Genomic DNA, 72,089 nt, shown 5'->3' on the forward strand with positions numbered 1-72,089 from the left:
TCACATGAGGAGCTCAGAGATTTACCTCTTCAGCTGGTACAAGAGAAGAGAGCTGGAAGAGGTCACAGAGAATAAGGTGTCCAACATTGGTGCGGTGACAAGGTGTTGCGCCCTGAAGAATCTGCCAATAACTTTACAGGCAGAGAAACATGTTGGCAATAGGTAATGGTATGCGGAGTTAGCTACCAGCCTTTTAAATTCAACAAATCACATCTAGTAAACCAGAATAAAATTGTGCGAAAGGTGTTTTTGCTGATTCTATTCACATTGCATCACAAGGAGTGAATGTATATCGCTCTTCTGCACTATATACACTTTTCATTTGTTGTTTTGGACACTGTTTTATTTATTTTTTGAACAAAATGACTGCCAGTGATGAGAAAAGGGGCCCAATCTGGTGAGTACCTGCCAGTTGCCCCGAAGGTGGTGCGCCTGTGAGGGGTCATTTTGTTCTTTACACATTTTTTCACAAAACTATTTGCTTGTGTTTTGATGTACTGTGTGAATGGTTGACCCAGACATCCTTTTTTCTGGCTCTGACTGACTGTCATTTTGAAGTTTACAAGGAATTTCCCCAAAATGTTATTTAAAAAAAAAAAATATTTAAGCAATGAAATTTGGACACGATACGGTAGTACACCCAATGACTAAATTTGTAATTTTGGGGGTGTAGCAGTGGAAATTGATACGTGATCTCTCCACTGACTAAAATACTAATACCGATATTTAATGTCTAAGGGACAGGTTTTTTTTGAGATTGATGATTTATGAGTGGAGGGCAACCCTGGTCTTCTTTTTTCCTCTAGGCTCCTGTGTGAAATAGAGGCTTAACTTCAAAGCCAGTAACTAAAGCATTTAAAAACACTAATTCAGTAAATGATTAAGACGCGACATATAATAAAATTCCAACATCAATTTATAAAAATAGGAAATATTTTTGTCTTTAAAATGACACCAAAAGAAAAAAAATCCAATGTAGGGAACCATAGATATGACTTTTTAAAGATTTAGCACTATTTAGCACATAGAAACCATAGCTCTTATTGGGACATTTGGTCACGCTAGACCCGGTCAAATTCAAAGTTTCAGGCCGAGCACGATGCAGCCCTGCATGGCTAACCCTCGCAGTAGGTCTTAGTCAAAGTTTTTACCTTCTGATTTAGAAACTTCTGAAGCTTTTCTTACCTGGGTCCCTCGAAGCTCTCAGCCAGTCCGGATTTGGTGAGGGTTCGCCGGCTTGCCCTGCGATTAGCTCCCGGTCAAACTTATGGAAGTAAGACCTCCTGAGCTTTATAGTGGGACAAACCAGGAACCCAGGCCGGTTCATGGTTGAAGGTGGGCGGCTTGGCTCTCAAGATGGTCCTGGTTACCTTTTCTATGTTCGAACTTAGAAACATTTGTAGAGCTTTTTCTTGCAAAGTCCCTCAATGCTCTTCATCAGGCTAGATTCTGTGAGGGTACGCCAGCTTGGGTTTCAGCCTACTCCCGGTCAAACTCTGGAAGAAGACCTCCAGAGCTTTTCAGCGGGGCAAACCTGGACTACAGGCTGGCTCACAGTTGAGGGTTGAATTGGTTCACTTATGAAGCTTTTTCCAAAGTTGGTCCAAATTTCTCCAAACGTCTGGAACAGCTTCCTGAAGTTTCCCAAAGGGTCGTAACGTGTCCAACACTTACTCCGGTGATCAGGAAGCTCCAGGTCGGTCCTTGAAAGTTTGGGTTTTCAGTTTCCACAATCCACCTGGACAATACCCTTACAAATCCACTGGTAGTACTCCAGGCTGAGGATTCTTTGTGGTGATGTTCCAGGTGAGCTCTGTTAACCTGTAGCTTGCAGGGAGTCCATTCTTTAGTTCTTTTAAGCAAAGTAGTCCACATGGTTGTTGTTCTGGATGGTGCAGAAGGGCCTGGTAGATGAACATCAAACTCCTCAGTGTGGACCCTTCTTGCTCTCTTAGGTTTCAAGCAGCAGATCTCAGAGGCTCTGCCTATCTCAGGCACTTATTCCAAGTTCTCTGAGTCAAGCAGAAGGGCACTCTAGTAAAATGAGGTGCAGGGCAACACCCTTTCGTATGACCACATCCTTAAAGTGTGGCATTATTTTCTCCCAGAGAGTACCATTTCCCCAAAATTCATCCTGGCTGATTTTCCAGCAGGGAGAGAAGAGCTGGCTAAACACACATCCAGGATTTCTAATCTCCATAGTCTCTTCCTCTTGCATCTGCTCATTCCTTCCTTTAGCCTAGCATCTGGCTGGGTTCAAAGAGGAGAAGTGTAAATGAAACTGGTGTCTTCTATCTGTCTCCTCCTTCTATTGAAGTATATTGTTTACGAGCCCTCCCCATGCTCTGGCATTCCTATGTAGCAGAACCCAGCCTTCCAAGACGACATGGCTGACCCCAGGAGCTCTTAATCACCATTATCAAAGGAGCCTGGTTAATCCACTTAACTCTGACCAATCAGGACAGACCACTGGAAGGCAGAATGTTGGCTTCCAGACAAGAAAGTCTTAGAAAGTCTTGTCTTACATTTTAGGAGAAATTAAAAAATACCATTTTGTTGGATTTATCAATGCCATTCAGGGAAGTCCTTGAACGCTATTTTATCATTCTCCTAGCGGGATTTATTCGTTTTAACTTCTTGCTATGTTAACCTATGTGTCAGGGGATTTGCTTTGGGAAAATGATTTGGGACATTTTTCCAACACCAGGGCTTATAAAAACACAGTTTATAACAACCCTGCTTATATCTGCAGGACCCTACAACCATGGAACACCTAGGGGAGGCTTTAGGGGTTCTGAATATGTAAAAAATATATTGCAGATCCTCCATTCACAGTGCTCCTAGCGCAACATTTGATTTTGTGAAGCACTTTATCACAATGTGGAGAGTGAATTGTGCAGTTTCACTTAACCCAGGACATATAAAACTCATGTCATTAGGGTCCTCTGTATAAACACCTAACCCCCACCCCTGGTACACCTAGGGGAGACACTGGGGGTACCTAATATGCCCAAACATTGTAGGATATCCATTAGTAAGTGCCCCAAACACCAAAGTTAAGTTTGGGCACAATTTGCATGTCTAAAAGCAGTCCTGCAACACATGGCTGCTTTTAAACTAACCTCAGGGTTCAGCAGTGCACACATGCAATTGCAGAAAGGGCTCCTGGCCTCTAACTGCCATAACCTATTACATACTAGGTACTTAAAGGTAGTTTCAATCCTCCTGCCTTATTATGTACTAGGCCTTATAGGGAGGTCATGCCAATCACAAGGGTACCCTAACCCATAGTGTACCCTAGTGTATGTAGGTGTTTTCACTGTATTCTAAATGTCTCTTTCAGCATAGCACTGGCCCTGGACCTGGTTAGGCTAAGCCCAGGGTCAGTTAGTGTCAGTTACCACCAGTACCAGTCAGCAAAAAGTTGGGGGGTGCCGAAGGAACAGGATGACTTTGCAACAATCATGATAACATTTTTGGTTGAGAAAGTGTTTTCATTGACTATTGTGTTTGAATTTCGCCTATTTTGGTTTGTGTGTACAGAACATTAGTGCTTCATTTGAGCCGGTGGTTTCCGTTGCTCAGCACCAGCACTTAATCCTCAACACCAGCACTTGAGCACCAGTTAAGGACACATTAATTTTTGGTAGGGAGATTAGGTGATTCACTCAGAATCACAGTTTGTTGATCCAACATCGAGACTCAGCCCTCGTTCCCTAGATCAGCATTCGGCAGCTCTGGACATTACACCACATCCTCTTTCCACTTGTAGGGTTTAATGGTTAGTAGTTGGTTCTCTTTTAAGCATTGCTAACAAGAGAAATGCGCTTGTGGAAGCTGCCGCCTGACGAGAGACCCAGCACTAAGTTTTTTTACAAATTACCCAATGCAGAACATTTTCTAGCATGTCTTGCAACTTTACTGCCTCTGGCACCTGTGGCATATGTGTAAGTGATTTCTGTGTATTCACTCCTGGCTAGGTTAACAGAGGAGCCACAAAAGAACTTGGGCCATTTTTCCATTGACCTCCTGTGTGTGCAGCTTCACCAGGTGAGAGCATTCTCACGTAGTAGCTTAATGGTCCACAACCACTTTCTAGGAATCCGTTTGATGGATATGTCTTTAATTCAGAAGGCAGAGGAAAAGTGAATCCGGGTGAAATTCTTGCCATTTTTCAATTAGCCAAAAATAAATATAACTAGGACAATGGTACTTGATTAAAAAAGCACATATATGACCTTTCTAGCATTGAGAGCCGCAATAACTTTGCAAAAAGGAAAGCAGGGTACCCTGCGTGGTTCCCACGTTTTAGGTGGAGAGCAGTTCCTTTATATTGAACACTCTACTACACCACTGACCCTTCAATTCTGCTCAACTCAAATGTTTGTTTCTAGTAGAGTTTCTAAGCCTAGCATTAGCACAGTGCCATCGACACTGAGCTAAAAAAGTGACAAAACCATCTGCCATTTTTACAGAAAAGAATTTAAGTCTAGGATTAGAAAGTGCCATCTACCTTTGCTCCTTCCTGGAAAGTTACGGGGTGATACTGTTAAGCAGGGGCCAAGACAGAAGTGGTCCTTAAAAACATTTTCTGTATGCAATTTCTATAGGTAAATTAAAAAAATTATACAGAAAGAAAATGATGAACAGAATTGCACCAAATTTGTCAGAAAGCTAGATGTTTACTCTTAGCGATTACAGCAAGACTCCTACGGGAAAACATTTCAAAACAAGTGTTCTGATTGTTCGGTCCTGCAGGACACCCATAGGACAGAGTGATGTAATTGCTGGAACAACATCAAGAAAAATGCAATGGCTGCCATTTTAGGCCACTACTATGCACAGTTAGCACTCAGTGTACAGACTGTGCGTAAAGCCCACTCCCTCCAGAGATCTAATGCCTATTAGATGGGCAAGCCTCTAGAATGCTAAGTCAAAGCTCAGTGTGCAGACTGTGCATAGAGCCGACTCGCTCCATAGACAGAAGCAAGCCCCATTAGGTGGGCAATCCCTGCTATGCAGTCTGCAGTCTGTGGGTAGAGCCCACTCTGTCCTGAGATCCACGCTCTAGTAGATGGGAAAATGCTTGCTATGCATGCTCAGCACTCAGTGCTCAGACTGTGCAAAGAGCCTACTCCCTCTAGAGACCCATGCCCCATTAGGTGGGCAAGCCCCTGCTACACACAGGAAATGCTGAGTGCACAGACTTTGCATAGAGCCCACTTCCTTCAGACACCCAAGCCCAATTAGGTTTGAGTACCTCGACTGTTCACATGCTGTGCTCTCTGAGCACCTCTTTATAGAAAGTTAATTCCCTTCACATTATCAAGCCTCTTTATACGTATCCTAGGGCCTGCTATGTTCAATTAGGTATGTTAGTAATATTTTGCTTTTAATTTTAAAAAAATCCTAGAAATTAACAAACAAAAAAACTAAGATAAAATTATGTTATAATTAAGGGAGGTAATTATTTGTTACTTTTCATTAAAAAACACCTCGAAATTTACTGAAAAAAATAAGTTTAGAATTATGGTATAGTTAAGACTGGGAATAATATCTTACTTTCCAAAACAAAACCATTGAAATTCACTGAAAAAAAATCAAAGGTTAAAGCGATGTGATGGTTAGGTTAAAATGCCAGTTAAAAATGCAGTTTATTAAAAAAAAACACTGAAATTCACCAGTGATAGTTTCCTTAGCTAACTATAACTTGTGCCCTTGCCATGACCTCAGATAGTACATCACTCAAGACAGGTTCGATGACATCACTGACAACATCTCAAATGAAAGGCTTTGTAGAGGTCGAAACTTGTGGGTGTGCATTGAATTAAATTGGTTAAAACTGCTGTCTGAAGTGTCTTTTTAAATCTCTTTGTTATTATTTCTTCATTTAACACACATTGACAGATCTATTCAAAGGCTGTGCACAATGTGGGGTTGTGCACCCTACCACCCACATCATGCGGCTGTAGAATCCGAGGATTGTGCTTAATAATGTAATCTAGTGAATACAAACACCATAGATAAGTTTGATTGCTAAATTTGAGATGTCATCAGTGATGTTACTTACCATGTCATGAATGATGTAATATGTGATGTCATCAGCAGTGCATTGCAGGGGCGGGACTTATAGTAGCTCAACTAACCATAACGGCCGAATTTCTAGAAGTAGAAGTGAAATGTCAAACTAACTATAAAATCGCTGAAACCTGTGTTTTTTTCAGTGAATTTCTAAGGTTTTTTAAATGCTAATTTCTTACTATAACATCTCTGAAACCTATGTTTTTTTCAGAGAATTTCAAAGGTTTTTTAAAAGCTAATTTCTAACTGTAACATCCCTGAAACCTATGTTTTTTCAGTGAATTTCAAAGGTTTTTTAAATGCTAATTTCTAACTATAACAGCCCTGAAACCTATGGTTTTTTAGTGAATTTCAAAGGTTTTTTTAAATGCTAATTCCTAACTGTAACGTCCCTGAAACCTATGTTTTTTTTCAGTGCATTTCTAAGGTTGTTTTAAATGCTAATTTCTAAGAAAGGTGCAGAAAGAAGCAAGAGAAATGCAAAAAGAGGCAACAGAAGTCCAGAAATAGGAAGAAAGGTGCAGAGAGAAGCAAGAGATATGCAGAAAGAACCAACAAAGGTGCAGAAAGAGGCCTTGTTGCAAAGTCATCCTGTTCCCTGGGCACCCCCCAACGTTTTGCTGACTGGTACTGGTGGTAACTGACTGACCCTAGGATCTGCTTAATAAGGCCCGGAGCCAGTGCTATGCTGAAAGACACTGACAATACAGTGAAAACACCTACATAAACTAGGGTACACTATGGGTTGGGGTACCCCTGTGATTGGCATGACCTCCCCTGTAAGTCCGTAGTACAAAATAGGGCAGACGGATTAAAACTACCTCTAAGTCCCTACCAAATAATAGGGCTATGTAGTTTAGAGGCAGCAGCCCTTTTCTGCACTTGAATGTTTGCACTGCTGAGCCTGAGATCAGTTTAAAAGTATCCCTGTGTGTGCAGAAAAAGGCAAGAGAGTGCAGAAAGAAGCATGAGAGGTGCATAAAGAAACAAGAGAAGTGCAAAAAGAAGCAACAGAGGTGCAGAAAGAGAGAAGAGGGGTGCTCAAAGAAGCAAGAGAGGGTACAGAAAGAAGCAACAGAGGTGCAGAAAGATTCAAGAGAAGTTCAGAAAGAGGCAGAAGAGGTGCAGAAAGAGGGAACAGGGGTTTAGAAAGAGAGAAGGGGGTGCCAAAAGAGACAAGAGAGATGCAGAAAGAAGTAAGAATAGTGCAGTAAGAAACAACAGAGGTGCATAAGGAGGCAAGCGGGGTACAGAAAGAGGCAAAAGAAGTACAGAAACAAGCAAAAGAGATGCAGAAAGGGGCTAGAGGGATGCAGAAAGAGCCAATAGAGGTGCACACAGAGGGAGGAAGAGTGCAGAAAGAGGCAAGTGGGATGCAGAAAGAAGCAAGAGAGGTGCAGAAAGAAGCAAGAGAAGTACAGAAAGAACCAACAGAAGTGCAGAAAGAGGCAAGTGGAGTGCAGAAAGAGGCAAGAGAAGTACATAAAGAAGCAAACGAGGTACAGAAAGAGGCAAAAGGGGTACAGAAAGAGGCAAGACCTGTGCAGAAAGAACCTAGAGACTTGCAGGAAAAGGGAAGAAGGGTGCAGAAAGAGGCACAAGGAGTACAGAAAGAAGCAAGAGAGGTGTAGAAAGAAGCAAGAGAAGTGCAGAAAGAAGCAGCAAAGGTGCAAAAAGAGGCATGAAAAGTACAGAAAGAGGCAAGAGAGTTGCATAAAAGGGCAAAAGAGGTGCACAAAGAGGGAACAGTGGTGCGCAGAGGCAGTAGAGGTACAGAAAGAACCAACAGTGGTGCAGAAAGAGGCAAGATTGGGACAGAAATGTGCAAGAGAGTAGCAGATTGAAGCAAGAGCACTGCAGAAAGAACCAACAGAGGTGCAGAAAGTGGCAAGAGGGGTGAAGAAATAGGCAAAAGAAGTGAAGAAAGAAGCAAGTAAGGTGCAGAAAGAGGCAAGAGAGGTACAGAAAGAGTCAGGAGTGGTGCAGAAAGAAGGAAGAGAAGTGCAGAAAAAAGCAACAGAGATGCTGAAAGAGGCAAAAAGAATGCAGAAAGAGGCAAGAGAAGTGCAGCAAGAAGCAACAGAGCTACATAAAGAGGCAAGAGAGGTGCAGATAGAGGGAAGAGGGGTGCAGAAAGAGACAAGAGGGGTACAGAAAGAAGGACATGAGATACAGAAAGAGGCAAGAGAGGTACAGAAATAGGCAAGAGAAGTGCAAAAGAGGCAAGAGAATTGCTTAAAGAAGCAACAGCGGTGTGGAAAGAAGCAAAAAAAGTACAGAAAGAGGCAAGTGAGGTGCAGAAAGTGGCAAGAGAACTGAAGAAAGAGGCAAGAGGGGTGCAAAAAAGGGAAGAAGGCTGCAGAAAGAAGCAAGAGAGGTGCAAAAAGAAGTAAGAGCAGTGCAGAAAGAATGAACAGAGGTGCAGAAAGAGGCAAGGTGGGTAGAGAAAGAAGCAAGAGAACTACAGAAAAGGGCAAAAGAACTGCAGAAAAAAGCAACAGAAGTGCCGAAAGAGGCAAAAGAACTGCAGAAAAAGGCACGAGAGGTGTAGAAAGAGGAAGGAGAGGTGTACTAAGAGGCAAGAAGGGTACAGAAAAAGGCAAGAGGGGTACAGAAACAAGCAAGAGAAGTACAGAAAGAAGCAACAGACGTGCTGAAAGAGGCAAAAGGGGTGCAGAAAGAGGCAAAAGTGCAGAAAGAAGCAACAGAGGTGCCGAAATAGGCAAGAGAGGTATAGAAACAGGGAAGAAAGGTGCAGAAAGCGGGAACAGGGTTGCAGAAAGAGGTAGAAGGATACAGACATTTGCAAGAGAGGTACAGAAAGAAGCAAGAGCAGTGCAGTAAGAAGCAAGAGAAGTGCAGATAGAAGAAAGAGAAGTGGAGAAATAGGGAAGAGGGATGCACAAAGAGGCAATAGGGATGCAGACATTTGCAAAATAGATGCAGAAAGAAGCAAGAGCAGTGCAGAAAGAACCAACTGAGGTGCAAAAAGAAGCAACAGAAATGCTGAAAGAGGTGTAAAGGGTGCAGAAAGAGGCAAGAGATGTGCAGAAAGAAGAAACAGAGGTACTGAAAGAGGCAGGAAAGATGCAGAAGGAGGGAACAGGGGTGTAGAAAGAGGCAAGAGAGGTACAGAACGAAGGAACAGGGGTGCAGAAAGAGGCATAAGGGGTTAAGAAAGAAGCAAGTAAGGTTCAGAAAGAGTCAAGAGGGGTACGAAAAGAGGCAGAACGGGGTGCAGAAAGAAGGAATCAAAGTGCAGAAAGAAGCATCATAGGTGCTGAAAGAGGCACAAAGGGTGCAGAAAGAGGTAAGAGAAGTACAGAAAGAAGCAACAGAGGTGCAGAAAGAGGCAGGAGAAGTGCACAAGGAAGCAACAAATGTGCAAAAAGAGGCAAGAAAAGTACAGAAAGAGGCAAGAGAAGTGCACAAGGAAGCAACAAATGTGCAAAAAGAGGCAAGAAAAGTACAGAAAGAGGCAAGAGAGTTGCATAAAAAGGCAAAAGAGGTGCACAAAGAGGGAACTGTGGTGCACGTAGAGGCAATAGAGGTACAGAAAGAATAAACAGTGGTGCAGAAAGAGGCAAGATGGGTGCAGAAATGTGCAAGAGAGTAGCAGATAGAAGCAAGAGCAGTGCAGAAAGAACCAACAGAGATACAGAAAGAGGCAAGAGGGGTGCAGAAAGAGACAAACGAAGTGCAGAAAGAAGCAAGTAAGGTGCAGAAAGAGGCAAGAGAGGTACAGAAAGAGTCAGGAGGGGTGCAGAAAGAAGGAAGAGAAGTACAGAAAGAAGCAACAGAGATGCTGAAAGAGGCAAAAAGAATGCAAAAAGAGGCAAGAGAAGTGCAGAAAGAAGCAACAGAGCTACAGAAAGAGGCAAGAGAGGTGCAAAACAGGCAGAAAAGGTGCAGAAAGAGGGAATAGGTGTGCACAAAGAGGCGTAAGAGGTGCAGAAAGAGGGAAGAGGGGTACAGAAAGAGGCAAGAGGGGTGCAGAAAGAAGGACGTGAGGTACAGAAAGGGGCAAGAGAGGTACAGAAACAGGTAAGAGAGAAACATAAACAGGCAAGAGAAGTGCAAAAGAGGCAAGAGAATTGCTAAAAGAAGCAACAGATGTGTAGAAAGAAGCAAATAAGGTTCAGAAAGAGTCAAGAGGGGTACGAAAAGAGGCAGAACGGGGTACAGAAAGAAGGAATGGAAGTGCAGAAAGAAGTAAGAGCAGTGCAGAAAGAATGAACAGTGGTGCAGAAAGAGGCATGGTGGGTAGAGAAAGAAGCAAGAGAACTGCAGAAAAGGGCAAGAGAGGTGCAGAAAGAAGCAACAGAAGTGCCGAAAGAGGCAAAAGAACTGCAGAAAAAGGCAAGAGAGGTGTAGAAAGAGGAAGGAGAGGTGTACTAAGAGGCAAGAAGGGTACAGAAAAAAGCAAGAGGGGTACAGAAACAAGCAAGAGAAGTACAGAAACAAGCAAGAGAAGTACAGAAAGAAGCAACAGACGTGCTGAAAAAGGCAAAAGGGGTGCAGAAAGAGGCAAAAGTGCAGAAAGAAGCAACAGAGGTGCCGAAATAGGCAAGAGAGGTACAGAAACAGGCAAGAAAGGTGCAGAAAGAGGGAATGGGGTTGCAGAAAGAGGTAGAAGGATACAGACATTTGCAAGAGAGGTACAGAAAGAAGCAAGATCAGTGCAGTAAGAAGCAAGAGAAGTGCAGAAAGAAGAAATAGAAGTGGAGAAATAGGGAAGAGGGATGCACAAAAAGGCAATAGGGATGCAGAAACATGCAAAAAAAGATGCAGAAAGAACCAAGAGCAGTGCAGAAAGAACCAACTGAGGTGCAAAAAGAAGCAACAGAGGTGCTGAAAGAGGTGTGAAGGGGGCAGAAAGAGGTAAGAGATGTGCAGAAAAAGAAACAAAAGTACTGAAAGAGGCAGGAAAGATGCAGAAGGAGAGAACAAGGGTGTAGAAAGAGGCAAGAGAGGTGCAGAACGAGGGAAGAGGGGTGCAGAAAGAGGCGAAAGGGGTTAAGAAAGACCAAATAAGGTTCAGAAAGAGGCAAGAGGGGTACAAAAAGAGGCAGAACGGGGTACAGAAAGAAGGAATCGAAGTGCAGAAAGAAGCATCATAGGTGCTGAAAGAGGCACAAAGGGTGCAGAAAGAGGTAAGAGAAGTACAGAAAGAAGCAACAGATGTGCAGAAAGAGGCAAGAGAAGTGCACAAGGAAGCAACAAAGGTGCAAAAAGAGGCAAGAAAAGTACAGAAGGAGGCAAGAGAATTGCATAAAAAGGCAAAAGAGGTGCACAAAGAGGGAACTGTGGTGCACGTAGAGGCAATAGAGGTACAGAAAGAACCAACAGTGGTGCAGAAAGAGGCAATATGGGTGCAGAAATGTGCAAGAGAGTAGCAGATAGAAGCAAGAGCAGTGCAGAAAGAACCAACAGAGGTACAGAAAGAGGCAAGAGGGGTGCAGAAAGAGGCAAACGAAGTGCAAAAAGAATCAAGTAACATGCAGAAAGAGGCAAGAGAGGTACCGAAAGAGTCAGGAGGAGTTCAGAAAGAAGGAAGAGAAGTGCAGGAAGAAGCAACAGAGATGCTGAAAGAGGCAAAAAGAATGCAGAAAGAGGCAAGAGACGTGCAGAAAGAAGCAACAGAGCTACAGAGAGGTGCAAAACAGGCAGAAAAGGTGCAGAAAGAGGGAATAGGGGTGCACAAAGAGGCGAGAGAGGTGCAGAAAGAGGGAAGAGGGGTACAGAAAGAGGCAAGAGGGGTGCAGAAAGAAGGACGTGAGGTACAGAGAGAGGCAAGAGAGGTACAGAAACAGGTAAGAGGGGAACATAAACAGACAAGAGAAGTGCAAAAGAGGCAAGAGAATTGCTAAAAGAAGCAACAGCAGTGTAGAAAGAAGCAAGAGAAGTGCAGAAAGAGGCAAGTGAGGTGCAGAAAGAGGCAAGAGGGGTCCAAAAAGGGAAGAAGGGTACAGAAAGAAGCAAGAGATGTGCAGAAAGAAGCAAAAGCAGTGCAGAAAGAATGAACAGAGGTGCAGAAAGAGGCAAGATGGGCGCAGAAAGAGACAAGATGGGTACATAAACAGGCAAGAAAAATGCAGAAATAAGCAAAAGAGGTACAGAAAGAAGCAAGAGAACTGCAGAAAAGGGCAAGAGAGGTGCAGAAAGAAGCAACAGAAGTGCAGAAAGAAGCAAGAGAGGTTCGGAAACAGTCAAGAAATGTACAGAAAGAAGGAACAGGGGTGCAGAAAGTGGCAAGAGGGATGCAGACATTTGCAAAAGAGGTGCAGAAAGGAGCAAGAGCAGTGCAGAAAGAACCAACAGAGGAGCATAAAGAGGCAAGAAGGGTACAAAAAGAGGTAGGAGAGGTACACAAAGAGGCAATAGGGGTGCTGAAAGAGGCAAAGGAACTGCAGAAAAAGGCAAGAGTGGTATAGAAAGAAGCAGGGGAGGTGCACTAAGAGGCAAGAAGGGTGCAGAAAAAGCAAGAGGGGTATACAAACAAGCAAGAGAAGTACAGAAAGAAGCACCAGACGTGCTGAAAGAGGCAAAAGGGGTACAGAAATAGGCAAAAGAAGTGCAGAAAGAAGCAACAGAGGTGCCGAAATAGGCAAGAGAGGTAAAGAAACAGGCAAGAAAGGTGCAGAAAGACGGGAACAGGGTTGCAGAAAGAGGTAGAAGGATACAGAAATTTGCATGTGAGGTGCAGAAAGAAGCAAGAGCAGTGCAGTAAGAAGCAAGAGAAGTGCAGAAGGAAGCAAGACAATTGGAGAAATAGGGAAGAGGGATGCACAAAGAGGCAATAGGGATGCATACATTTGCAAAAGAGATGCAGAAAGAAGCAATAGCAATGCAGTAAGAACCAACTGAGGTGCAAAAAGAAGCAACAGAGGTGCTGAAAGAGGTGTGAAGGGTACAGAAAGAGGCAAGAGATGTACAGAAAGATGAAACAGAGGTACAGAAAGAGGCAGGAAAGATGCAGAAGGAGGGAACATGGGTGTAGAAAGAGGCAAGAGAGGTGCAGATCGAGGGAAGAGGGGTGCAGAAAGAGGCAAAAGGGGTTAAGAAAGAAGCAAGTAAGGTTCAGAAAGAGGCAAGAATGGTACCAAAAGAAGCAGAACGAGGTGCAGAAAGAAGGAATCGAAGTGCAGAAAGGAGCATCAGAGGTGCTGAAAGAGGCACAAAGGGTGCAGAAAGAGGTAAGAGAAGTGCAGAAAGAAGCAACAGAGGTGCAGAAAGAGGCAAGAGGGGTTCAGAAAGAGGCAAGAGAAGTGCAGAAAGAAGCAACAGAGGTACAGAAAGAGGCAAGAGAGGTGCAGAAAGAGGCAAGAGAGGCACAAAAAGAGGGAACAGGGGTACAGAAAGAGGCAACAGAGGTGCAGAAAGACCCACACAGCAGCATTGGTAAGTTCTCAAAGCCATGCCACCTTTGCCCACCAGTCTTCAAACGTGCTCCCCAGCACACCCTTGCCTCTTGAGGGTCCCTGGGGGCCCCCTAGCCCCACACAGCTGGATTTCTGAGAGTGCTCTTAAGGCAAGCCCCTTTTTCCACCACTCTGCAAACGCCACTTCTGCTCGGTGGATGAAGTCCACTTTAGTCCTGAGATCCTCTGGACACAAGAGGACCTCATCGCCTCACTAGCAGTGTGCTAACAGGCGCGCTTGCAGAGTGGTGTAAAAAGGGGTGTGGCCTCAGAACACCTCTCAGCAATCACACTGTGTGGGGCTTACTGAAAGTAAGAGTTGGGCTAGTTGGCCCCTAAGGACCACCAGTAGGGTAGGAGACTTTATCCCCCAACATAGAACATGCCAGGAGTCGTGTTTGCAGTGTAGTAGTGAAAGGGGGCAGAGCTTCTGCGAGTTGCGGGGTTTCCATTATTTTTTTCATTTTAGGAAAGGGGTCGTGTGGCCCCCCTTCCCCTGACCTTTTTGAGCCCCTGGGACCCCATCCCCCGGGCCTGGCCAGCCTTTCCTTTATTTGCAAGGGGGCCTCATGGCCTCCTTCCTGAGGCCAATTATGGCCCTGGAGACCCCATCCACCGGGCCTGACCATCCTTAATTTAATTTAATTTTTATTTTGGAGGGGGGCCATTTCCAAACAATATAGATGTACTAGTGCATGTAGAATGCTCCATGAGCTACAACTTTCCCCCTGCATAAAGTGTCCAGTCCTGCTGCTTCAGCATTTTCACACATGGGAGGCTCCGTGCCTTTCACCCTTCCACATTCCAGCACTGACAATTTAGGTAGAGAAGTAGCCAGGACACCCAAAATGTCTGTGTGCTTTACTTCAAGGTATCCACTCAGGCCTGCACCTGATCGTAGCTCCACCCCAGTGACTGAGTTGTTTTTAGACAGCTCATGTTACCTGATCTGGCACTTTTAACAAGACAGGCTGCATCAGTGCCTCGCTTTTCCTCCAAGGTGTTATATAGGACACTGACAAGTTTGTTGTGTTACATATATATAGACCTGGCATTCTTGGTGTGGTCTTCCACCAACCTTTTGCCTTTACACCTCCTATTTTCTGCATTTCGTTTTGTTGGCATTAGGACTCTGTGCACTTTGCCACTGTTTACCAGGCTAACATGCTTGTGCTCTCTCTCTTAAGCATGGTAATATTGGCCAACACCTGATTGGAACATTTAATTAATTTACTTGTAAGTCTCTAGTATGTGGTACTACATGTACACAGGGCCTGTAAAGCAAATGCTACTAGCAAGCCTCATTGTGCTACCCACTAAAGTAGGCCTTGATATCATGTTTCAGGTCTACCATTGCAGTCTGTAGCACAGTTTTAAAGTGCCAATTTGACCTGGCAAAAGAAACTTTTTGCCAGGCCCAAACCTTCCTTCTTAATACATATATGTCATCCCTACGGTAGACCCTAAACAGACCAGGGTGCATTGCACTTAAAGAGTTGGACATGTGTTTTTACATTTTACATATCTTGGCACTACTGTAAGGCCTACCTCTCCCATAGGATAACATTGGCTTACCTCATTACATTTAAGTGCTGACGTTTGATTGGGGCAGGTAGAAATATCATGTTTAGACTCAAATGAACTTTAATATGAAATCCTCTTTAATGTAAACTCAGATTTTACCCCTTTCGATGCGGATGACAAAGCCAGCTCGTCATGGGCGTTACCTGCGCTGCGGGCATGACGAGCTGGCTTTGTCACAAAAGCCGCGATTTTCAAATCTCAGCGCACAGCGGCAAAACCCGCTAGCGCGCATGCCGTTAATTCACAATTAGGAAAATGCCACTTTTAGAAAGTGTCCTGGGTCACATGACTGGTATTAGTTCAACTGTTGGGCTTTGTGTATTTCTCCCAGACAGTGAGACATTGGGGGAGTAGATGTGCCAGGATGGTTGCGGTGGAGCTGTTTTCTGCTCCACTTACATTTCAAAGGGCTTGCCTAGAGCACACATAGAGGAGATTAACACTTGTCTTTTGTCACCTGGAGCCTTGACTGGGGTATAGAAAAACTTTTCAGAACAGATGTAGCAGTGGTCTAGAAGATTCCTCCACTTCAAAGGCTGCCGTACAACCACACTAGTACGATCGGAAAGCCTGTACGCGATTCGTACGGGCCAAAGTAGTCATGCATGAAGAATGATTCATACGGAAATAATCTCCTCACAGCAAGCGGCATCGACACATACCAACCGTGTACCCCTCGATGAAGCGTACGCGACCCCCCCAACAGCCCGTACAAGTCACCCGTACGCACAAATACCACACGCACACCCCCCTCAAGCGAACGCGAATCCCCCACACCCCCAACGGCCCGTGCAAGTCACCTGCACGCACAAATACCACACGAACACCCCCCTCAAGCGAACGCGAACCCCCCACACCCCCAACGGCCCGTACAAGTCACCCTCACGCACAAGTCCGACACGCACACATCCCGATCAAGCGACAGCGAACCCCCCCCACAACCCCAACGGCCCGTACAAGCCACCCACACGCACAAGTCCGACACGCACACACCCCCTCAAGCTAACGCGAACCCCCCCACACCCCAACAGCCGGTACAAGTCACCCGCACGCACAAATACCACACGCACACCCCACCTCAAGCGAACGCGAACCCCCCCAAACGGCCCATACAAGTCACCCGCGTACACAAATACCACACGCACACCCCCCCTCAAGTGAACGCGAACCCCCCACACCCCCAACGGCCCATGCAAGTCACCTGCGCGCACAAATACCACACGCACACCCCCTTCAAGTGAACGCGAACCCCCCACACCCCCAACGGCCCGTACAAGTCACCTGCATGCACAAATACCACACGCACACCCCCCCTCAAGCGAACGCAAACCCCCTCCCAAACGGCACGTACAAGTCACCTGTACGCACAAATACCACACGCACACAAAACGCGAACTCCTAAACCAACACCACTACACAGGTCCCCTGTGCACACACCATTGACAAACAAACTTCTGGCCATATCCAAACAGCCAAACAGAGGGCAAAAGTCACACCCACCCCATATAACACACACACCACCAATTCAAACTAAGCCACACCCACAAATGGACCAATAAAAGGGTACACACATACAACCCAACATCCTTTGCAACATACCTATTTGCAAAAAGAAGAGCCTGCCAGCACATCACCAACTGCACCCATAAACCTGCACATATACAACCTATCACATCTACACCCACACCACCCCCTTCACAATCAGACCCACACACCCTCTTACATACACACCATCACCCTCTCAATCACATACACCCCACACCATTACCACTCCAAAGAATCCAAAGTTCACTAACCTGGAAAATGTGATCCTTACAGATGAAGTCATCAGCCACAGCTGTTTGACGCATTGGTCAGACAGACCAGCATAGCTGACAAAACTCGCATGTGGGAGAGGATCGTTGACAAGGTCAATGCTGTTGCACCCATCAAGCGCACCAAGGCGGAATGCCAGGCCAGGTGGTCTGATCTGCGGAGGATGGTCAAGAAGAAGATGGACCAGGACTACGCCGCTGCACAACACACTGGCGGTGGTGTTCCCCGCAGACCTCCAGTATACCATCCCTGGGAGGAGAAAGTCATGACCCTGCTGCCACCGGTGGGAGTACACGGAATAGAAGGAGTTATTGAGCCTGGTGAGTACACAACAAACACATGTAATATGGTGGAACTTACAACAGTGCCCAGCAGCATGGGGGTGGGTGGCTATGAGTCCCAGCAGTGCCAAACCGTATGGGGGTAGTTGCAAGGGGGAGGCTGAAAGGGTGGAAGGTGTGGGGTAGGAGGCTGCTCTCATCCCATATGTCCCAAGTACACACACAAGCACCATGCTGAATGCACAGGGAGTGTGAAAGTACAGACAAGATAGTAGACCACTGCTATAAAATCTTTTTATGTTGTTGACACACGTTTTGGAGATGCATCATTTGGTGACACAGTAAGGTAGTGTAGCAAGCGAGCGAGGCCAAACCACCTGTCTCCATCCCTCTGTTGCCCTCCTCCCTCTGTCTGTCTCTCTCCCTCTGACAGTCTCCCTGTGTCTGTCAACCTCTGTCTCCGTCCCTCTGTCTCCATCCCCCTCCATCTCCGTCCCCCTCACTCTGCCTCTGTCTGTCTCCCTACCTAGGTCTGGCTTCCACACCCTGTCACCCTCCTCCCTCTGTATTCCACCTTCAGTTTTCCTCCCATGGTCAACTCACCCCAGCACCCTGGGTACACACACAGCCACACCCGAGCACTTCAAAGATCTATTAACACTTCGCATGCTCATGACGGAGCCGCTCCGTCATGAGCCGCGGTTGCGCTGTGCTCATGACGGAGCGGTTCCGTCATGGCCCTCCCGCCGCGCCTGTGCGGCGCTGATTTTGCACCTGCGCGGCGCGTTCTATTATGCGGGCGGGGCCATGACGGAACCGCTCCGTCATGAGCACAGCGCAACCGTGGCTCGTGATGGAGCGGCTCCGTCACGAGCATGCGAGCGCAGCTCGGCCCCCCCCCCTAGCGCTGCAGCGGAATTGCCGCCGCAGGGAAGGGGTTAAAGACCATAGACCAGAGTGTCTAGGGATGTTACTTAATTACCAGCAGTAATGTGCTAACTACCTGCGACACACCCAGCATTTGCAGGTGACACAGTACTGTCTCAGGACACACAGTTTGTAAAGCTCTGTAGTAAACAATGGGCCCTGGTGTAGGCAGAACAAGGCCCTCCTGTGAACATTGCAAAAACAAACACCAGGACAAGGTCAGACATCCTGTGCAGGAACCCACAACCACGATCAAGGCAGCATGTCTCATGAGGGCACTGCCAAACCACAAAGGATGGAAGCTTGCAAATCACATTCTAACTACTAGCATGGCCTGTCACACACACCCCTTACAGAAACAAATCCCATGGGGACAGGCAATGGAGTGCTACACTGTCACAATGGTCATGTACCACAACTAAACACTCTCACATATGAATACACATACAACTATAACATGCACAGTGCAGATGCTCAAGTCCATTGTGCCTCTCACACAATGCACTTCCCCCATCATATGAACATAGTGAATGCACCTAAGTACCAACATGGACATGGGTATTTCCAAGGTGATGCATCTAGGACAAGTGCCATGTCCTAAAGCCATGATCAAGAAGTGGGTGTACAGGTCCAGGGTGGTTGGCATGGCTTGCCCACCACGGAACAGCAACAACTATCCAAAGTACAGCAATTTATCCTTAAAAATTCCACTCTGTCTCTTACATGAACATGCTGCATCTAAACTCTGTGCATGCTTGACGCAGGCACAAGGATTGACACTGTATCCTGAATGTTGCGTGAAACAGAGCATTGCTGTATATGTGTTGTGCTGGCAAGACAAGACACAGCAATGGCTGTGTCACTCATTGTCAAGAGAATGGAAGAAGGAAAAAATCCATGAGTACATGTCAATTTGCTACCACTACATACACAACTGAACAATGACAACAATGTCAAGCTTGTGGAACTGTGATGCTGATAATGGATAAAAAAATCAATATGTTTCTTGATAGTGCATTAACTGTGTCTGTCTCTCACACGCACAGGGCAACATGTGGAAACCACCCCAACCAGGGGTTTGAAGGATCCCAGTCCCAGGCTCAGCAGGACCCTGACCCCACCGACAGCGACGCCACTCAACGCACTGTGGATGACCCCAACCAACCTGGCCCCTCTGGATCCCAAACCCCTGCAGCAACTGTACCAGCTAGATCTGTGCCAACCACCGGACCGATTCCCACCACATCCCAGCAGACAGGTCAGAGCCCTGCCCATGATCCACCAGAGAGCCAGTCTGAAAATGAGTGACATTCCTTGACGGGCACCCTTGAGGTGGCAGATAGCATCCACCCTGCCAGCACTTGGGGGTCCCGTCGATCGGATGTGCCCACAAGCGCAGGCCGTGCTCGTGTGGGTCAGGGTGGTGGGAGTGGTGCAAGGCGGAGGCGACATTCTGGCCAGTCAGCTGCAGGGCCCGGTGTGACTGAACTGAGTACCATCCTGGAGGCATACCGGCGGGACACCAGGGAGGTTAGCCAGGTAGTGAAGGCCCTCACCGAGCTCAAACAACAGCAGACTGAGCAACATGCCAGGCAACAACGACATTATGGACAGTGGAGGCAACACTGGCTGAGCTCTTGACGGTGCATCGGGACATGAGCCAATCACTACGTCAGATTGCTGGCAACATGCAGCACCCTCCCTGTGTCACCAGGCCACAAACATCAAGGCAAAGTGCAACACCAGCCACAGGGAGGGAGGAGGAGGAGGAGGAACTGTCTGACGTAGCGTCCCATGTATCGTCCATGCCTGCACGTGAGAGTCCCCCAAGGAAGAAGGGTCGTCCACGGCTAAGACGTTGAGAGGCAGTGGGTCATGCACAACTCCCAAGACATCTGACCTGGCATATTGCCCTTGGGGGCAACAGCATCACCCATCAGACTCTCCCACATGGACCTGCTGGTCACATTCTGCCCAATGATGCCAAGCACTGTGGGCTGGACTCTGTTGACTGAAACTGTAAGGCATCTCATCTCCAGCAGTGAACTTTGGATTCCCCCCCTTTCTGTACAGCACCTACTCATGTTTCCTGCACAAGATCACCTAATAAATATAAATTACATCACACGCATTTGTGTAGTCATCCTGTACCCACAGTATAAAAAATATGTGTGTGCAAATGTATGAAATGCAAGAGTACGTAACAAACTGCAGCCATCCACACACTTGGATCTGAGTCTGGATGAGGATACACATAGGTAACAATATTCTAACAACTAGATACATGGATGGAAATGCACACATGTGATGGTTAGTAAATGCTGGAGGGGGGGTTGGATCACAAAACTGCAATTACTGACAGGCACAGGAGAGTCACTTGGAGGTGTATAGATCAGGGTAATAAAGCTAGGTGGCCACGTTGGGAGTACCTACAACTGTGTCCTCATGTATGTGAACTATCATCCGCATGCTGCTGTACTGTGGATGTGACGAATGGTGCACAGGCAAAGGGTGGCATGACACACTGTGGGCAATGGGCTGTAGCACTCTACACAAGCTCACCAGATTACGTGACCTCCCCCTATGGAGCTACAAGTACATAACTGATGTGATGTGTGCAACACCTACAGAACACCTAGCCATGTATGACAATTATCTTCACCCTAACGGCCACATCACACCACACCCAAGAGCCGTGGTTATGGTGTGTGTACCCGGTGGCTACTTCACTGGCTGTGACGGAAATGTTGAATAGGTGTGCCAAGGTAGTGTACTGCCACGTTACTGTAAGGAAGGCGAGGTGTGCTGCTGTGGTGCTGACAAGGTAACACTGTCTAAAATTTTGCGTAAGGAAGGTGTGTGTGTGCTGTACGAGGCACATGACCTGGTTGTACGTAGACACACTGTCTTGTGTCTCTGCATAGTCTTGCCAGTATGTTTTGCACGCACAGGCAGTGAAGCTGTTATGGGTGAGTTAGAGGTATTGAGATACCAGGTGGATGATTGTCTGGTGTTCTCTGTGTGTAGGGTGGCTGGAGCATGCTCTACTAATGGCTGGAAGGAGGGGTAATCTGTAGGCGTCTGTGTTCCTGGATCTGGGTAGTGTGCGCGGCATTGTGGCTGTGTATGCAGCAGCAGGAATGAGTGAAGACACAACAGCAGAAGGGGTGCGACAACTTACAAAACAAGCACATACCACAAGGGCATTGTCAAGCCACAAACTTACATGTGTATGTGAATGCAGGAGTGTCTGCTTCATTAAGGGTCACTGCAAATTAAATGACACAGTAATCAGCAAAGATCACAGTCACAGGATTCGGCCCCTTAGGGACAAGTGGGGCACAGGACACACAGCATCACCAAGTGTAGTCTACATGTACTGTGTCCAAAGAAAAACAGCAGCTGCACAGCCATCTACCTCACACACAATACAGTACTTAAGCCTCAACCAACACCATCCATGTTGTCACAGTACACGTAAACACCTCTCATCAATGATCCTACAATAGGCCATATATCATACATGCACATTAGAAGGACATGTGCGTTGACATCAAGGAGGCACAATATTCTTTTGGAATGACACATCATTCACAACATGATGATTTACCTTGGGAGGCCATGGAGCATAATCAAACATACATGGTCAATGCGATTGACCAGTAGACAAAATAAGTCATTGAATGATGTCACCTGTAATGCAGCTGAAACATTTGCCACTAGACTGCCAGGGACTGCCCGTACCTTACTCCATCAGAGTGGTGTGATGCTCAAAGGGTTCCACCTCCAAATAGCCCCTTGGTCTGAGTACAAATGACAGACACAAAAGGGTGATCAGGCGAGGGAAGGAGAGGATGGGAACTGCAGAGAGGGAGACCTGAAACAAAGGCAAACAAGCATTAGGAGTACTATCTCATGTCACAGACACTACAAATACCTCATGATATTCACTGTACCAGTCACACCTGTGAAGTGTAACGACTGTAGCCAATTAGAGAACACTGATCATGCTATCACATAAGAGCAGATGCTGTAACACGGACACATGAAACCTAGGACAGTCTGTCACCTATTTGAGTCTTGTGTAAAGGTCACAAGTCTGCTACGATGCAATGAGATCTATGTAGACAAAAACTAATTCCCAGTGTATGATGATGTGTCCCCTACAAATACATGTAAACATATGGAAGTGCTACTTACGCAAAGTGTAATATCTGTATATGTTCATGTGTACCCGTAAGGGCCATGAAGGCAAACTTAACATCACCCACAACAGCTGTCAGCATCACATATGATGAGGAAGATAATTACCTAATTGCAATTAAGGCACTCTGTAGCCAGTATTTTGCTGTAGCAACTGTGCCTCACCATGCTAAACATGACAAGCAGGTGGAATAATAGTCAACAGCAAACAATGAGGAGCCAAGCCACATACAGAACATGACTGTCGCACAGAAATGCTGCACGGGACAAGAGAATCATGTGAATGACCGTACTCCACTGGTGCCACAGAATATTTAACATGTGCATCAGCATACCATTGTGATGTCATCAGCCCAACATACATGGCATCATGTCAATGTAAACAGAACTTCTACTCACTGTGAAGGCTGGCGTAGCAGTATTCTCAACCTGCACTGAGGTAATGACATAACAGCGACATGACATACTGCAACAAGGGGCAATGCATCCATGCAAACAGAATCACAGGACAGTTGTCTTAACATGTGGAACATACACTGGGCCACACCTACACAACATGGTTGCTATGAACCAAACTGGGCTGACCCACAAGGTAGAGGTGATGATCTAGATGCATTGTAATGCACACAGTGAGGCTGCAATCCCCCACAGAGTCTGTGGTTGTGACCTCCCACACAATGTCAAACCATGGTATATGCAATGTTTCAGTGTCAATGTCAACCCACGTTGATGCTTCCATCACAGTCTTAAACAACTACAGATGACTGTCAGGTGGGGTGACTATCCTGTCATGGGAGTGGGCCGACATGTAATAGGAAACATGATGTTGTTACATGTATGCATGGTCAAACAACATGCGCAAGAACATGTACCACACAATTGAAAACATACCAACGCTAAACAGCCTCATATGAGTTCTTACCCAAATCGACTTTTCCACATGTCCATGCATGCTCCGTTGATTCGACTGACGTTGCAATCATAATGAGCAATAGCAGGCTGACCAAGATGGCACCAGCGTACAACAGGCAGGGCGAGTTGGGGATGAGAGGCACACAAGGGGTCAAGTCCTGTTAAATGTCATTCTAACATAGTCATGTTGAATAGCCTGATGTTGTAGTACACTTGTACATTCCAAGTACACACATAGCACGTATGTGTGTTGCATTACATCTGTACCTGTGTGACACTGCACAACAATCATCAAAATGACATTGCATATAGTCAGCTCCATACACAGCATGCTACCCATGCAACTCTATAGTTGAGGTTTGGACAAAATTCACCTATGAAATGAAATGAAAAATTACATTTATAAAGCGCACAGACTACCCGTAGGCCTCGCAGCGCTTTTAACTGAAATCCAAGGCAGCCAGCTAGGAAGATTAACAGGCGTTGCTGAACAAGTGGGTCTTTAGAAGCTTCCTAAATGCCATCCGGTTGTTGTTTTCTCTGAGGGTACGCGGAAGAGAATTCCATATTCTCGCAGCATTGTGCGAGAATGAGCGGCCGCCCCAGCGAGCCCTGTTTATCTTGGTTGTGGTGGCTAATTGCAGTGACCTTCAGCGCAAAGCTCTGAGGGGAAGGTAGGGGGTAGCTAAAGGATATATTATGGCTGGACCAGTTCTGCGAATTGCTTTTTGAACAAGACACATCGCCTTAAATTGTACCCTTGCTGCCACAGGGAGCCAATGTAACTTTTTTAAGGCATTTTTGGCCGACTGCCAGCAAGGAATTTGAAAAAGCAGCCGGGCCGCACAGTTTTGGGTGACCTGGAGTTTGTTGATCACTGCCACCGGGGCTCCCAGATAGAGAGCATTACCATAGTCCAGGCGTGAGAGTATTAGGGCCTGGACCATGACTCTCCTCGCCTGGAATGGGAGCAAGGGGAGAACCTTCCGGAGCATTCTCATCAGCCCAAAACAGATGGATGCGGTTTTGGTGGCCTGACAGGTGAAATCAAGTGATTTATCGAGCCAAACTCCCAGGCTTTTTATCTCAGATTTGGGGACAGGATGGGGTCCTAAATATGTGGGCCAGAAAGAGGCCAGACTGGTAGGTGGAGAGTTGCCCAGTAACATGACTTCCGTCTTCTCTCCATTCAGTCTGAGGCAGGAGGATTTCATCCACTTGGCCACTGCTTCTAAACATAAGCTCAGCGTGCTAGACGATCCCTCAGAGTGATCTAATGAGACCACCAACTGAGTGTCGTCTGCATAGGTGAAAATACGGACGCCAAATGGGTGAACTATCTCCGCTAGGGGCCTCATATAGATGTTAAAAAGTGTGGGGCTCAGGGCAGAGCCCTGAGGAACCCCACACTTGAGTGGCTGTTTGGTGGATACAGCCTCGCCCTCAAACACCTGGAAGAAGTGTTCCTCCAGGAAGGAAGCAAGCCATTCCGGGGCCACGCCCGACACTCCCATGCCCTTCAGACGATGTAATAAGGTAGCATGGTTAACGGTGTTGAACGCGGCGCTGAGGTCTAATAGTATGATGGCCGCTTTCCCCCCCTGGTCCAGCACCGTTCGTGTTTCTTCAGTTACTGCTAGCAAGGCTGTCTCAGTCCCGTGTTGGGGACAGAATCCTGTCTGAGAGACACTTAGCAGACTATTGGATTCCAGGTAGTCTACTAGGATGTTGTTGATGTGCTTTTCTAGCAGTTTACTCGTCCAGGGTAACAGGGAGATGAGGCGGAATTTGGCTAGATTGTTTTGGTCTAGTGTGGGCTTTTTTAAAAGGTCCCTGACCATTGCACACTTCCATCCCGTCGGCACTATGCTTGTAGCAATTGAGGTGTTGAGAACGTCGAGAAGAACTGGTCGGATGACATTCATGGCCAAAGTAAGGAATTGGTGGGGTGCTGGGTCGCTAGGGGATCCCGATGTAACTTTAGAGATTATTTTGTCTATGGAAGTAGAGTCCAAGGGGGTGAAACTTTCCAACACACAGGGAGTTGGGATGATGGGGCAGGCTGTAGTGGCAGCCTCCGATTCAATTTCATCAGTGGAAAAGGAAGAATAGATGGTCTGAATCTTCTGGAAAAAGAAGGTAGCTAAATTACTACAGTGAGTTAATGCCCCATCTGATGACATTCGCTCGGTAGGAAGGGAAATCAGGGATTTGGCTATTTTTTTTTTATTTTTTTTGGGTGTTCAAACTGCTTTATTGCATATTGTGCTCAGTACACTGCTTTATGCACCTACAACCCGGAGGCCGGCAGCGTCGTATACAGTGGGTGAGTGAGACATAGTCAGAGGAACACAGCCTTGGAACCGGCATCCCGGAGGCCCGGTGGCGTAAACCAGTGTAATTCAAGGAGCGCCAGCCAGTTCATATGATGGAATAGGAGATGTAGTATAGGATGCAATGCAGTAGAACAGGGTTTTTTGTGTTAACGGTCCCCAACATCAAACCAACCCCAGTTGTGCAGGTCAAGAAGTAAAATTGGTCACTGAGTTACAGCAGTCTCGAGTGAGTTACAGCACCAGTAATGCGTCTATAATTCGTACATTGTGTCCGGTTAGCGCCACAAGGAAGAACAGATCAGTCTATGTCTTCCAAGCCAACCTGTGGGACATGGGGCGGCTCGCATATGTGACCCCTAAATTCGTTCCAGCCGGACCAGATTTCTCCCCATTTGTGGGGGCATCCTCTTGCCGTGTACACAGTCTTTTCTTGCAGCATACACCAATCCATGTCGCTTTGCCAGTCCCTCAGTGTAGGTGGATTGGGGGCCCCCCACAGTCTCGCAATATTTCTCTTTGCCACCATCTGCCCAAGGGCTACCCAGATCCTCCCTCTGGAAGACAGGTCCGTGGGCTCCCAAATGTTCGGGAGACATCGCTTAGCCTCAAGACGGATTTCTACATCCCAGACCTCCTGCATACATTGTACCACCCGTCTCCAGTATCTTTGCACTTATGGACACTCCCACAGTATGTGGAAGAAGGTGCCTATCCCTCCACAACCCCTTCTACAAAGCCCTTCCCCTCTTCTCCCCATCGCTTCCAGCCTGGTACATGAGTAGTAGACTCTGTGGAGGATTTTCAGCTGGATCAACCTTAATCGGGCCGAAATCGCCACCTCCCTAGGTGAGGCGAGAGCATAGGACCATTCTTCCTAGTCTATCTCCAGCCCATCAGCAACCCATTTTTCTTTCAAGGGAAGGAGAGTGTCAGGGGGATTATTAATTAATTTTTTGTATGTGAGGGAGATGGCATGTTCTGGGATGTGCCCGTCAAGCAGCCTGTCCTCCAGTGGGGAGGCCTGAGGTATGGTAGTGTCTGGTGGAATGTTCGCCAGTAGGGAGTGTCGCACCTGTAAGTACCGGAAATGTTCGGTGTGTGCTAGGTCGTATGTTTCTTGCAGGTGTGTGAACGCGTGTACTCCTTTTGGCCCCCAGAGGTCCCTGATTTGTGAGATCCCTATCAGGTCCCAGCTGCGGAACCCCTTAGTGCGCCCCAGGGAGCCAAGTTTTTCAGAGACCCACAGAGGTGTTGACATAGTGAGGACATCTGACCATCCTAGTTTCTTGTGTGCGATGTGCCATATTTGTACCGAGTGTTCGGACGGTCCGGTGAGTTGGTGTCTACCCGGCTTGGAGTAAAGTGCGACCTCATAGTTCCCCCCAGGAAGGAGCCATCTATCCATCACTGTATGTCCCTTGGTTAATCGCCGATAGATGGGCTGCCCAGTAATATTTACGGATGTCAGGGAGGGCAATCCCACCGTCGTACTACCCCAGAGTGAGTTGTGCAATGCGATTCTAGGTGCCCCTGCCCACAGAAGGCCCCGTTGCGCCGCTTCTACTGCTGTAAAGTAGGAGTTCGGTACTAGATCAGGATAGTTCTGCAGCACGTATAGGAACCTCGGCAGCGCCACCATCGTGAAGAGGGCCGCTCGGCCCAGCAGGGACAATGGGAGTTTCTGCCAGGATTTAGCATCCCGTTGGAGCCGTCTGAGGGGTGTATGTATAGGAATTTATATAGCGCACTACTTACCCGGAGGGTCCCAAGGCGCTTCGACCGCTGCGAAACCCTTCCTGGCTTCCCTGAGAGATGGTCCCTTAATGGGTATCTCCAGGGTGAGACCAGGCATCCCCGGCGGTCTGGTGGGGCCGTTAGTGAAGATGAGGCAAGCTAATGCCCAGAGTTGCCGAGTGTGATCGCTGATCAGAGTGGGCACCGAGGCGAGAGAATTATCGAGTCCGCTGACCCTGGTCCAGAAACCTGCCGCGCCGGGAATCGAACCCTGGTCCCGGGCCGTCCTCTGAGCAGCGTCTTGTCTGTGGAGAGGAAGACTCCTAGGTATTGGAAGCCATCTGTTGCCACTGTTAAAGGGCAGGTGGTAGGAAGCCTCGGGGGTCCCCGTGCAGAACATAGAGGAGGGATTTACTCCAGTTTATCCGAAACCCGGAGTTCCGTCCGAAATTCGTGAGGATGTCGAGCGCCGCCATAATAGATCTACGTGGCCTGGACAGGTACAGAAGGATATCGTCGGCGTAGAGGGAGATTTTGTCCTCCCATCCTTCTGTCCAGGCTATGCCTTTAAGGTAGACATCCGTCCTTATCCAGGCCGCGAGTGGCTCAAGGGAGAGCGCGAAGAGGAGGGGAGAGAGAGGGCAGCCCTGTCTACTCCCTCTCTCAAGGGTGAAGACTTCAGATGCCTTACCGTTTACCACCACCTGGGCCAATGGCTCGGTATAAAGGAGGCGCACCCATGATATAAAATTTGGTCCAAAGCCCAATTTGCGCAGCACTGCGATAATGTAGGGCCATTCTAAGGGGTCAAATGCCATGGTGGCGTCTAGGGAAACCACCACCGCTTCTTCCTGCAGCCTATGCCGCTGTCCGAGTACCCCATTAAGGCGGAGAATGTTGAGCGCCGTGTTGCGGCGGGGCATGAATCCTGATTGGTCCGGATGGATCAGGGTGGACAGGACCGGTTGAAGTCTGTTTGCAAGTGTCTTGGCAAGGATTTTTGGCTCCGCATTAAGCAGCGAAAGCGGCCTGTATGAGGCACAGGACTCTCTGGACTTTCCCTCTTTTGGTATCGCCACTATCGTTGCCAGACGCTGGTCTCGTGGCAAAATTCCCTTTTCCCTACTTTCCTCAAACATGGGCTTTAAGTGTTTGCTGAGGGCTTCTGGCTGTAATTTGTAGAGTTTTATTGGGAGGCCGTTAGGTCCTAAGGCTTTGCCCGGGCGGAGGTCAACAATTGCACGTTGCAGCTCGGAAGATTCGAGCGGGCTCTCAAGGGCTTCTCGGTCTTCGTCTGACAGGCAGGGCATGCGGATGTCCGCCAGGAGGGCTACCAAGTCCTCCTCTGGACGGTCAGATTCCCGGCTGTATACCTGCTTGTAGTGTCGTGCAAATTCCGCCACTATCTCCCGGGGTTCAGTTACTACGGTCCCCGAGGCCGTTAGGAGTTCTGGGACCACTTTATTGGCCTGTTGCTGTTTGTCGAGCCATGCTATTAATTTCCCAGCTTTGTCCCCCTGGTCATATATCCTTCCCATCTTGTGTCTGGCTACCGTCTGAGCTTCCTGCGTGACCAGTTCCCTGTATTCAGCCGTTTTGAGCCTCAGCCTATGATGTGCTTCAGTTGTCCCAGTGTCACTTGCCTCCCTCTCCAGGACTGCCAGATCTGCTTCCACTGTGGTAACTTGTCTTTCTCTATCCTTCCGCCTACCTGCTATGGTCGACAGCGCCTCCCCCCTGAGTACCGTTTTAAAGGCCTCCCATAGGGTGACTGGGGAGTCCACGGACCCTACGTTACTGTTAAAGTAGTGAGTGATTGATTTGGTGAGTGCCTTTCTAGTCTCCTCGTTCTTCAGGTGCCAGGCGCTGATTGGTGCAATGCAGCCCTCCCGTCGAGCCCCAAATGTTAAGTGCGTGAAAATTGTCGAGTGGTCAGATATGCATCGTGTTAGATGGGTTGCTTCGTGTACCGTCATGTCGTGGTGCATTAGAGTGAGGATGTAGTAGAGGCGGGAGAATGTGCGATGTGGGCCGGAGAAGAAAGTGAATTGATTATCTGCCGGGTGTAGCAGCCGCCAGACGTCAGTGAGCCCAAAGGCTTCTAGGAAGTTTGCCAGCCATGTCTGCCCCGCTGGTGTGTCCCTGGGGGGATGCCTGTCCAGGGCGCCTGACACTACAGCGTTATAGTCACCCCCCAGTACCAAGTGACCGTCAGGGAGGGAGAGTAGCATTGTGCCTAGGTCAGCGTATGCTTGGGTTTGGAGGCCCGGTGGGATGTAAACTGAGAGCAGGTTCAGGCGACGACCTTCCCATCTGCCGGATACCACTGCAAAGCGGCCCTGCGGGTCTGACTCAGTGTGGTCTATGTGGATAGGCAGTGATCGACGCAGCAAGTTCCCCACTCCCCTGGAGCCTGAAGTGAAGCCTGAGTGAACTGCAAGGGTATATCCCCACCTGTTGAGGGCCTGACATGTGTTCCCCAGGAGGTGCATTTCCTGCAGTAATACTGCGTCCGGCTGATACCTTCTGATGAACTATAGGACTATGGTACGTTTGAGCCTGTCACTTAGCCCGTTAACGTTCCAGCTAAGGACTTTGAGACTTTTTTCCCATCTTTTAGCCATAACCGTTGCTATATGGGGGAACTTGTACCTGCATTCTGGTGCATGGGTCGAGTCTGACTGCGAGAACTACACTTGACTGTAAAACCTTCCCAACTCCCCTCCCCTCCCAATCGCCCCCCCAACATTCATGTTTAATGCAAACATTGACACTTTCAATGAACCAATGGCCCTCAGTTCCCATCCCCACCCGCGTGACCGCACACCTCTTTGAACACCCCCCCCACCCTGCTCCCTGCTCTGTAGGCTTCAAACTACCCACAACCCCAATTAGCAGAGCGCCTGTCGCCCAACACCACCCCGGAGAGAGTAAACCACTTCCCCCCCCAAGGAAACTCTGTTAGTGAGTATGTGTGCCAGTCCCAACTCCAGCCGCCATGCCCGTGTCCCCGAAAATATGGGTCCCTCAGGTCTACAGCAGTGCCGGGATCTGTTCAAAAGTGCAATAGTCATGGATGAATGCATCCGCTCCCCACCTCGGTGACCTCAAATCTTACCACTGTGGGCGCCTGTGCAGCCCCGTACAGCGCAGCGTGGTTCCGCAGTGCAATACCTCACCGTGCTGTGTTGTCGTGGGGAGAGTCCCAGCGAGGACTTTTAGATCTAGAACGCCATGACCTCTGACTCTGTTCGGCCTCCGCTGATTTCTCCGCCGCCGACCCTGGGGATGGGGCTCCTGTTTCCCTCCAATTGTCGCGGTTCTGCTTTGCCGGTGCTTCCGGCGCCTGCCCGTCGAGCCATTCCATTGACCGGCTCTGGCGAGGTTAAGAATCGAGATTTGCCCCCGATATAACCTTGAGTTTCGCGGGGTAGAACATCATGTATTTGATACCTCGCTCCCTGAGTGCCGCCTTCACTCCCATATATGAGCGTCGATCTTGCTGAACCTGCAACGTGAAGTCGGGAAAGAAACGGACAGTAGTCCCCTCATACTGCAGGTCTCCCTGTTGTCTAGCGGCTTGTAGGATGGCATCACGGTCCCGGTAGTTCAGGACCTTGGCGATTATTGTTCGCGGCGGGGCACCCAGCTTAGGCTTAGGGACCAGGGCCCGGTGGGCACGCTCAATGGTGAAGAACTTAGAGAGTCTCTTGGGCCGAAGGTGGTGGAGGGTTAGGTCCTCCAGAAACAGCTCTGCACTGTGTCCCTCCGAATCCTCCGGCACACCCACGACGCGTATATTACTCCGTCTGGCCCTCCCTTCCTGGTCCTCAAGCCGCATGGCCATTAGGCGGTGTTGGTGGACAAGTTCATTCACCCGCCCTTCCAGCCGTTTGGAGGAGGCCCGGAGTCCCCCAATGTCTGTCTCGTTAGTCTTGGACCTTTCGGTGGTCTTACCGAGGTCAGTGCGCAGCAAGTTTACTTCAATCGTAATTTTGTCCATTTTTGACTCGAGAGTGGTGCCGAGTGTTTGTATTGCGGCCATTATTGAGGTCAATGAGGGCTCCGCTGCACCCGTGGTACCTCCTCCTTGCGCTCCGGACTGTGTGGGGCCAGCCGCCACCGCATATTTATCAAGTTTATTTGTTTAGGTCGTGACTCCCGGCTTAGGCCTCATCGTAGACTTTAGCGCCAGATCCCGCGGTCCCCCCAACACAGGCCAGTGGCCGACAGATCCTGTTCTCTTTTTGCGCTGCAAGTTAGCTTAGGCCGGCCGGGCAGCGCCGAGCGGACGGGAACCCCGGGCAGGTAAACGGTCCGCCCGCCGGCTAGGCCTTGTGTGGTCGGCCCCTGGAGCGGCCTTGCACTGTAGCGAGCTATAAATCCGTCCCTGACGGCCGGCACTCCTTAGGACACCCCCTCAGTGAAGTTCTTGGCCTGGCCGTGAGGGCCCAAAGCCCTGCCCGGTCCCTCCGTCGCTCTGTTCCGGCGGGCACAGGGATCTCTGTCCGCCCAGCCCGGAGCCGTTCTCCTCCGAGATATGGATGTCCGACCCCTTCCCGGCGGCCGAGGCATAGGGCGCGAGCCGGGGCCTCAATTTCGGCAGCTCCGGTCCTTGGGCTCCAGGTAGCGGTCTCGGGTCCGGCCGCTGTATCAAATGCGGCGGCGTTTCGTCCCTGCCAGGAGCTCGACCCCCGTTCCAAGCGCGGGTCAGCAGCGCTGCATCTGAGTGGGCTGATGCGCTTGTTTGCGGGCGCTTCAGCCAGGATTTGTAGGACGGATTTCGTGGGGACAGCAGTCGTCCCGGCGGAGCTCGGCTACTAGGCGGCCATCTTCGTTGGCGCCTGGCCACGCCCCCGGATTTGGCTATTTTAAAGATTTGTCTGGGAGCATTGGCTGCTAGATTAATCTTTGAATCATTAAACTGGGCTTGGGTAGATTTAATTTCCTTTTTATATAGCCTAATTGCGGCTCTGTAATCTGATTTCCTGATCTGAGAGCGATCTTGTCTCCATGCTCTCTCAAGTTTGTGACAAGATAGTTTCATTTCTCTCAATCTAGGAGTGTACCAGGGGGCTACATTTTGCCTCTTTATGGAATGCAGAGGTACTTTCGGGAGTACTAAATTAAGGGAATTAGTAATCCAGTTATTAAAAATGGTGCTGGGTAAATTAGGATTAGTGGCCTCTGGGGGTTTAGATTCAGCAAGAGCTGATTCCCATTTGGAGAGGGTAAGTGTAGCCCACTTCCTACCCCAGTGTTTTTTTGGGTCTTGTATAGGGAGGGAATTTGTAGTAGTCCATGAGAATGGTATTAAATAATGATCAGTCCAAGGCAATGGAACAGGCAAATCAGTATTTAGATCATCAAGGGTACTGTAAATATGATCTAATAGATGACCTTTGTTGTGAGTAGAAAGGAATCCCTTTTGTGCCAGGCCAATAGCTTGAAGGTTCAGTCGGAGACTGTTAGCTGCTGAGTCGAGCGGGTCATCTAAATGAAGATTTAGGTCGCCCAGCACAGTGAAATTAGCCGAGGTAATCACTAGGTTGGCAGCTAAATCTGTCATATTTGAAACAAACTGGCCGATCGTTCCAGGCGGTTTGATAGACCAGTAGGCCTGAAAAGGTGTTAGTAGGGGATAGTTCTAAAGTGAACATTAAGCTCTCACAAGCTGATGTGGTAGAGGGGGTGGTGCGACACCTCCTCCTCTACCCGTGTTGCGATCGGATCTCTTCATAGTATAACCCTGTGGGGTAGCCCAGACTGTAGTGGGGTCGGCCTCCAGCTGGAGCCAAGTCTCCGTTAAGAAAAAGGGCATTGGGTTTAAGATCTTCTATTAAAATGCCCAGCTCTGTATGGTGTATAGGCATCTATTTGCAATTAAGAAGAAGCAGCTTCCAACTGTGATAGGTAGCACAATTCCCTGTGGTTTTAGGGGACGCTTTCCAGTCGCAATGCTTACAACAGATCTTGCTCCCTATAAGACGTACTGAGTGCAGACAATTGGGAATAGTAGTTAATCGTATGACTCACCATCATGAAAAGAAGTTGCGAATGAGGTGACTCCGGATATCATCTTCAACCTCCTCGTCACTCGCATCCTGTGCAAGGCCTTCATCCTCAACGGGCGGATGTTCCAGCTCATCTGGATCTAGGATGATTGGCACAGCCTTCTCCACTGCCATGTTGTGTAGCATGCAGCACACCATGAAGATGTTACACACCTTGAGTTGGGTGTATTGGAGTGCTCCGCCTGTCTTGTCCAGGCACCTGAACCTGCTCTTCAGGAGTCCAAATGTTCGCTCGATCACCTGCCTGGTCTTCCCATGAGTGTTGTTGTACCGCTGGTCTGCAGCTGTCCTGGGATTGCGTAGGGGAGTCATCAGCCACGGCATGTTTGGATATCCTGCGTCTCCTGCAGATTGACATCATGGAAATGAGTGTGTAACATGATGAAGTTCATGAAGTAATGACATACTGACATACATGGCTAACAGAGTATACCCACCAACTAGACATGCCCGATGGTTGTGCAGCTGCAGCATCATCTGTGGTACCCTGCTACACCTCAGGATGAATGCATCGTGGCACGATCCTGGAAAACGAGCACAAACATGTTAGATAAGCATGTTGGCAAGACACACCACCAGGGCATTTATTGAGTGGTAATGTTTCCTGTTGCAGTATGCTTGCTCCTGAGGCTGTGGTGGCAACAGAGTAACATGTGTACCATCAATTGCACCAATTACATGTGGCATGCATCCCAGGGCATAAAATTCCCCCTTGACATGTGTCAACTGTTCTGGAGTAGGGAATGTGATGAATTCATCAATGTGCAGCAACATTGCATCCAATGCATCACTTAATACCCGGCTAAACATTGTTTGTGACATCCCTCCCACATCAGCTATGGTAAATTGGAACGTACCTGTGGCAAAGAAATGTAGTGCCGCCATCCCCTTTACCTTGGGTGTCAGCACAGTTGGATACCTGTGTTGTGGTTGCAGATGTGGTTCCAGTCTGTCCATCAGGTCCTGAATCAACTTTCCCGGGAAGCGGTAACGCTGTATGCAATCACGTTCCCTCATGGCATCCAAGTCTGGCAACGGCCTTGGCAGAGGGTGTTCCCTGCAAAACATATTCAGGAGAAAAATTGTGTACAACTGTCAGACAAAGAAAATTACAATGTACACGGCACAAGCAACACTGCTCAACACATCAATACATTTTTGAGTGTGGCGTGGGCTACACACACAGGAAACATGTGCCAGCTGGCAGCCACTCCTCCATGAAAAGTACAAGACCTGTGTTTAGTGGAATGGATATGACATGCATACAAATGATCTGATGGGAAGGTCTGAGTGAGCAGGACAATGTATCACGTCAGTCACACACGTCACGTGAATTGCATTAGGAGGTTGTCTGCACATCCAGACAGCTGACAGCAATGCACACACCCAAATCACATGTGCCATCATTTGCACTGATCAGACATATTCTCATTGCGGTTTTACATTTCCAAAAGTAACACATGTACATCATCAGACAGCAGAAATGTTTGATCTGTGACAAATTGTCTATGATGCCATCACACATATGAGCGGATCATTAGCACAAGTGGCATGGTGTGCGTACATGCGAAACCCTCTCATCACAGCAAGGACACATCATCTATGCTCCTACAGCAGATATACTTAACAGTATGAACAAGTTACTTACCTTTTGTAACGAAATATCTGTAAGAAACAGTAGTCAGTATCAGATTCCTATCTAGGAATACATACCCCAGCAAGACCAATGCCTGTGGTGGGTCTCGAAACCAAGAATCACACAAGAAAATCCAGGAGGACGGAACGGCCAAAGAAGACATCCCTCCAGACTTGCCTGTCCAGGCAGTAGTGTTTTCCAAACGTGTGCATCGAGGCCCACGTAGCTGCCTGACAAATGTCCTGCAAGGGGACTCCCCGACCCAGGGCAGTAGTAGCCACCGTCGCCCGAGTGGAATGGGCCCTCAGCCCAAAAGGAGGCTACGTTTTTGGCAAGGGGTAGCAAGCCTTCATAGACCAGACAACCCACAGAGAGATGGTCTGCTTGTGTACCGGCCCTCACTTTTCAGCACCCACGTGACAGACTAAAAGCTGTTCATCCACCAGGAACTGGTGTGTGCGATCTAGATAGTATGAAAGCACACATTTTGGGTCCAGACGGTGTAGCTGCTCTAGCTCCTTTGGGGGATGCGTAGGCGGAAATAAGGTGGACAAGGTGAAAGAGTGCCCGATGTGGAAGTCCGTGTCAAACTAGTGCCGGAAACAGTGTGTTATCCACAACGCAAACTTGTCTGGATGGACTGAAAGGTTAGGAGGTTATGTAGAAAGAGCCTGGAGCTCACTCACTCTCCTGGCAGAGGTGATGGCAGAGAGAAAAGCAGTCTTCTGAGTAAGAAGGCGGTGAGGAAAATTGTGAAGTTGCTCAAAGGGAGCACACATCAGATATGTAAGAACCAGGTTGAAGTCCCAGTGAGTCATCACATACGGAACATGATGAAACGTGTGTCTGATGCCTTTCAGAAAACGAGTCACAATAGGAGACTAGTACAAAGAAGGTTGATCAGGCAGCCTCAGTAAGGGTGAAAGGGCAGGAACGTAGCCCTTGATAGTGCCCAGAGCAGAGTACTGCTGGACATGAGGAAGAAGGAAGAGAGGAAATACATGAAGAGGTGCAGAGTAGAGAGTCCACAGCCTGTGGTGTGCACCATGCCACAAATCTGGTCCACCTGCAGGCGTATACCGACTTTGTGGACGGACGCCTGGCAGCATGGATGATATTACAGACTTGAAGATGAAAGGCAAATGGCCTCTACTGTCGCCGCTCAATCTCCAAGCATGGAGGTGGAGACTGTACAGGTACGGGTGGCGGACCGTCCTCTGCTGCTGCGACATAAGGTCCTCCAGAAGAGGCAGACGAACCAGGTGATCAACTGACATAATGAGGAACTTGGGATACCAGTACCTACATGTACATCTGTGGTGCGCTGGTAAGGCCAAAGTGGAGCTGGGAAACTGTAAGTGCTTGTGGCCTAACGTGAACCGCAGGTAGGGCAGGTGGGCCGGCAGGACGGGGATGCGGAAATAAACATCCTGCAAGTCCAAAGCTACCATCCAGTCTCCTTGGTCCAGGGCAGGTAGGACCTGAGCCACTGTCAGCATTTTGAGCTTCTTCTTCCGGAGGAATCCATTGACGTTCCATGTGTCCAAGATAGGGGTTAGGCCCCCATTGGCATTCTTGGGTAGCAGTAAGTAGTCGGAGTAGCAAACACACCCAATTTTGGTCCCAGGAACGGCCATGATGGCCCCCTTGGCCAAGAGGGCTGTAACTTCTGCATGCTGCATTTGCAAATGATCCCCGATACGCGTTTGTATTGGGGTGGCATGGCTTCAGTGTTTGCATCAAGGGTGAGGGAATAGCAGCTTGGGATGATTATCTGCACCCACCTGTCAAATGTGACAGTGCGCCAGTGGTGGAGGTGTTGGCGAACCATGCCCCCCACTGGTGTCACATGGCCCTGAAAGTACAGAGAAGGAGGGTTTGTAGGCAGATGTTGCAGGGGAAGGTGTGGCCTGACCTCCCCGTTGTCCACGACCGCTGCCACAGCGGTTACCACCGCGGCCACCGTGTAGGATGTTAGTCAGTGTTGCGTGGCTGCAAGCACATGGGTGTGTGCCACTTCCTTGGCCACAAAATGAGCAAAAGGTACCATTTTGCTGGTGTAGGGGCAACAGGCCCATGGACCTGCCCGTAGCCCTGGAGTCCTTAATGTGCTCCAGCGCATGGTCTGCCTTGTTGCCAAAAAGGCAACAAACATCAAACGGCATGTCCATGAGTGTACTCTGGACATCGGGTACAAATTGGGCAGACTTCAACCAGGCTTTGCAACAAATTGCCTCCGTGGTTGCCATTGCTCTGCCCAGTGAGTCGATGTGATCCAGCCCACACCGGATCAAATGCCATGCTGCAGCTTGGCCTTCCACAAGGGCTTGGGCAAGTTTTGCCCTTACCTACAATGGGCAGCAGTTCCGCAACCGTGTCCCGCAAAGAGTGGGCGTAGCGGACAAAGAGGCATGTGATGTTGGAAGACCGCAGTTCCAGACTCAGGGAGGATGATACCATCTTGCTGTACTGCTCATACCTCTTGAATACCCTGTCCGGCGGAGACTACGGGAATGCGGTCTGTGATTTGGAGGCCTGGATGCCCAGGCTCTCTGGGGTGGGGTGGGAGGACAGGACACATGGGTCGTCCGGGGACGGGTGTTGGCGTCTGCCCACGTGCCCTTCTACAGCCAAACCTGCAGCGGGCCTGGACCTAGTGCCCAAAATAGCGTCAGTCAATGCCTCATGAAATGGCTGCAGAGGCTCAGCCGAGCGTGACTGGACTTTAAGGACCTCAGTGAGGAGGTTGGTCCTCGCGGCCGCGACAGGTAGATGAAGGGGCATGGCTTTGGCCACCCGCGTCAACACCACACTGTAGGTTGCCCCCTCCTCCGAAGCCACGGTTGGATTTGGGACAATACCAGTGTCTGACGAGGTGTGCAGACCACTCGCATCCCCCAGTCCACCTGTCCATTTGTCTTGGGACTGACACTCACGTGTCAGTGGGTCTTCAGACCAATCCCAATACTCCTTATCACCCATTCCATGATTATCCGGGTTGTCAAAAGATGTGCCTGGCTGGTCAAATTTATACTCCCCATGCGGCATCAAAAGCGGCGTTCAGCTGCGCCATTCCCACGCCAGAGCCATATAGAGTGTGGTATTGGGGGCGGCACCAGCCGAGGACGGCGCCGAGGGTGAAACCTGGGGGACTGTAGACGGTGAGGGCATGAGATCAACCAGCGGGACCAGGATCAAGATTTTGATCCAGTGTGGCCCAGCGGCGCAGGGCCGAATGCGCCGGCGCCGTCTGAGCCAAAGCACCAGACGGTGTCGGGGCAGATGCACCAGACCAGCTAGGGCCCCCAGACGTGTCCCCTGGGCCCAAAGCAGCGGTATTGCCCGTCGGAGGAGTGAGGGACATCATGGCCATGAGGAAGCGCTCAAACTCATCCTGCGTTGCATGCTGCCCAGGGACCGGAGGTTGTGGGGCAGGCTACAACGCCCGCGACTCTGACGGAGCCGCGTGGCCGGTGTCACACAAATCCCCTGCCGCATTGCACGTGCATTGTGGGGATTTGGAAGAGCGATGACGTCTCTTTGACTTCTTGTGGTTTGCTGACGACGTTGCCCCGGAGGAGTGATGTTGACTCCCGGAGCTCTGATGGCTAAAACCCCACGCCCGGGCCCTCGACCTCTGTCCAGACCATGACCTCTTGCAGTGCAGGCCAACTGCTGGAGTCAGAGCCGCTTGCGGGACCACTCCTGCCTAGCTTCCAAAGTCAGGGCCCGGTAGTCGGAGCAGCTCTTGTTATCGTGGTTGACGTCGAGACAGTGGAGACACCGACGGTGAGGGTCAGTCACCGACATCAGTCGGTCGCAATCCTCACAGGTTTGACACCTGACATCCCTATTGGCACCGTCCAGAGTCAAAGACTCAAGTAAAATCAGAAAAAGTGATTGTACAAAATGTTGAATTTAAATAACTAAGGTGACACTTATACCGGAACTGCGCTGCTGGCGTGAAAAAATCGGACATGACGTCAGCACGCGTAGGCGGCGTCTGAGTACTCAGACAACATCATATCGGCGCACACGACGATGACAACACACGCGGAGCCACAGACATCGCCTAGCGACGCACAAGGGTACTGCTAAGCACAAATTAGCAGGTCCAGTCTGACGCTTGGGGATATTGTGAGGGGAGGAATATAATATTGACCTGTTTCTTTCATATGCAAACAGCATGCACAATGTCGCACATGGCACACACATGACTAGGTCACACAGGATCATGCTGTGCGTCTATTTGACATCTGTGACAGTGGGCATGTTACTGTCATTATGTGACAGTTCCATGTACTGAATGGTGTGCCATTCCAGTTTTATTGTGCATCACAATATGTTGAAGACGTTACTCAGGTGATAAGATGTATGTGAAACACATGTGCACCATGATAATTGACATGTCTCAACAGCTCTTCACATATCAACTGAGCCACAAGATGACATTTCCTGTGCTTCATCACTGTCTGCCACACCTAGGGCCTGCTGATGGAAGGATGCCATGCTGATTTATACATCCACATAGTTAACATGAGTGTACACTACATCCCTGCCATGTGATTTACTGGGGTCACTCTCCCAATGGTGGCATGAATGAGGTCATGGACGCAGCCTGCACAACCATTCACTTGAGCATGTCTGACGCACTGTACCCCAATGGTACGTGCGTGTGTAGGCCTCGTTTACCCATTGCATTGTAGACATACGCGAGCCGAGCGTACCCCAATGGTACGTGCGTGTGTGCGCCTCGTTTCCCCATTGCATTGTAGACATACGCGAGCAGGGCGTACCCCAATGGTACGTGCGTGTGTGCGCCTCGTTTCCCCATTGCATTGAAGACATACGCGAGCAGAGCGTACCCCAATGGTACGTGCGTGTGTACGCCTCGTTTCCTGAATGCATTGTAGACATACGTGAGCCGAGCGTACCCCAATGGTACGTGCGTGTGTATGCCTCATTTCCCCAATGCATTCTACACATCCGCGAGCTGAGCTTACCCCAATGGTACGTGCGTGTGTACGCCTCGTTTCCCCAATGCATTGTACACATACGCGAGCCGAGCGTACCCCAATGGTACGTGCGTGTGTGCGCCTCGTTTACCCAATGCATTGTAGACATACGCGAGCAGAGCGTACCCCAATGGTACATGCGTGTGTGCGCCTCGTTTCCCCAATGCATTGTTGCCATACGCGAGCAGAGCGTACCCCAATGGTACGTGCGTGTGTGCGCCTCGTTTCCCCAATGCATTGTAGGCATACGCGAGCAGAGCGTACCCCAAGGGAACGCGCGTGTGTACGGTTCGTTTCACCATTGAATGAGTTGCATTTGCGACGGCAATCGCACCGTACTTGTGTCTTGATTCAAAAAAATACATACAGAACATCTAGAGGAACAGTGGTAGGATTAGAATGCAGCCAGGTTGTCATGGTTACAGAGATTTGAGAGTGTCCTACAGGTGTTCTGGAAAATTCAGTTGGGCAAAAGTATACAATGTTGCAAAAGTTGTTGTTCAGCTCTGGCTCACTTTTCAAACCATGCATATGTGTGTCATGGCCTTATGTGTCATCGGATTGGATGGAAAATAGGATGCAAACTATTGTGGCCTATCACACACTACTCCTTGCACTCACAGACCCTGAGCAGCACAGATATAAGGCAGCATGTGGCTGAGGGAGGGCACTTGCCTGCACAAAATAGGAGTGGTCAACACAGCTGCTGTCTCTGTATCCTCTGGACCCTGATTAGCTGAGCATGGAGAGGGCACCTGCATTCAGTGATGGTGAGAACAAGGCACTGCTGGATGCCCTCCTGCCTAACTACAGCAAGCTGTATGGGAGACCAGAGGATCAGGTGAGTGATGTGTGCATTACCTTGGAGTGTGCACCTGTTGTGTGTGTGACACTACAGCCATTGTGTATGTATATTTGAGAGATGAAATGTTGTTGGGAGTGAGTACCGGTGTGCACAGTATTGTCTGAAGAGGGTTATTTGTTGTAGTGGGGTGTGTGACAGCATGTCACGTGCTGCAGTGCACCCTGATGTGGCATATATTGCTCAGTGAGTGCCATGCTGAATGAGTGGTTTGCACCCCTTATGTCATCTGTAGCCTTTCAATGGCATGTAGTGCATTTCTGTTTGCTCACAGGCCACATCCTCCTGGACAATGATGCAAGTGTGTTCATCATCATATGCCCTGTTGTCCTCAAGTATTTGGTGCATATGTGTGTTTTTGTGACATGGACCAGGTGTATTGATGTTCTTTATCTTTACATTTGTGACAGGTATCTGCCTATGAGAAGGGTGACATCTGGCTGGACATCGCCAGGGCTGTCAGGAGAGAGTGGGGGCCTCGCAGGAGGCTCAGAAACATCAAGAAGAGGTGGCATGACATCCGGTGCTGGACCCGCCGCATCGCCAGAGTACAGCTGAAGCTGGAAGCTCCACGCCGGCATGGCGACACCCGCTACCTCACGCCCCACATGCTCCGGGTCCTGGAAGTGGTGTTCCCAGACCTCCATAGGCAGTTGCAGGGGAGACAGCAGCAAGAAGGGGGTAGGTACATGTCTGTTTGTTGTTATGTGTGTCACATGCTACCTGCAGTGCTCCCAGGCATGCTAACACTCCCACAGTTGGAGTGGTGTTGTCAGACAGGCACTTAATGCATTGGCATGTGAATCGCAAAGTTTCAGCTGATGCTTGTTTACATGCCTTGCCCTACTCAACATTTGCCCAGCACTTTGAAAAAACATTTTCTTTCACAGGTACTCGTGAGGTGCAATGTGTTAGTATGCATATTCCTTAGCACATCATCATGTTGGAGGGAGGTCTGTGACACCTGTTGTTACCTTACATGTAGCACCACATGTGCACTGTGTCTGCCCTTCTTCATATTTTTACACTGATCTGGAGTCTCAACATGTATTTTTTGCATGAGTCAGCCTCAGTGGCCTTTGTCCATGGTGTACTTTCTAATTGTCATGTGTTAGCTACAGTAGCACACTATACATGTATAATAATTTTGGCTTGTGCATACTCACACTGTGCAGTGTGTGTGTGCATATACTCAAAATATGTTGCATGTTGTTAGAAATCTTATAGATGGTCAACCAGACAATGTGACTTTGTGTGTAGACAGCTGTAATGCCAGTGTGAGGTGACGGTACACTTGGCTCCAGGTCCCAGGATGGCATCTCATGGCAGTTCATGAAGGACTTTTAGCATGTGGCACAGGGTCACAGCAATTCAACTATGACCAGGTCTGGTTTTGTGTGTCAGGGTGGGAAAATGAACAGTGAATGATCATCAGCTATCCGGTTGTCAGTCAGTCGGTCATCAATGTGTCTCTCTCATACAAGTTGTTGTCTTGCCTGTTACTTCTGTCCTACTATACATTGAACGTAGTTTCTCTTCAGATTGCCCAGGACTAGGCTTAGCATTGTGCATAGTTCTGTGGACTCATGATGCATGCCATCTTTTGAAATGTTGGCAATTTTTTAGTAGCTGATTTGTCAGATGTGTACAGGTGACTGATATGTTTTTCTTATTCTCCTTGCCAACAGCATCATCACCACAATCTGGAGGAGATACAGACACGGACCCCACAGAGGGACCCAGCGACAGTGCCACCTGCTTTGAGGAGTCGGAGGGAGCCAGTGGCACGGAGGGTGAGGAGAGTCTGCGGGCCGGACCCCATGTGACCGACACCTCCTACCTTGCCGACAGCTCGGAATCAGACTCTCAGGAGGAGGGGAAATATGCTGAAATGGCCTCTTCTTCATCTTTGGCTGGCCTCTCCTCCTCCAATACCATCTCCACCCTCCCAGTTGTTAGGGTCCCTAGGGTCCGTGCTAGCCCCGTGTCTCCTTTGGTCCCGGCACCGCAGCACCTGCCCCTGTGTACCCTGCTGCCCTCAGTGCTGAGTCTGTGGACCTACTCCGGCAGATTGTAGTTGGTCAGACATCCATGTTGACTGTCCTCCATGGACATACACAACTCATTACACAGTTGTTGTTGTTCATGGAGGGCATGTCATCTGGCATGTCTGATCTATGCCGGAGTGTGGCTGCCATTGAGTCAACACTGACGGCAGCTCTGTCCACCCAGCAGCATCTGCCCCCCCATCCTTCTGACCCATCCACCTCAGCCTCTCCCATACCTTCCCAACGTACACGCAGACGCCACAGGTCAGACACCGAAACAGACACACCCAGCACACCCACACACCAGGCAAAGCGCAAATCACCACGCACCCAATCTCAAGGGGATGTAGGCACACCCTCAGGGAGAGTGGACAGACATCACACACACATCCACAGACCAGCAACAACAGACTCACAAACCTCTACCTCCACCCCAAATGTGTCCCCGGGTTCAGGTGGTAGTTTTTCAGAACTGGCTGAAATTTGCAGCCAAGTTTATCTTTCAACTTTCTGCGATGCGCCGGCCAGTGTGGACGAATCCACATCACCTGCACCCACTACACCTGTCCTTCCCTCTCCTGTCCCTGCAGTGCCGGAGCATTCCACAGATGATGCCCCCACTGTTTCCACTGCGGATTGAACTCCATGTGCAGGCAAGTATGGGTGTGTCAACATCCATGAAAGCACAAACTGTTTTTGTCACTTGTTTGGACTGGCCATTGGCCTTCTGTGAGCAAGGACTCTCCTTTGCATTTTAATTTTGGATCCAGCTGAATAAAGCTATTTATTTTTGTTCCTGTAATTTAGTTTGTCTGATAATGGCTTTGACTGCTGTGTGCCTGGGAGCTGGTGTGATGTTCTAATTTGGGTATAGTAACATGTGTCTATTTCCTGATGGTACTGAGGTTAACAATGGTATGTTTCTGCTTTTACTGCTGGGGGTCTTAGTCACACACACTCTGATGCTGGCCACTGGTGGGGGTCTTAGCCACACACACTCTAATGCTGGGCACTGCTGGGGGTCTTAGTCATACACACACTCTGATGCTGGGCACTGGTGGGGGTCTTAGCCACACACACTCTAATGCTGGGCACTGCTGGGGGTCTTAGCCACACACACTATTATGCTGGGCACTGCTGGGGGTCTTAGCCACACACACACTCTGATGCTGGGCACTCGTGGGGGTCTTAGCCACACACACTGTTATGCTGGGCACTGCTGGGCACTGCTGGGGGTCTTAGCCACACACACTGTTATGCTGGGCACTGCTGGGGGTCTTAGCCACACACACACTCTGATGCTGGGCACTGGTGGGGGTCTTAGCCACACACACTGTTATGCTGGGCACTGCTGGGCACTGCTGGGGGTCTTAGCCAAACACACACAACCTGATGCTGGGCACTGCTGGGGGTCTTAGCCACACACACACTCTGATGCTGGGCACTGGCGAGGGTCTTGGCCACACACACCCTATGCTGCTGGGCACTGCTGGGCGCTGGTGGGGGTCTTAGCCACACACACTGTTATGCTGGGCACTGCTGGGCACTGCTGGGGGTCTTAGCCACACACACTGTTATGCTGGGTACTGCTGGGCACTGCTGGGGGTCTTAGCCACACACACACTCTAATGCTGGGCACTGGTGGGGGTCTTAGCCACACACACACTCTGATGCTGGGCACTGGTGGGGGTCTTAGCCACACACACTCTAATGCTGGACACTGCTGGGCACTGGTGGGGGTCTTAGCCACACACACTGTTATGCTGTGCACTGCTGGGGGTCTTAGCCACACCCACACTCTGATGCTGGGCACTGGTGGGGGTCTTAGCCACACACACTCTAATGCTGGGCACTGCTTGGGGTCTTAGCCACACACACTGTTATGCTGGGCACTGCTGGGGGTCTTAGCCACACACACACTCTGATGCTGGGCACTGGTGGGGGTCTTAGCCCTACACACTCTAATGCTGGGCACTGCTGGGCACTGCTGGGGATCTTAGCCACACACACACTCTGATGCTGGGCACTGGTGGGGGTCTTAGCCACACACACTGTTATGCTGGGCACTGCTGGGCACTGCTGGGGGTCTTAGCCACACACACCCTATGCTGCTGGGCACTGGTGGGGGTCTTAGCCACACACACTGTTATGCTGGGCACTGCTGGGCACTGCTGGGGGTCTTAGCCACACACACTGTTATGCTGGGCACTGCTGGGGGTCTTAGCCATACACACACTCTGATGCTGGGCACTGCTGGGGGTCTTAGCCACACACACTCTATTGCTGGGCACTGCTGGGTATGTTTTCTACACATCACTTACACTTGCACTGACACTACAGACTTATGTCCCACACGTCTGACTATTACACTGGTAATATGCGGTAGCGTACCGTACCCCGAGATCGATGATGTTGGTGCAGCACATCTGACTATTACATTGGTGATGTGCGGTAGCGTACCGTACCCCGAGATCGATGATGTTGGTGCGGCACGTCTGACTATTACACTGGTGATATGCGGTAGCGTACCGTACCCCAAGATCGATGACATAGGTGCGGCACGTCTGACAATTACACTGTTGATATGCGGTAGCGTACCGTACCCCGAGATCAATGACGTAGGTGCGGCACGTCTGACTATTACACTGGTGATTTGCGGTAGCGTACCGTACCTCGAGATCGATGACGTAGGTGCGGCACGTCTGACTATTACACTGGTGATATGCGGTAGCTTACCGTACCCCGAGATCGATGACGTAGGTGCGGCACGTCTGACTATTACACTGGTGATATGCAGTAGCGTACCGTACCCCGAGATCGATGACGTAGGTGCGGCACGTCTGACTATTGCACTGGTGATATGCGGTAGCGTACCGTACCCCGAGATCGGTGACGTAGGTGCGGCACGACTGACTATTACACTGGTGATATGCGGTAGCGTACCATACCCCGAGATCGATGACGTAGGTGCGGCATGTCTGACTATTACACTGTTGATATGCGGTAGCGTGTGTCGCTACGTACCCCAACATTACAGGCGTTTGATGGGGATGTACGCGTGTGGCACCACGTAGAGGTATGTTTGACTTCGTTGTACTCACCGTCTGCGCCGTCGTCGGTTTCTATGTACGAGGTGGGCGTACAGGACTGGTATGACACGGACGATGGGGTTCATGTCTTGTTTGTCGCGTACCGGGGTGCGGGTCGGGCCGGACTCTGTATTCACGGCAGTTTCTGACTCTCATAGCAAAAGAGCCGTACGGAGTGTCTTCAACACGGATCGTACTTCCTGGTACAGATGACGCGGTGTATTTACGTTCGGACGTAGCGTGAAGCGTCAGCCGAATGCCATTCGTATGGACTTTCGATTTTACTTGCAGATTCATACGGAGAAGTGTACAGGTACGATTTGTACAGGGAAAAATGCTTCGTACGGTAATTCGAAGCACTTTTTCCCGGATCGGAATCGAGCGCTTGGTTGTGGTGTTAACAATGCTGCTCCTACCTAACCTTAAAAGTTGGAACTTATTAAAAAATTTACCAAAAAGTGGCCTGAGAATTGACAGAAGTCCGGGACCTACCTGTTCGCTGAGGTTTATTGTGGACTGTTCTGCTCCTCTATGTTCTTTTCTACAGCAGCAAATCCTGACCACTCAGTAGCCCTCAGCAAAGGTATCCAGCTTTGTGAAGCCCTCGTCAGCTACAGCCTGCAACTTCTTCCCACTGGAGAATTTCGACTTCCTAAAAAGTGAAAAATGAATGCTAAGTGTAAAAGGTGTTAATTTCCCAAGGGTGCCAGCCCTGAATAATGGATCAATTGGGGTGACTCAAATATCATCAGAAATAGGGAAACCGCTATGGATTAGGGCATGCACTGAAAATAGAGTAGGAGGATATTGTGAGTAGTAAAGTATGTGATGAGACACAAAGTCTGAAGGCAGAAATCTTCACCAAAACACTTTCTAGTGGCCCCCCCCAACGACGATGCATCCTTCTCAAACTGTGCTGCTGCCTTGCCCTGCTGAACTTTACCTTCTGATTACATTTTCTTCAAAATTTCTTCTAAATCGGAAAGTTAGCTGAGTCTGGGCACAATCCACTTAATGTATTTGACAACGTTCTGCTGCAGTAGGCATTTACTTTGACTTTGCCCCAGTCTTGAACAACCAGAAACCCATGTTTGGCTCATTGATCTTTTAGGCCATATTTTTCACTGAAAATGTTAAAGTTTGAAAATTCATAACTGCAGTTATACTGATTGAATTTAGTTCATTTTAGTGTCATGTTATTTATTAAAATGTTCTCTATTTCATCTACATCAGTGTGAGTTTCTCTTGCGTTGTGTTTTCACTTTAGCACTGTTTCAGTGGTACAAAAATATTTTTTCGTTGCCATTAAATTAAGCCTGACTGCTTTTCTGCCAAGCTAACTGAGCGCTAAACACAGGTTAATTTTGTGACGTTTGTGATGCACCCTGACAAGGAATATGGTTGTTGCTTCCCCCTCAACCAACAACACTATTTTGTACACTGCGTTTTCTGGTTATGAAGTGTTTTGCTTGCCGTCAGACAGGACAAACTGTTAAAAAAATGGGCAGTTTTAAAACAATGTTTTTCAATGGGGGAAAGTCTCATACATCAATTACAGCACATTCATCAGTTAATAGAATTCTTGTCATCCCGATGACCTGAAGTTAGCCTGATAGCATGGAAGACAGGTATTTTATTCTATTGGGCATTTCCCCAGTGGGAGGGGCGGGGGGGGGAGCACTTTGAGGCCAATTTTGAAAGCCCGGGGCCAGTCCTAGTGCCTCTGTCACTTTTCCCAGAATGGATGGGTGGATGGAAAGAGAGAGACAGCATGAGGAGGTGAATGGAGCGGAAAAGATGTGAACATTTTTGCCAGGGCTACTTTTGATTTCACAGTGTGGCCTTCCCTGCTAAGTCTTCAGCAGGACATCTCTCTCTCTTCAATGGTTTACCAGCAGGAAGAGGAACATGAAATGGCTAATGGAAGGAACAAAGACTGTCTGGTTGCTAAGAAAAGTGCAAGCTGAATGCTAGAAAACTTCACCATTTTGGCTTACCTACTTGTGTCTCCAGTCGCTTACGTGAATCATATAATTTGACATAAATAGATAACATGAATTGTTCCAAAGAGGACCAGGTATTAGAAAATAGATCTCTTGCTTCTACAGTCAATGATTTGGTCCTTAGTGGACGACCACTCATAGCAAAGCACACAATCAAATAAATGAAGACACTTTGGGTCACATGCATCAAGCTAATTTGTGATCGCAAACAGTGCGACACACAAAAAAAGGCAGTTTGAGATTGCAAAATAGCCCTAAGCAATGCATCAACTAAAATGGCAGAATACCTTACATATTTGCAATTTTAGCGATTACTTATTTTGCGAGTTCCAAGATAACGATTCTGTATTAGAGAATCAATATTTGGGATTCGCAAAGCTGTGCATGAAAAGTCGCAAATTGCGAATAGGTGGGGAATCACAAATTTGCACTCACAAAATAGGGCAAAATCCAGGTGAAAACAATCAAAGCAGGTGGGAAACATTGGTAAAGTTTTTAAACAGGCCCAGAAAGGCTTTAGAATGTTTCACAGTGGCAGCACTTTACATCATGGCGAGGAGGATTAGGCTACGAGCAGCAGGACAGAGAAGAAGAAGGATACAGGAGCGCATTTTTAGAGTGCGCATTACTTTGTTGGGGCAGACAGAGGATGAGATCTATGACAAATATAGGTTAAGTGCAGACATGATCTATGATCTGATTGTTGAATTAGATCCCCTTCTCCAGCGTCAGACTCGCAGGACACATGCCATCCCCACTCATGTGCAGGCCCTATGTTCCCTGCACCTCCTTGCATCAGGTAGCTTCCAGGGTGTAGTAGCTGCAGCTGGAGGGGTGTCACAAAGTGCACTATTGTGCTTTTACAATTCCTTCATTGACGCCATGTTGAGCAGGATACACCACCACATTAGCTTCCCATCAACCCCACAGGAATAGCAGTTAACAAAATTAGACTTTTATCAGGTAGCCCAATTTCCCTACGTAATTGGTTGCATTGATGGTACGCATGTAGCCATTTGTTCCCCCTCAGTGAATGAGTATATTTATAGGAACAGTAAATCTTTCCATTCACTGAATATCCAAGTCGTCTGCAATTCCAGAAACATCATAACTGAAATAGTGGCTCATACCTGGTAGCACACATGACTCATACATATTCAGACACAGTGGCATACACACTTGTCTCCTTGGGGGTGAATTTGGCCAAGGATACCTGATTGGTACACATATGTTACAATGTCTTGCATACACTGGGCAAATGGTATACATAGCAGTGAGTAATCTGTTGCTTACTACCCTGTAGGTCACAACACATATGCTGTGCGCTCTTACATCCTGATGCCATACCTCAACCCAAGTACCCCAAGTGAGCAGCTTTACAATGCAGGGTATATCTCCACCCGCAACATCATAGAGCGCACCTTTGGCCTACTAAATAGTAGATTCCACAGCCTCCACAAGACTGAGGGGGCATTGCAGTACGACCAGATCCCTGTAGCAAAATTGTGGCCACTTGTACCATGTTGCACAACATTGCAACTAGGAGAGGTATACCCCTGGAACTGTCAGACAGCGGGCTGAGGAAGAGAACCAGGCAGGACAACCAACACACGCAGCAGTTGGGGCGAGCTTAGCAGAGGGGAGACAGAGACATGCAGAAATAACACAGCATTATTTTTAAGGTGGGTAATGATGAGACAAGACACTGTAGTGGATGTTTATTAGAAAGGAAATATGGCAGTGTTAATGCACACCTACCAGGTGCAAACTAGCATTGTGACTGTCAAAATCAGACAACATAACATTGGCATGGAACTTGTATGTCAGCCCAGACAAATGGCATGATACTGGTTACCTCACCTGATTGGAGTTTGTCTCTCAACGCCACACTACTTTTTGCGGCCGCACACTGCAATAAACGCTTTTCCGTGGGCTCTCTTACATCTCTTGTGGAGCCTTCTGATGCAGTGGTGCTCCTAGTATTGCGCCTCCTGCATGTGGTCACTGGTGCTTAGAGATTATGGAGGCTGGAGGCCTCCTCACTCTCTCCTCCACCCAGTACATTGCTGCCCCAAATGAAGCAGTCTGTAATTGCTCCACAGTAATGGTGACTTGTATGAGTCCCCTAGCCACATCCCCACAGCAATGGGTCATTTCCACCTGCATGCTCACCACACGACGGGACAGCAGAGCTGTGTTGGTGCTCAGGCAGTTGATGGCTCCAGTGTAGCCATCTAAGTGCCCTAAGAATTGATGCTGCCTTTTGCGTTGGGACACCTGATCTTCCTGCATCATATTGCATAGCTCATGTATGGCTTCATTTGTCTGTCTGTGTCCTTCCACCACTGCTATAGTGAACTCTTTCATGCTGTACCTCATGTCTGCCATTTTTGTAGCTATTGTACCAAGTTGTGCCAGCATTAAGCACATGTTCTCGCATTGCAGGCGCTGCTCCCTCAACATTTGGCACAAGAGACCATCTTAAAGAAAGGCACTTCTTTTGTTCCGACTTATAATAGTACATCACTTGAAAGTGAAGTGACATTCTTCAAATTCATGAGAAGACTTCGGAATTTTTTCACCAATGTCATTCCCAGTGCAAAGGAATCTGAAAGCCAACCTTTTAAACCTAAAAGTATATTCATGGCCCTAATATCACATAAAGATACATTCGGAATTTTAGTCAAGAAGGATCTTGGGAAATTGAATTGCGCCAAAGCCCAGAGTAATCTGAGCCGGGATGAATACAGCACACTGCACAGTTTAGCTACTAACAAAGAGATCACATTTCAAAAAGCGGACAAGGGACGCGGTCTAGTGATGGTGGATTGAAGCTTTTGTGACAACAAGGTGAACGAATATGTAAATAACTTGGATATTTACAGTAAACTAGAGATGAACCCAACTGTAGAAATTTCAAATCATTTGGAGAAAATGTTGATCAAGGCTGTGGAACTGCACTGGATAGATGAAACCACCAAACAATATTTAACCACTCGCTTCCCCAGAAGGCCTAAAATATACATGCTCCCCAAGATACACAACAATTTGAAAGATCCTCCCTGCAGACCCTTTGTGTCCGGCTGTGGATCATTGTTTGAAACACCAAGATGCTAAATAGATGCACAACTACAACCAATTGTGAAAAGTTTGGACACATACATAGAAGATACCACAGACTTTCTCAGGAAGATGGCATCTTTACCAGAATCTGGAAGAGAGGATTGGATACTATGCACCATAGACCTGGTATTATTATATACATCTGTTCCACATGCACAAGGCATTGAGTTAGTTGAATGGGCTTTACTGAGACAAGCTGATTCTAACATCTCAAAATATTTTGTCATTGAACTATTGGAGTTTTGTTTGAAGCACAGCTACTTTGTATGGAATAAAGATTTTTTCTTACAACTCAATGGTACTTCCATGTGATTTCCCAGAGCCCCTGCTTACACTAATACTTTCATGGCGAAATTTGAACATGACCACATTTTAACAAACTTGAACTGGAAGGATGGATTGATCTTTTTTCGTTATTTCATAGATGCTATCTTCCTTATTTGGAAAAATACAAAAGACGCCTTGATTAACAACATTAGAATACTCAATGAACAAGACCCAAAGATTCAATTCACATATTCAATTCAGAAGAGCGGATTGGCATTTCTAGACGTTTGGATTGAAGTCAACCACAAAAAGATTAACACATGACTATACAAAAAACCCACGGTTCGGAATAACTCATTACTTTTCCAACGCTTTTATCCATCTACACTTGTCAGAAATTTCCACACTCTCAGTTTTCAAGGACAAAACCTATCACTTCAGAAACATCTATATGTGAGGAAACTATGGACAGACAACAAAAGAGTTACTTGCAAAGAGGGTACCCCGCAACACTATTGAAGGAACACAAAACACGAGCTATATCTCGTACTAGAGAGGATTTACTTGTAATACAGCCTAAGAAAGAGTCCCAGCGGACAGTGTTCGTATCTAAATACTCAACAGTGTCTGGTGAAGTCAAAAACATAATCCGTAGATGATGGGAACTTCTAGAGGTAGAGGAAGACTTTCATGGTCTCTTTAACCCCTTCCATGCTGATGACATGCATCACGGTGGACGTGTGCTGATGACAGTTGGAGGCCGTCATGAACCAGCCCACTCTCTAAATCGCCAGCACAGCGCGGAAATTCGCCGCGCATGCAAGGGGTTAAAGAGAAGCCACAATTTGCTTTTACACGTGGGAAGAATCTTAAGGAAATGTTGACCAGTAGGGAATCTAGACCACACATTGGAATTAAAATGTTACAATTGTATTCATTGTAATAATGTCATTCCAGGAGATATCCTATTGCATCCAAGAACAGGAGAACTAATTAAACTGATGTAATCGACAGATTGCAATTCTTCCAATGTTTTATATATCATAAAATGTCTCTGCGGCTTACTTTATGTAGGGAGAACAGAAAGGAAGAGGAAAGTTTGTTTGACGGAACATAAAAGTGCAATCTGTAATAAATATCAAAATTCCAGCGTGGCTACCCATTGGGAACAACACCGCCACACAATTGCTCAACTCAAACTTCAAATCATAGAGCAAACACTAAAACAAGTGGGAACTGATAATTCTAAAAGACTTTTACAGATAGAAGCATTTTGGATAAAGAGATTAAATTCTCTTACACCTTTTGGCCTAAATGACAAGTTTGAAATGGCATGCTTTCTATAGTTGAGATTCACATACATTAAATTAACATACACCATATCCCAGAACACAATTGAGTTGACTATGTAAATATTCTGGGCATAGGTAATAGTTTGAGTGGCATGTCAAATATGATGCATTTCAAATTGTTGAACCATATTGTTTTATTGATGTTTTCATGTCACTGATGGTTTAATGTAATTGTTTGTACATTATTAAGTTTTGTACCCCCATTTAACATAGTACTATTGTGAAGTGAAGAAATTTGTGTAGGACACTGATCAAGTGGCTTACTATGTATTTCCAGAAACATGCTTCTGTGATGTCTCACTCTATGTTTATTGGACAGAACCACACACCGGAGGGCAACTCTTTACGTCTGTGTCTTGTGGCAGTTCAAGTCATTTTCAAATTGCAGAGGAAACAGGTATGATGGCATTTGACTTTGACTGCGTGTGTTGCGTTTATACCTAGACACTTGATAACCACATGTTGATTCTTTACAATCGTGGTGTACCTTTTTAGAGAAACGGACATGACTAGAGCGCTTAAAACAATGGTGTGATAACAGAATACATTAGTGAGTGATAATTGTCTTTCAAATGACATTGGGCTATCACATTGGTGGTTTAAAGAATTGGAGTGCTATTGATTCATTTTCGGTTTGACTTGACAGGCATGTTGGGGCTATACACTATGCTTTCTAAACATCAAGAACTCCCTCTGATCTTCTTCTTTGATATTTCAGAAATGTAAATTCGTTTAAACTGCTAAACATAGAACCACTAGTTAGCATGATTTGCTGATGGTATTTTTTCACCAACAGGTTTGTTCCCCTGATGAAGGGACAGTTCATCCCGAAATGCATTGGGTGAGGATTATTCTTTTATAATTTCGTTGTCACAGATTGACAGTGCATGTTGTGGAACTGTCTATTATAATCAAATTTCATATGTAAAATTTCTGTTTCTGTTTTTGATGAAAATGTTTGAAAATAAATTTTGTTAAATAGTAATTTGTGTATGGTTTAGCTTGAGATAATGGTTGTATATTGCTATGCCGCACCTGTAATTGGGGTCTTGGTGTGGGGTATGCCCAGCCTGGGATGTCTTTGGCTCAGGTTGGCTTCCTCCTCTTTTACTTCAAATGCAGGTAGCAGTGCCACTGTGGTTCTGCGTCTTGTGGGTGCAGGTTTTGGGGTTGCTGGGGCCACTTGTGTCTCCTCTCCTGACTCTGCCTGGGTCTCCATGATGTCATGCCTTAACTTTCCTCTGACTCCTGCGCAGCTGCATATGTGATGTTAAACAGTGCAAGTTTAGGTTTGTTTTTTGGACATGTATGTCACATTGTGCATAGTTTTGATAAATACTTGTAAGCAACAATGCAGTTTTGCTCCCTATTTGCCTTTCCTATTGGAGTTGCTGTCTGTTAATCCCATAATGCATTTGTTTGTAGCAAGTAAAATGTAGATTGGAGTATGATTTGGAACACTATGCCCGATCTGACTTGAGGGGTTGTTTGTTAAATTTAGTATTGAATGGTCATTTTCATGCATCTTACCTTGTGAAGTACTGGCCAGTGCTGAGGTGTCTATCTCCGTCACTCCAACTACAGCTTCAGGCTGAAGTGTTGACTCTACAAGGTCCTCCAGGGATGTATTTGCAGTTTGGGTCTGAGGTCCTCTTCCAGTCTTCTTGGCCTTCGCAAGCCAGGCAGCAACCCTTTCCTTGGCATGGCACCGCAGGTCATACCAGGGCTTGCGCAGATCTTCTATTATGCAGTGTGTGACCCCACTGTGTTTATTCTGGATTGTATTCCAAGCCAGATTGTGTGTTTCTCTGACTCAGAGGTCTGGAGTGACTGCTTCCCAAAGACTTTATCATGCCTCCTCACAACTCTCTCAATGAGGACTTCCAGCTCCTTCTTGCTGAACTTCAGCTTCCTCTTGCGCTGTGCTAACTTCTCCTCAGTTGTTCCTGAAGCCATGCTGATGTACTTGCACAGGTTTAAAGCTTCCAAAATGGTTCCATCTGCTGTGCCCCTGCAGTCTGCCTCCTCCCCTGTCTCTCTCAGTGCACAGGTTTCAGCATGGGCTGCAGCACTTCCTGGTTGTGATGTCATCATGCTGCATCGGAAATACGGAATCGCTATTTGCGATTCGGTAATAGTGGATTCACAATTTTGCAATTCGGTAAGAGGCAATCGCAAAGAGGGATTGAGATTAATACAGATCGGCTAAAATGTAGCGATTTTCTTGATGCATTGCTCTTTGCGATTACCAAATAGCGATTCCTTAAAAATCTCTATTTAGGAATAGCAAAAGGGAAATTTGATGTATGTGCCCATTTGTTCCTTGTCTCCATTTCTCGGAGTTCAAATTTTAATTGATTCATCACTATTCAACCCAAATAATGGCTGTAGCAAACAGAAAAACAAAGAGTGTATGAAGACTGTAGGGGACACCTAAATAATTCACCATAGGTTAACACTCTGGGCATGCCAATGTATGTGCCCATTTGTTCCTTGTCTCCATTTCTCGGAGTTCAAATTTTAATTGATTCATCACTATTCAACCCAAATAATGGCTGTAGCAAACAGAAAACCAAAGAGTGTATGAAGACTGTAGAGGACACCTAAATAATTCACCATAGGATAACACTCTGGGCATGCCAAGAGGTCCGTCAGCTACAGACCACCTCAGAGGAGAAGGAGGAAGACAAAGAACCAGAGGAGGCAAATGACAACCTGCCACAAAGAGGCCTCTTGAGTGTACCTTCAGAAGCTGGAGGTGAGGGCTCCCACAGTCTTAGCCCCTTGGAAAATATTTATGTGTACACTAATAATTTCTAATACACTGGGAAGCAAAATTGTTAGTCACCCTTTACTTTCAGCACACAGCAAACTGACTAGGTTATTTTGTTTAATAATGTGAAGGTTGCTATCACACAGAACCAATGGTACTCATGTTATGATTTTCTGATGTATGAAAGTGGAAACATCCTTTATTATGAAGCCAGAATCATGCTGTGCCTTTAAAACGTCGGCAATAAAAACAAACCCTTTGATAACATGCTTTCGTTTAGCACACAAGTTGTAACAACAACTTGCTTTAGGGGCGCATTGGTGGAGTGGTGTTTGATATCAAGTCCAACACCTTCCCTACTGTTGTGCAGAATGGAGATGGAATAGTGAATTATACTATTCCAAAGTCCAGCTCCCGCTTAAGGTAAGTTGTTGTAATGACTTACATGCTAAAGGAATGCATCATAACCACCCGTTCGTTCTAATGCCGGCGTTATAAAAGAATGTGTGATAAAGGTATGCTGAATTCCGTCATACAACTTTATGAAAGAGTGGCACAGGCCTCCAGGGATTTGAGCCTTTACCTATGGTGGCACACAGCATTTGAAAGCAGATGCACTTACCTGCTAAGTTCCCTCACTACTATATTCTTGCAGCACTGATATATGGTTTCAGTTTTTACAAAAGACATTACAAGTCACTGTTACAGAAATAATTACTGCTGCTTGGCCCTTGGTGCAGAAGCCACCAGACAACTTGCTAAAGCGACTACTCGCTGTTGCATGGAGAGCAGCCGGTTGGGGATGATTTATTTTTTAAAAAATGTGCAACAACTCCAAAACTAGGCATTTAGGCTAACTGTTCATCTTAGAGCCTTGTGCATAGAAATAGCATGAGATGAAATAGATAATGGGTTCTAAATAGAAACTGACACCTTTTGAATCATCTCATCCTTCGCACATACACAAGCCAAGGCCACACCATCCATCGATGGCACAAGGAGCCTGCTGCAAGCCTCTCAGAACAATAAGAAGTGCAAAAAAGCCTTTCTACCTTCCATGTCACTCAGCATGAATACCAGGCCATGGATTCCCAAGAATCTCATCACTTAGAGGTGTTCAGGATCAATCTGTGTAGTAAAAATGTGTAATAAAACATAAAATCCTCCCATGTGGAGACTAACATTTGCATTTCAACGTATTTAGAAACCATGGTCTACATTTTGCCATTACGTTTCATTCACCCAACAGCTCTGTGTTAAAGGACGTCACTGATAGATATCTCCTTTCTGTTATCTTGTGAGATTTTTAAATTTCTTTTTACAGAACCTTTATTAGAGACTTATATACATATCTATCTGACTGACTGATTGTCAATCTACTGGACTAACATATATGACTGTCCATCTATTTATAAACCGCATCGATTCGCAATGCTATTTGCCAGTGTTTCTATCCGATTTTTTCTGTCTGCTTGGCCTTCTTTTTATCCCTCTTTCTCCACCGTAGTAACGCACACAATCAAATATTTGAAGACACTTTGGGGGTCATTCGGATAGCGGGCGGACCCCCCGTGGAATGGGACCGCCCGCCATAGGTGCAGGGGTCCCGTTGCAGATATTAGGATGTGCCCGCCACACTGGCGGGCGCATCCTGCATTCCTGACATTGCGGCGGGCAGTGCACTCAGCACCGCCCGCCACAATGCCAGGAAGGCATGTTGTGCACTTCCATGCACAACATGGAAGGCACCGCACGGTGCCTGCCATGTTGTGCATGGAACTGCAGGGGGGTACCATAGGTACCTCCCATGTGCACCCCACGCCCACCCCAGAGTTCCTGAGGGCCCGCAGCAGGCCCCCGCTGCAGACTCTGCATGCCTTTCCGCAGCCACGGAAAGGCATGACCCAGCCCACGTCCTAATATGGCTGGCGGTGTCTAACAGACACCGCCACCACATTGAACCCTTTTCCGCCCAGTCGACTTGTCGACTGGGCGGAAAAGCGGCAGAGGGTCTTTCTGTCCACTGCGGACCTTCCAGCCATTGTAATATGGCGGGGGGGTCTTTGATGCGAGGATGGCGGGCGGATCGCCCCTGCCGGGCCGGCGGGGTCGATCCGCCCACAATCCTAATGAGGCCCGATATTTCTTGCCCCCTTCATCTATTTCTCTTTCTTTATACCCCTCTGTCTGTCTGCTTTTTTCTAGAAGTTTGTGAGTCAGTTTGGCCTGCTGTCCATTTGTCTATCCCTATTTTTTTAAGCATTTTTCGTTATGCGCCTCTACCTCTTCTGTCCCTCAATATTTTAATTTATTCTTGTGTTTAAGATACTGACTGTTCATCATCCTTCCACTGAACTGCTCATCCATCCATACATTCATCCACACATTTCGATTAAATGCCCACACATCTCTCTATCCATTTCAATTATCTGCCCACACATCTATCTATCTTGCCCTTCTCGGACTGTCTATCAGTCTGTGTATCTGCCTGTCTTTATCATTCTTACACTTTTTCATATGAGTAGTCATATAAATTAATAGCCGTACTCCAGAATGTACCAGTGACTTTCAGTGAGGGTCATAGACTACTTGACTACTATTCTTAAACATTTACAAATGAAAGCTGATTTGATTATGGTAAATTAGTAACAGTAGTTATGAGTATTGTCAAATGCAATTGGTCTGGCTTATAACTGAAAGTGCCTCTTCTTTGGAGACTGTGAGTGTGGTACTGTGAATTATGAAACGGGTGAATGCACAAATGAGCCAATGGTTGGATAAATGTATGCTGCTATTCATGCTTCATTCAACCAATGATCATCCACATACTTGGTCGCATCCTTAGGTTTGTGCATCTAGCCATTGACTCATTCTTGATTTCACCTGCTCACCCAACCACAATATTGCAAAGACAAACTTAACAATGAATGAAGAGGCACATTTGGTTAAACACTGGGGGCCTCATTTATGAGGCCTTGCGTCAGTTTTGCGCTTCCGATGCTTCACTTTGTGTGACGCATCGGCGGCGTAAAACATGCCTCCTGTTGCGCACTATTTACAAAGTGACGCATCTAAGCAGATGCGTCACTATGTAAACCCCTGCGCTACATTATACCTGCATCAGGTATAATGTATGCAGGGGTGGGCGTTCCCCCGCAAAAAGCCTCGTAGAAGTAACACAGTGAAATCTATGAGATTTCACTGCGTCACTTCTAGGACGCTGTTGCGTCAAAATCTTGCGCCTGCCTCACAGCATACGTAAGACTGACGTAGGCCCTTTCACATGAAGCTTGCCCCATGTGAAAGGATGCATTGCTGGAGTTGCGCACTTTTGTGACACACTCCAGCAATGCGTCACTTTTGCGCTTACAGATACGTCAGAAATACTGACGTATCTGTAACTTCTTGCGATATGAGGCGTCATACATTAAATATAACGCATCAAGTATGTCGCAATGAGTGCGCACTGAGAAGTGACGCATCGCTGCTTTCACGCAGAGATGCGTCATTTCTCATAAATGAGGCCCTGGACATATTTATTGACTTTGACAAGGCTCATTTATTTTTATGATGACACTGCTCCACCACATGTTCCCACGGACCATCTACTCTTGCACTGATAGCAAACATGCTGCATGCTGTGCCCAGAAGAAATCAGTTTAACAAATGTATTTGTTTTTTAAAAAAATGAACTTTTGCCCATTTTTTGTGTAGATTGAATATCGTGTGCTAAACATTGCTTCATCACATTGGCATGAAGCAAATATTCTCCTTAGAATGCTCCACACAGTGTTAAGGAATAGTAAGCAAGACGGAGAATTCAAGCAATGTGGAATTTCCCGTGACGGAAAAGAAAATGCTACTAATGTGACTACATTTCACCATGGGCATGTAATTTTGTATCTTATAGGCCCTGGCCTATGATACAAGTATTTTAAGTGTGTGCACAGTATTTGTTTGGATTCACTTGAAAATTCTGCCTCGGGCCTTAGCTACAAGTTGCGCTTAAGAAATATAGTTTGAGACAAAGCAGCAGCCAGACTGCTAACAGGTACTACATGCTTTGACCACATTACTCCATCACTCAAGTCTCTTAACTGGCTTCCTCTTGAGGTCAGATCTCAATGGAAAATTGCATGCCTCACAAATAAAGCCTTACAATGTAATGAACCAAGGTACATGGCAGAAAAGATTCAAATCTCAGGAGGCTGCAGCTCATTAAGAAGAGCAAACTCTCTAAGGCTAGCACCCCCACAAATTCAGGAGAAAAAAAAGTACACATGCTCCTTCTCTGGATTGGCTCCAAGAATTTGGAACTTCCTAGCACCCATCAATCAATCAATCAAGGGTTCGTAAAGCGCAGCTACTCACCCATGAGGGTCTCAAGGCTCTGGGTGGGCAGGGCGGCTCCATTGAGTGCTGGAGTCATCCGAAAGCCAGGTCTTGAGGACCTTCCTGAACTGGGGCAGTGTAGGGCTTTGCCAGAGGTGATGGGGATGTCATTTCAGGTCTTTGCTGCCAGGTAGGAGAAGTGCTTTCCACCCATTCTGGTCTTGTAAATGTGTGCGATGGTGGCCAGTAAGAGGTTGACTGATCTGAGGTTTCTCTTTAGGCAGCTCTTCTTCTTCCAGGTGACGACGGCTTTCATCCCTTCTTAGTAGTCGCATCTTGTGATATTGGGTTCTTTGGTGAGGGAGAGGATGAACTGGGTCTCATCAGTGTAGGAGACTATGTTGAGCCCGTGGTTTCTGACGATGGTTGCGAGAGGGGCCAAGTAGATGTTGAAGAGGGTGGGGCTGAGGGAGGATCCCAATCCACACTCAACAGACTCCAGGTTATTCAAAACTGTGCGGCAAGAATCCTCCTGAACATTCCTCGCCGAACCTCAGTAAGAGCCAGACTGAGAGACCTTCACTGGCTCCCGGTGAGAGCCAGAATCGAATTTAAGAGCATGTGCATTGCACATCGCTCTTACTGGGGAACAGGCTCCCCCATCAATTCCACCCTGGTGAAAGCCTATCAGCCCACCCGTTCTCTCAGATCTGCGACCTCCCACCTCGCCTCAGTACCACGCATCAGGAAGGCCAGATGTGGTGGTCGAGCGCTCTCCTACAATCTAGCCAGGATCTGGAACTCCCTCCCTCTCCACATCAGATCCGAGCCTAACCTCCTCACTTTCCGGAAAACTCTCAAAACCTGGCTATTCAGCAAAACTTCGGCTTAAAACCTCACTCCGCCTCTCCCTTCCCGCCTCTCCCTTCCCGCCTCTCCGAACCAGTGCAAGCTCTCTACAGCGCTGGGACGCCCCTGGGTAGCCAACGCGCTCTACAAATTCTCATTCCATTCCATTCCATTCAATCCCTGGGGCACTCCACATCTGGTCTCTGTTGATTCCGAGAGGTAGGGCGGGAGTCTGGCTCACTGAGTTCTGCTAATGAGAAATGAGCATTTTCAGTCAAGGGCCTTTCTGCGGATGCCAGCGTCATGGAGTCTGGTTGCTAGTGTGGGGTGGGAGACAGTGTCAAAGGCAGATGAGAGGGCTGCTGTTTGGTCCTGGTCAAGGAGGGCGCCGATGTTGTCGGTGGTGGCGAGGAGGGTGGTCTCAGTGCTGTGGTTGCTGCGGAATCCAGACTGGGAGATGTCCAGGACATTGTTGGCTTCAATGAAGTGTGCTAGTTGGTTGTTGATGGCCTTTTGATGACCCTGGCTGTGAATGGAATCAGGGATATGGGCATGAAGTCCTTGAGGTCCGACGGGTCTGTGGAGGGTTTCTTCAGGAGGGGATTGACGTCAGCGCATTTCCAGTCATCAGGGAATGTGACAGTTTCGATGGAGCAGTTGATCATCTGGTGTAGTTCGGTGCAATGGTTGTGGCACCTCTGTTGAAGATATGGGGAGGGCAGGTGTCTGAGGGTGCTCCAGAGTGGATGCTCTTCATGGCCTTTAAGGTGTCTTCTATCATCAGCAGGGTCTGTTGGGTGGCGTCGCTGGAGGTGGGGGCTGGAGTAATGCAGAAGTCTTGGTTGTCAAAGTTGTTATAGAACGTCCTAAACTTGAGGTGAAAAGAGGTGCCGAGTCTGTTGCAGAGGTCTTGAGAGGGTGGGTGTCTGTTGTTTCGCTGCCAGGTCTGGTAAGCTCCTTGATGATGGAGGAAAGTTCTTTGGAGTTGTGGGCGTTGATGAAGATTCTGTCTTGGAGGAAGTTCTTTTTTGTGGCTTTGACAAGGTGGTGATGTGCTGTGGTAGCTGCTCTGTAGGAGGCGCGTGTTTCTGGTGTTTTGTTTTTCTCCATGTCTTTTTGGGTCGCCGGCAGGAGCACTTGGATTCTTGGAGTGCAGGGAGGAACCAGCTTGCTTTCTTGCTGTAGCTTTCCTGAGGAGGACGAGTGTGTCAGTGTAGTTTGTGATCCAGTGGTGGAGGTTGTGTTCCATGGTGTTACCATCTGGTGTTTTCAGAGGTGGAGTGCTGGTGAGGGTGGAGGTGAGCTGTTCTTTGGTGACTTTGTTCCAGCTTCTGCGGGGGAGGCGGTGGGCGTGCATGTGTACGGTGGGTTTTCTGAAGGAGAAGTGGATGCAGAGGTCGTCAGTCCACACGAGTGCCGTGGTGTGGCTGCAGGAAATGCTGTTTCCTTCTGCAAAGACCGGGTCGAGTGTGTGTCCCGCTGTGTGCATGTGTCAGTGACAATTTGCTTCAGTGCTATGTTGGCGAGGTTCTCTAGGAGGGCGGTGGTGTTGGGGTCATCTTGGTTGTCCAGGTGGAAGTTTAGGTCTCGGAATGGGATGCAGTCTGTGGAGAAGAGGGCGTGGGGTGCAATAAGGTCAGTGATGGTGTCGGAGAAAGGAGCGCAGGGGCCAGGCAGCCTGTGTATGAGGCATCCGCAGAGAGTTGTTTAGGGTTGATCTGGAACTGGAAGTGGAGATGCTCCATGAGGGTCGTGGTGTCCTCTGAGCCTGTGGTTGTCATGCGGAGGGAACTTTTGTGGATGATGGCGATGCCTCCTCCTGGGTGGGAAAGCTTTTTTTTCGCCGTATCTTGTATCCATTGGGAATGGCAGAGGCAACTTTTATTATTATGGTCATTGATTAAATCATCCTCATTACCCTTCTGCTAGACCTGGCATCATTGGTGTGGGTTTCCCGTGTATTTTTGCCTTTGCCTCCTGTGTTTTTGCTGTGTGTTGGACTTCATTTTTGCTTGTTTAGATGCTTTGGGCACTGTGCCATTGCTGTTCAGTGCCAAAGTGCAAGTGCCCCCAGTAAATTGTTGTTATGGATTGGTGATTCAATGATTGGCATATTTGATTTACTAGTCAGTCCCTAGTACAGTGCACTGTGTGAGTTGGAAATGTTAAACTACAGAAATATCGAGTCCTAAATATCGTGAGTCAGAAATCTTGACAGCAAGAATATTGTGGTCAAGAATATCGATTTTAAGGTAAGAAATATATTTTTTTTTAAATATAGAAGTCATTAATATCGTTTGCAAAAATATAGTTGTGTAAAATATACATTTTTAAAATTAGTTTTAAGTATTTCAGTATATATTTTAAATGTATGTGATGTATATGTTTTGTATAAGAATCGTTTATGTTATTAACATATTTGTTAAATTTTTAGTAGTAATCAATTTTATTTTAATTGAAGTTTGTGTTTTTTAGTTCCATAGCGGGTCATGGGTTTATAGGGGAATAGCGTGGGATGTAATTTAATTACAATAAATGAATATTTATTTAATTGAGATTTTATAGTGTTAACTGTGGGAAGTAATGTGTTATTAATTAATTATTAAGTGGTTGTTAATTAATATTAATTATTGCTAATTAATTATGGTAATTGTGTAGTTTTTTAAGTGTGGGTTGGGGGATTTATAAGAGTAATGGGTGGGGAATAAATTATCTTTGATTAAATAATAATCGGTTGTTAATTGATATTAATTGATTGATTGAAAATTAATTACAGAAATTGTGAAATTAATTGTAGGTGAGGGTTGTGGGCCTTATAGGGGTAAAGGGTGGGAAGTAATGTATGTTGAATTAATTAATAATTAGTTGATCATTAATATTAATTAATTAATGGATATTTAATTAGGGTAATTGTTTATATATTTTGTGTGCAGGTTTTACTTTTAAAGGGGTAAAGGGTGGGGAGTAAAATAATTGTATTTACTTTATAATTAGTTGTTAAAAACTATTAGTTTTTTTATTGAAAATAAGTGTTAATCATGTAATTCATGTTTTTTACAGTTTAATTTTAGCTGTGGTTTGTGGGGGTTACAGGGGTAAAGCGTGGAAAGTGTATTAATTTTTATGAGTTTTAATTTGTTTTTTAATTAACAATATTTCTTTAATTGGTAATTCATTATGTTAATTATGTAAGTACATTTTTTTAATGTAGATGGGGGTTGTGAATTGTGTGGTGTTTTAGGGTAGGACATAAAAAAAGAAAATGTATGTACTAATTAATGTTTTTTTTTCTAAATCATTTCTAATTAAAAATATTTATTTGTTTGTTTTAAGAAGATGGCGGAGTGAGTCTGCTATGGTGGACTCCGCTCACGGACCTCCCGGATCGACTCTGTGGCCACCCCGGCTCTCCCTCATCCTGCGGTCTGTAATACAGGCATGAGATCGTGGGGGGATTAAGAAAATAAAACTCCAGGCTCTCTACCTGTCTCCAGAAGCGGAGCATCTCACGGCTGCGGCAATGCCAGTGATTGCGGCCAGGAAGCAGGCATCCTGAAGTCAGGCTAAGTCAGGCTGTTCACAGACTCATTGATGTGGCGGCTTGGCTTAGCGGTAACGCGCAACTCCGTATACGCGAGTAGAGCAGCACAGTGGTTTCACATTGAGCTGCTCCTCCCCTCCACTTCTGCTATTGCATCTTGAGCCCTAGTGAAATCCAATGGAGGACAGCGGATGCCGGCAGTACCCGGCAAGGCGATGGCTCCTCCGTGAACAATGGCCCTCAAAGGGGATAATGACACTGTAGTAGGAGCATCAGGAGCTGCAGGAAGAAGTTCCTCTATAATTACTGAGAGTGGTACCAGCACAGGCAGCAGTGAGGACCTGGATGCTGCAGTCAACCCGGATCCTGCTCCCATCTCGGATGCCCAATCTTACGGCTTCTACGGTCTGGCAGGGCGCATCAGAAAACTCCATCCCTGGGCTTGAGAAGGCTGAGGCCTTTATTACTGCAGTGCAGGATGGCTTCAGAGGTAAAGTCGACCCCTTGCCTGGCTCATCCAAGGATATGGAAAAATCTGTTTTTGCGCAGCAGAAGAGTGACTCCCCCAAAGTAGCTCCTGTGAAACCTAAAGGTATCGGAGCCCTGGTTGAGACTGGCAGAGAGGGAGAAAGTGAGAGCCATCGTATACAAGTGCAGGCCGGCATCCCAGAAACAAGTGATTGCTCCCCCTCTGTGATATTTAATGCCCAAACCACCTCAGCAATACTAGTAGTGCAAGAGCAGCCTCATCTTCAGCTCTGCATCAATAGTGCAAACATCGGCGTGCCCAAAGATGCGGTCCTTAACTCTCAAGCCGATTTGGTCTCCCTCTGGAATAGTCAAACGCCATCACCTATACCCTGTAACAATGGAGGGTCAGAGCTATCTGTTGGTTCTCTACTTGCTCACCAAGTCAATGACCCTTTGGATGCTTTGGTTGGCATTTTGCCGGGACCTGAGATGCAGTTCATGAACGCAGTAGGTAGTGGCGACGAGATCGAGGACGCTGCAACATTAGATATATCTAAAGCATGTACCGATGTGGAATTGAAATGTCTAATGCGAAGATGTCCTAAAAACACTAGAGGGTCTAAAAGCGGTCAAGGTAGAAAAGTTTGTGGTGGTGCTAAACTCCCTCTTACTACTACAGTGGAACGATTTAAAGACTCTGCTTCAAGTGGCACAATGGCTGACTCCGGCTTTAGTCCTCTCCGCAACTGGGTGGCATCGAAGGGAGAGGTAAAAGCCGTTATTTCACAGCTTTCTAACACTGGCAATTTTGCCTCTATTGTACAGGCGGAGCCTGTATCAGCCAAGAGCGAAAACCCACTAATATTCTCTCCCTCTGGAATTGCTTCCTCAGTGTCGCCAGTAGTCAATAATCAACTGGACAGTCCCAAAGAGAGTATGGGAAAAGAGCTTTATGTGCCCAGGTCATCTGCTCCTGCAATACCAGCAACCTGTAATAACCCCATGGCAGGGTACCGGGATATTTGGAGTCTCTTGAGCAGGATGCGCCCTCTCTGTCTGCAATTTTGCATGCATTGTCTTTTCAGAGGGTTGAGGCTCAGGAGTATTACAGTCAAGCAAAAATAGACTGTCAGGACATTAAACAAGCTCCAATAGAAGTCACTAGCAAGGTCGCCTCATTGTCCGCAGACATCACAGAATTGCAAGAACGGGCTTCAGTAGTCAGAGAAGCTACCACCCACACTACAAGTGTCGCTAAAACGTGCGAAACCCTGGTGGCATTTCTACAATCTATGGTCGAGGACCTTGAGAACCGCCAATGGCTGAATAACCTATGGGTCTTTGGTATATCAGAGGGGAGAGAAAGCTCAGACCCACAGGCATACATCGTCAATCTGTTTCAACAAGCATTTCCAGAGCTGGCAGATTGGGACATGGGCTCCTGAGTTCAATGGGCACACTGAATACCCTTTACTATCCCGCAAGGAATCAAGGCAATCCACCGTGACCACGTCCAGTTGGTATTTTTCTGTAACTTCTTGCTACGTCAAGCAATCTATTACAACGCACGTCCCACTACTCCAGTCAAACTAAATACTATCACTATGTTTGTGCACTCGGACCTGTGCAAGTCCACAATGGACAGGCGTTGGAAGATTCAGCAGTAAATTGATCCTTTCAAGTCGGTCAGTTCGCAAGTCTATCTGCGGGAGCCAGCGTGTTTGAAGAGCATAAGAAATGGACGTTCACATTTCTTCAGTACTGAGCAGGAGGCTAGACAAGCTCTCTCGAAATGGCAGGCTGAAAACTGAGGGTTGAAAAGACGTTAAATGCTCAGTTATAGAAAATAAGCATGGAAGTGCCTGTCTGCTCTCTTATTTTCCCCTTTCCTTTTTTCTTTCTCAATGCTTTCTCTCTCCTCTCTCTCTCTCTCCTCTGACCCCCTTTTTTTTCTTATTCTAGATTTAGAAAATTCAAAACCTCTTTTGGGGGGAGGGTGAAGGGGGGACACATCAAATGTATGCTAGATACTGTCTTCTGCCTGAAGCAGTTAAAGCCTTTTTCTTTTTTCTCTCTATGAGGGGTGAGAGGGGAGGATGGTGGTCAGGGGTCTTGAGGGTGTGGGGGAGGGCATCCACCTAAAGCTGTCAGTCAGTGACAGCTAGGGGAGGGATGATTCCTTTCTGTAGGCACTGGGTGGCTTAGGGGGAGGGTTCTTCAGGGACAGGGAGGAGGGTTCACATGTCAGTTCGCGGCTTATCACTGTGTGATGGGTGTGGAGCAGGTTAAATAGCTAATTAGAAGTTAGAAGTATAGGCGTTAAAATCAATATTCTAGAGGCTGGAATTAGGCGGAAGAGGGGCAAAATCAAAATCATGCAATGTCTGACTTAGAAATTTTGTGCTGGAGCGTTGTAGGGCTGAATCAATCAATTAAACAACGGTTAATTAGGGAGGAACTTTGTATTTTAAAACCACACCTACTAGGATTAACCTAGACTCACCTAGCCTACAAAGATAGGTTACTATTTGCACAACTTGGTTATGATGCACTAATATGCACCTCGCAAACAGTCTCAGTACGTGGGGTTGCCATATTGAAATCTAAGAACTTAGCAGCAACTGTTTTGCGTACATTGTCTGTTACCAAGGGAAGACGGGCAATAGTTCAGTTGCTGATAGAGGGTCGCACGGCTACGATTTGTGTTGTATATGTGTCGTATATGGTCCCAATTCGGACTCCCCTGAGATTTACGATTATTTAAGTGCTGAAATATTGGTTTGGGATGGGGATTTGATAGTCTTGGGGGATTTTAATTGCATTTCGAAAGCAAAATAGACACCACTAAAAGCAAGGTACGGGCTACAATGGTCAGGACCAGAGCAGCGCTGTAGGAATTGTTTCATATTCATCAGCTTGACGACGCCTGGAGGGTACTGTTTCAAACACTGCCAGGATTTACATTTTAGTCACACCCGCATAAACACTACTCCCATAGCGACATGATTTTTATTAAGAGATCGCTTCTGGAAAAACCACGTGTGGAGGTCTGCCCTAAGATCATATCTGACCACAATCCAGTTATGCTGACTCTGCAAAAACAGTTTGAAGTTAGAAAAGCGTCCCGGGCTTCTTCATTTCCCAGACATCTATTTAGCAATCCTGAATACCAGGCATATATTAGAAGGGCACTGAAGGAGTACCTGAATAACAATCTTGGCACGGCTAATATCGCAAGTGTATGGGACTGCATGAAAGCATTTGATAGGGGGGAGACTCTGCAGTTTATTCTAGTGCAAAACCAGCGCGCAGCAGAGGAGGTAGTACATGTTCGGTGTGAGTACATAGACTTAGAGTGTCAGCACGCTGGGGCAATCGCAGTCAGGGATCCAGAGGCACAGTCAATATACCTACGGCTCTTAAAAAATCGATCTAAAATCAATAGAGGGTTATTGGATAAAAGTGCTATTAATTACCACAAGCATAAAACATTGCAATATGAATATAGTCAGAGAGTGAGGTGGGTGCTGGCTCAGATTGCCGACCAAAAGGCTAGGTCTAATATTAAAATCATCAAAGAGAGGGAAGGCCAGTCTTTCACTCAACCATAGCATTTAGTAGAGCAGTTTAGATTGTTTTATGCCAACTTATATTCTGCTGCCTCACCATTCAGTCAGCATACCTGCTATGAGAACCTGTAGGAGAGTCGTCTGCCTTTTCTCGACTCTTTGGATGCCGACGGATTAAAGAAAGATATTGCGCCAACTGAGGTCGAAGAGTCCCTAATCTCTGGAAAAGCGGCGGGTGAGGATGGTATCCCACTGGAATTTTATAAGGCTTTCAGTGATTTATTGGCACCAGTATAACAGCAATTGAGTACTGATATTACTAATGGTGGTAATGCTCCCGCCTCATGGAGTGTAAACAATATTGTGGTATTTCCTAAAAAGGGGAAGCCGATCGACGATAGAAGTTCCTATCATCTGATATGTTTAATGAACGCAGATGGCAAAATCTTCTCTAAGATTTTGGCCTCTCCTCTTGCTCCTCTTATCCACAAGCTAGTATTAAAGCAACAGCATGGCTTTGTTCCTGGAAGAGACACAACGTCCCATATAGGCACTGCTATAGCTGCTTTTGACATCTTTTGCAAACTTAACAAACAGATTGGTATGGGTATGCTCGACGCAGAAAAGGTGTTTGATAGAGTGGCCTGGGAGGCCTTATGGCTTACTATGACTGCTTTCGGTATTGGCCCCAGGTTTATCTCAACTGTACAGAAGCTGTACAAGGAGCCAGTTGCCACAATTTAATTGAATGGCATGACATCTGCCATTTTTGACGTCCAATGGGGGACACGGCAGGCCTTGTATATCTTCTTTACCCCAGTTGCTGATCCATCCCTTAATTAGCGCCGAGACGCCCACGTGTATTCGCCGCGCTCTACAAATGTCAATAAATAAACAAATAAATAAATGCCCATTGTGCCCCCTGCTGTTTGCCTTCTATATCGAGCCATATATAAGGCATTTGCAGCTCAATTAAGGGATTCCCCCTGTATGCCTTAACAGCATGGATCTTAAGGTTACTGGATATGCTGACAATATTGCAGTCTTTTCTGCCAACCCTGGAGAAGCCATTGCACACATTACGCAAGAGGCTGAGTCATTCGGCTCCTTTTCGGGCTATAAGTTGAATTTAGCCAAAACTCTGACAATTGTCAACTTCCAATCGGATGCCTTGCTTCCAGCATTAGGGGTCACACAAACAGCAATTTATCTCTGGATCTGTCTTAGTAGCCAGATCAATGCTATCATAACTCTGAGCAACAAACCTCTTCTGAAGACAGTATCAGCTAAACTGCGCAGCTGGCATCGGCTCCCGCTAAGTATATACGGGAGGTATAACATAAGAAGAATGAACATTCTCCCTAAATTGTTATATTTGTTTCTCTCAATACCCTTTCGGGTTCCTTTGTCCTTTTTTAAGAAATTAGAAAGTGGCATAGGCAGTTTTGTTTGGGCTTATGGGCATGCAAGGTGGGCTCCCAAGTTTATTAAATTACCATATGTATGAGGGGGCTTTAAGCTCACAGATTTTAATCTTTATTACTGGACTTCTTTCCTCAGTCGGATTCATGGCTTGCTCTAAGGGCTGGACGCTGGCCCAACCTTGCTGTGTTATCAGTTAGCCTGCGGCCCATTGGTCAGGTTTATGCTGTATAAAACCTCTGATCCCAACTACTACAAGCGAGGGAAGATCAAGGTAGTTAAAGACATTAGTCGGATATGGCAAGATATCAGTAAGCAATATTTGCTTCCTGTGCTGCATCAATACACGGTGTTATGGGGTAATCCTATGCTTCCCAATATATTTCAGGACCTTATTGCGAAAGATTGGCAATGCAAGGGCATTACCCGGCTGGGTCAACTATATGATGGGTGGGGGTTCCACTCCTTCGCTGCGCTTAAAGACGAGTTTGGCATTTTGTAAAATACGTTCTTTAAGTATCTAAAGGTTAGGGACTAGTTCATACAAGGCAAAAAGGTATTATCAATGGCAAACCCATCGGGAATACTGTCCGGCATATATACGTACTCTGCCCAAGGGGCTATTAGTCTAGCATATCAGCAATTTCTGGCTACTTCCAGTGACAATAGCTTACAGATTGCAGCTAAATTAAGTTGGGCCATCAGAGCTGAAATAATGGCAGAGGAAATACAGGAATACATCGGTGTATTATACCGAGGAGTAACATTGGTTAATTTAAAGCTGCAGCAGCACCGGGTAGTAAATATGCTGTATTATACACTAGAGATTATGTCTACGTGGGTCTCTCGATCTTCTGAAAAGTCATTCGGTCCGAAATGTCAAATGTATGCGGCAGACCTCAGGCACATGTTCGTTGACTGTCCAATGCAAATAGGTTTTGGAGCGGGGTCTCCAGATTTCTTAGTTAACTCCTCGCCCAAAAAATTCAGTTTACGGAGAAAGAAATATTTCTTGGGATTAAAAGTGAGGCGGCTACCTATGTTAACTTGTTCCCTACTATTATTATAGCAGGTACCCAGCTTTGTGTGGCTAGAGTCTGGATTGATAATGCCAGTCCTAGTGTTAACGAGTTCTGGGTTTTACTCAGACAGACATATGAGATGGAACTTGCCTTGGCTTTTGGCTCAAATTCAACCGGATTTGGACAGATCTTCAATAGAGGTAACGAGGCACTGTCACTTTATAATATGCTCTTCTATGGCCTTATGTCAGATGCTTCTATATTTTTCTTTTCCTTTTTTTCTTTTTGGTTATTCCTTTTAGGGAAAACGTTGTTGTTCTTTAAATTGTGACTAGGATTGTGTTCGCCAACACCTGATTTAATTGTCGCCTCCTTTTCAATACCCTTTCGGGTTCCTTTGTCCTTTTTTAAGAAATTAGAAAGTGGCATAGGCAGTTTTGTTTGGGCTTATAGGCATGCAAGGTGGCTCCCAAGTTTATTAAATTACCATATGTATGAGGGGGGTTTAAGCTCACAGATTTTAATCTTTATTACTGGACTTCTTTCCTCAGTCGGATTCATGGCTTGCTCTAAGGGCTGGACGCTGGCCCAACCTTGCTGCGTTATCAGTTAGCCTGCGGCCCATTGGTCAGGTTTATGCTGTATAAAACCTCTGATCCCAACTACTACAAGCGAGGGAAGATCAAGGTAGTTAAAGACATTAGTCGGATATGGCAAGATATCAGTAAGCAATATTTGCTTCCTGTGCTGCATCAATACACGGTGTTATGGGGTAATCCTATGCTTCCCAATATATTTCAGGACCTTATTGCGAAAGATTGGCAATGCAAGGGCATTACCCGGCTGGGTCAACTATATGATGGGTGGGGGTTCCGCTCCTTCGCTGCGCTTAAAGACGAGTTTGGCATTTTGTAAAATACGTTCTTTAAGTATCTACAGGTTAGGGACTTTTTCATACAAGGCAAAAAGGTATTATCAATGGCAAACCCATCGGGAATACTGTCCAAGGGGCTATTAGTCTAGCATATCAGCGATTTCTGGCTACTTCCAGTGGCAATAGCTTACAGATTGCAGCTAAATTAAGTTGGGCCATCAGAGCTGAAATAATGGCAGAGGAAATACAGGAATACATGGGTGTATTATACCGAGGAGTAACATTGGTTAATTTAAAGCTGCAGCTGCACCGGGTAGTAAATATGCTGTATTATACACTAGAGATTATGTCTACGTGGGTCTCTCGATCTTCTGAAAAGTCATTTGGCCCGAAATGTCAAATGTATGCGGCAGACCTCAGGCACATGTTCGTTGACTGTCCAATGCAAATAGGTTTTGGAGCAGGGTCTCCAG

Source organism: Lissotriton vulgaris, chromosome 6, assembly GCF_964263255.1.
Source record: "Lissotriton vulgaris chromosome 6, aLisVul1.2, whole genome shotgun sequence".
Lineage (NCBI taxonomy): Eukaryota > Metazoa > Chordata > Amphibia > Caudata > Salamandridae > Lissotriton > Lissotriton vulgaris.